At 54.7% G+C, this 72089-nt stretch overlaps 2 protein-coding genes across 2 annotated transcripts; one reads left to right on the forward strand and one right to left on the reverse strand.

Moving 5' to 3' along the window:
* Positions 1–500: 500 nt before the first annotated feature.
* CRYBA1 (crystallin beta A1) lies at positions 501–49468 on the forward strand. The gene is made up of 6 exons (XM_078595260.1): positions 501–677; positions 44196–44264; positions 45155–45273; positions 45700–45841; positions 46129–46271; positions 49021–49468. Exons 2-6 carry the CDS (start codon positions 44223–44225, stop codon positions 49166–49168), a joined length of 594 nt encoding a protein of 197 aa, XP_078451386.1. The 5' UTR covers positions 501–677; positions 44196–44222; the 3' UTR covers positions 49169–49468.
* Positions 30896–46387, reverse strand: LOC144719386 (beta-crystallin B1-like). Its single transcript, XM_078595259.1, is given in 8 exon segments — positions 30896–31129; positions 31131–31149; positions 32072–32214; positions 34212–34344; positions 37680–37798; positions 38191–38263; positions 44208–44257; positions 46297–46387. Coding segments are annotated over 7 exon segments (654 nt in total). The 5' UTR covers positions 44225–44257; positions 46297–46387; the 3' UTR covers positions 30896–30979.
* Positions 49469–72089: the final 22621 nt, after the last annotated feature.

A 72089-nucleotide genomic window follows, 5' to 3' on the forward strand; every position in this document is an offset into this window, starting at 1 on the left:
AGGGAGGGGAGGGAGGAGATGGGGAGGAGGGAGGGAGGACATGGAGAGGAGGGAGGAGAGGGAGAGAAGGGGGGGGGGTATCACGAGGAAGGAGGATGGCGTAGGTGAAAGGGGAGGGAATTGGAGGAAATAGAAAATTATGGAGGGTGGGAGGAGAGTGGAGGGAGGAGGGAGAAGAGGTGGGATAGAGGAGGGTGAGGAAGCATAGGAGAGAGGGAGGAAAGAGAAGGTGAGTGGAGCGAGGGGGAGGGAGGAGGTGGGTGGGAGGCAGGGGAGGGGGGGTGGAGGGGGGGGAGATGATTGCTGTAATAATCTGGCCGCTGCAGTGGCGCGGGGCGGGGTCATCAGTGAGCGGAGTCGGGTGGAATCAGCCGCGTCCGCTCGCAAATTAGCGCACGTGCGTTCGGCGCGCCCAATTAATGCGCACCGCCCCCCCCCCACTCCGAGGGGCGGGAGAGGCTGTGGTGGTGGGGGGGGGTGAGCGGAGCGGGTGAGTAACTGTGCCACAGTCAGTGAGCCGGCACCGCTGGGAGCCTGGGTTCAAATCCCGGCTTTGGCCACCGCCGGTGACTCAATCGGCATTGCAAGCGTCGCGAGTTTGGTGGTCTCAGTCTGGTCGCCGTTGACTGGACATACAAAACAAAGATCCCCCCGTATCGCCCGAACGAACCGTTGGGGTAAGTGCTGTTAGCGATCACACACACACACACAAAACCTCCATCACATTCAATCTCATTTTTCAAATGCATTCCGCTAACCCAAAAAAAAAACAATGATTTCGGGTTACAATGATTGTAAAAAAAAAAAATTGGCCAAATTCGCCACGCGATGAGCGCGCCACCAGAGACGATTGAACGAAGCGCCGGGAGGAGGGAGGGGGGAGTGGGGGGGGGTTCGGGTTTTTTTCTTGCAACGCCCGGGCCGCCACAGGGTGGTGCACCGCTCTCTGCGAACGCCGCCGCGAGTGTCGAGCGATCTCATTCATCCTCCGCGAACAACACGACCATTTGGAATTGAAGCGGAGACGGAGGAGCAGGGAGGAGAACGAGGAACAGGAGGAGGGAGGGAAGGAAGGAGGAGAGGAAAAAGAAGGAAGAAGGATGAGGAAGAGGAAGAAGACGGCGAAGAACGCGAGATTGGGAAGAAAATATATTAAAAAGCGACGCACGCACACAAACAACAAAGACAAAGATCCCCCCCGCCCGCCTAGCTTTCACAGACTGTTGAGGCAAGTGCTGTTAGCAAATGGCACCTATGAAGGCCGGCACGGCTCACGTGGCCAGCATCACGCCTGGCTGTCTTTGTCTCACCAGTTGCGATCTTTACACACGCGCACACACAAGACAACGACAAAGATCCCCCGTGTAGCCATGAACAGACTGTTGGGGCAAGTGCTGTTAGCGAGCACCTATGAAGGCTGGCACGGCACAAGAGGGGGTGGGTGGCCAGCACTACTCCCGGCCGCCTTTGTCTCCCTAGTGGCGATGTTTACACACCGCACCAGGTCCTCATTTGAGGCTGAGTCGACCTAGGGGAGGCCCAGGACCGGTTCAGATAATCGTCACTGGTGATGGCCGTGAGCGGGAATCGAACTCGTGTCGCCGGGGTTCGTAGCGCAGCGCGCTAACCGCTACACTACCGCTACCACACACACGTGCACGCACACACACACGTGCACACACACACACTGTCTCGCACACACACTGTCTCGCACACACACACGTGCACATACACACGCAGGCTGGCGACGATCGCACCGCACGTCCTGTGAAGGTTGCGCGGGGTTAAACGGGGAACCGCGTGGCATTTCCAACCCCCCCACCTCCTATCACCGTGGCCTTTATCTCCGAGTAAATGCCACACAGACTCCACGTACATTTAACCCCTCTGTTAACGACCCCCCCCCCCCCGCACAGGGTTCACGGTTAAGCCCGCTTGGAGGGAAAGGGGGGGGGGGTCGACAGGTGGAGTTGGGGGGGGCTGCTACGCCTGGAGGAAGCAGCAGCAAAAGCAGTGAGGGTTGGTGGATCACGCCGAGATCGTCGTGAAACTTCCCATTTCAATGAAGCTTCAGCGAAACAAAAATCTCACGCGGTTCCCACTCATTGCACGCACGCGCTGGCTCTTGCCAGGAGAAGGCGGTAACAGCAACGGTGTGGACTCCCAACCTGTTCCGTCTGTATGGGATCGAGTGTTGCCCCCTCGCACGCGTGCACATTTTTTCGGGTGCTCCGGGTTTCTCCCCACACTGGTCGATATAATCGCGAGATATGTTTTTGTAATTGTGTAATGACGACTTGGCACACTTCTCTTGAAATGGCACTTTATTGAAGACGCGTTCACTTGACATCAGGCGGAGACCCCCCACGTCTCCCGCGCGTCTCCCCGTTATATACCAACACGAGGCCACGCCCCCCCTTCTCGATCATTCCCGTAGCCACCAGTCCCTTCGCACTCGCAGCTGACTCCCCTGCCATTATCTCCCGTAGCCACCAGTCCCTTCGCACTCGCAGCTGACTCCCCTGTCATTACCTCCCGTGGCCACTAGTGCATTCGTACTGCAGGCTAACTTCCCTGTCATTACCTCCCGTGGCCACTAATCCCCTCACACCGCATACAGGCTCCATTGTCATTACGTATATATGTAGAGGACTGCAGAGCTTCGGCAATTGTTGGTAACGGCTCATCGCGTCGCTGCTGCTGCATCCCCGCTTGCAGGGGCGCGTCTATCCATAGGATAAAATAGAAAATCACTGTTGAGTTCCTCACGAAGTGGTACTTGTTTTACAGACCCCTGAGGAAATATACGATGGGTTGAGTCAACCTTCCTCCCAAGCCCCCTCACGACCCCCACCAGGAGCTGAACTCACCTCCTTACAACTGCGACCCGTTCTGCTCGCTCGCTCGCTCTACCGCTGAGCTAGATTTAAAAAAAATCAAAGATCCCCCGAAACAGCCTTAACAGACTGTCGAGGCAAGTGCTGTGTTAGCGAGCACCTATAGAGGCCAATAAACGCGCGCGCTCACACACACACCACACGTGGTGTACACGTGGTGTACCGAGAGGAAACGTGCCCACGCGAACAGCCACCACGGAGATGGAGCCATGAAATCGGCTTCGTGGGGTAGGCGCTGGGCGGATTTGTGCAGGATCGTGATGAGAGATGGCGACGGCTTTGGGGGGAGGCGTTCATGCAGCAGTGGATAGACCATGGCCGGCGGTGGCGGTGACAGATGACGGACGAATGTGCCTCGCTCTTGTGGGAACAAACAGAAAATCCATCGCATGGGAGGCACGGACGTGTTTCGCCTTTGGAAGGGTTCATCAGCGAGGCACGTTCACTTTCAGACAGGGTGGCCTGGACGGGAGCAAGAGCGCTTTTCGGGGATACCTCGTGATGCTCACGGCTTATCAGCGAGCCGTGCCACTTTGCAGGCTGCCCAACGGAGGTCAAGGTATTAACCCCGCGTTCTCTCAATTATTTGGAGCTCGCGAGTGAAAATATGCGCACAGTTACAGAGTGCCGGCGGAGGATACGCAGTGCTACATGAAGTTCGCGTACTTATTGGGACTCGTCAGTGAGACGTGCCCAGTGTGCCCCTGAACGCTAACTCCTAACTCAGCCGTAGCGTCTTCCGCGAGTCTTTGGCACCCAGAGGCCGATCTCGACACCGCTGGTGCCACTCACCGCCGCATCACCCCGTGCCGCGTCAGCTCCATCTTTTCTCCATCCAGCCACCTCGATCAGCCTGAACGTGGGCTGCTTGGCCATGCGGTGGCTGGGCGAGCGGGTTACATGACCGCAGCCAATGCCGCCTCGCCCGCCGGAGGGGCTCGCTGTCTCTCTGATGGGATTATTTCTACGTCCCCCCAGCAGATCACAGATACCCGCAGATTACGAAGAGACAAATATTATTGCCGCATTTGATGGGACGGAAAATGGTGTAAACAAAAGCGAATAAGAGATCGATGAGTTATCACGGCTAATGCCATCGCTTCCGTCATTGTGATGGACCCCGCATCTCAAAGATTTGTTCTCATGATTTCACCATTACCACAACCACCACCGCAACCACCACCACCACAACCACCACCGCAACCACCACCACATCCACCGCCGTCTGTGTCTCCCCCTTGGTTGTCGTCCTCTGCGTGCCAATCGAATGTCCGTCTCTCTAACCTCCTTTCCTTCTCCGCCCTTCACACCAAAGTGTCCCACCCTCCTCCTCCTCCTCCATCACCTCCTCCTCCTACTCACAGCCTCCAAGTTGCTTGCCCTATCCACTTCCATCTTGCGCACCACGTGTCCCCACACCCATCACAACAACCTCCACTTCGCAACTCCGCGCACGTGGCTATCGAATGCGAACATCCAAGTCGTTTTTTTCTTTACCCTATCATCGCCATGCAATTTACACCACCACATGTGTGCCCTGCATTCTAACCCAGCAGGGCATCGCTGGATAAAACAGCAGCAGCAGCAGCAGCGGCCAGCAACTCATTTTTAACCAATTTAACCGGGGTCTATTTTGTTGCAAACACAAAATTATTATTTTGAAACTTACGTGGATGAAAAGAAATTGAATGGCCGCCTAATAGTAAATCTTATGTCACGGTATTCGTGGGCTTTGAGAAGACGCGGAAATTACTCCTCTCGATTTCCCAAAACAGCGATGGGCTGAAATTGTTTTTGTGTGTGCCAAAATCGGCTCGACAGGCGAGTGTGGGCGTCTTTATGCATTTCATAGCAGCGGATATTAATTACCACCCTACCGGCAGAGCGGGGTTGGCGAATGAGAAAACGTCAATAATTTCAATCAATACATAATTTGTCTTTTCTCCGTTCCCAAAAATCCGTCAATGTTAAATTATCCTTTTAAATTGAAGCGAGCCTGTTATTGCTTATGCTACTATTATTATGTTGGAAGGGTTCTTAAGTTCCAAGTCTAAACTTTTTTCTGATACGTTACAGAAAATCACTAAGAGCACGATTGTCCTCAGATTACCTCTCTGTCTTGTTCTATTTCGCTCTCTCCCCCTCGCTCTTTTACTCTCTCTTTCGCTCTCTCCCCCTCGCTCTTTTACTCTCTCTTTCGCTCTCTCCCCCTCTCTCGCTCTTACTCGATCTCTCTTGCTTGCTCTCTCTCTCTCCTCTTTTTCTTTTTTTGATTCTTTTTATTTGTTTCTTTCTTTCTTTTTTCACTTAATTTTTTTCATGTTTTTAAATCTCTTTTGTTTCTCTTATCTGTCTCTTTATTTGTTTATGTTCTTTTCTTCCTATTTCTTTTTTTCCTCTTTCTTTTTCTTTGGTTGGCCACCCACCCCCTCGTGTGCCGTGCCGGCCTTCATAGGTGCTCGCTAACAGCACTTGGCCCCAACAATCTGTTGAGGCTACACGGAAGGGGTGGGTGGGGGGTGGGGGTGAACATTTATCTGTGGTGTATTGTCGTGTCGGGGTTCATCGACATTGTATCTGAAGCGTGTGAACGCGCTGTCTTTGAATGAGTGCGAGGACACGAACCGCGGGGGGGGGGGGGGGGTGTGGGGGGGGGGTCTCGTTCATCCCTGCAGGATGTCAGGGCTAGATGTGCTCGCGAGATAACCTATTCATAAATCCGCCACTGCTTCCCATCGCACGTGGCAGACGCGCGCAGATACAAAAATACTAAAAAATAATAAAAATAATAAAAATAATCACATCCCTCCCCCACATAGCGCTGTCAACGCGGCCTGTTGCTGACGTTGAGGGTTGTTTGCGAGCACCTATGAAGGCCGGCACGGTACGGTGAGGGGCTGTTGTGGTCAGAGCCACGCCCGGCCACCTTTGTCTCCCCCAGTGCGGATGTTTTACAAGCCGACCCAGAACGGCATTGGTTCAGATAAAAACGGGGGCACATCCCCCCTAGCTCACAGCCCCCCCCCCTAACCCCCAGCCCCCCCTAACACCCAGCTCTTCCCCCCCCCCCCCGTCGCTTGCTTCCTTTGGCCGTTGTCTGTCCCTCTTCCTGCACCACGTGTCTCATTGGCAGGTTAAAAACGTTCCGCTTCACGCATATTGCAGTGTTAGTTTTTGTTGTTGATTGTGGTTGTTGTTGTTGTTATTGTTTAAATCACCAAATGTGTTTATTGTTCCGTCGTTCACCATTGGCACGCCGAATAATCATCGCCCTGTCGTTACATGGAAGCTACCCGTAACACCCCGATTCGTGTCTCCCAGATTTTACGTCGTTTCGCATAGACGTCGTGACCTCGTTATAATGAACGCCGCTCGATGATTCGCGTCGCCTCGACCCCCCCCCCCCCCCCCCACACTTACGTCGCTGGCAACATCGTCCATCCTTTCTCGTTATCCGTCGCCTCGTGAGCCTTCGCCGCCCACGCCGCCGCACCCTGCACATCGCTTTTGACTCACGTCCTCTCCGTTATTCGTCGTCGCACCTTTCAGGAACGCATCCCCCGAAGTAAAGCGGGGTATTTGCTGTGTTCAGAATACCGGGTCTTGCCTTCACGCGCGTCTCTCTGGCGATGCTTAACACCCCCCTCCCCCCTCCCCACCTTGGTCTTCGGCAGACTCAACGCACGTTCACTTTTACTGCTGCTCATTTAAACAACAACAACAACAACAAAATCCGAGCCCCACTTTGCAGCTTACGTTTATTAAGTTATCTCCATCATTGTTGAAGTTCATTTCACCACCATCACCACCGACTGCTGCCGATGCTATAATGGCCACGCGATCACAGAGCAATCCGAGACGGCCAAATACCTTGACCATCCTATCCGTGTGCTCTTATTCCTTCTCCAATCCCATTGTCGATAATTATGTTTCAGCGTTCCGCGCGCACTGCAACCCCCTAAACAAAAACACAGACAGAGATCCCCCCCCCCATCTCCACGCCCCCCCCCCCCGCAAGTGTTGGTCAGCGCACGTGGCGATTTGGTGCGGCGGGCACCCACGACCACGTGACGTCTATTGTCTCGCGCGCGCGACCACGTGACGTCTATTGTCTCGCGCGCGACCACGTGCCGTCTATTGTCTCGCGCGCGCGACCACGTGACGTCTATTGTCTCGCGCGCGCGACCACGTGACGTCTATTGTCTCGCGCGCGCGACCACGTGACGTATATTGTCTCGCGCGCGCGCGCACGTGCCGCGTACGCGATTGAGAGCGAGTCGACGTCAGGGGAGGGTGCTCAGCACCAGTTGCGATATTCGCCACTGACCTTAGCCGTGACTGCTGCTGCTGCTGGTCAACCCCACCCACCCACCCACTCGTGCGCCGTGCCGAGCTTAATAGGTGCTCGCTAACAGCAAGTACTTGCTCCGAAGGCCTTAGAGGCTATATTGGGGAAACTTTGTCTTTGCTTGCATGCCTGTGCGTGCGCGTGCGTGTTCGTGTGTGCGGAGCGGTGGTGTAGCGGTTAGCGCGCTGTGCTACGAACCCGGCAGGCATCCCGAGTTCGATTCCCGCTCACGGCCAACGCGAGTGAGGATTATCTGAACGGGTCCTGGGCCACTCCTAGGTCGACTCAGCCTCAAATGAGTACCTGGTGCGGTGCGTAAAACATCGCCACTGGAGAGACAAAGGCGGCCGGGCGTGGTGCTTGCCACCCACCCCCTCCTGTGCAGTTCTGGCCTTCATAGGTGCTCGCTAACAGCACTTGCCCCAACGGTCTGTTACAGGCTTTCCTGGGGATCTTTGTCTTTGAATGTGCGTGCGTGCGGAGAACGGTGACGCAGTGGTTAGCGCACGCCACTCCTACGAACCCTGCCCGCCCGAGTTCGATACCCGCTCACGACCAATAAACAGTGGCGCTTCTGGGCCTCCTCTAGGTCGACTCAGCCTTAAATGAGCGCCGAGTGTGTGCGTGTGTTAAACGTCAGCGGTGTGGGGAGACAAAGGCGACCGGGGTGCGTCGCAGGTGGCCATCCACCCTGCTGCTTGCTCACTCGCTAACAGCACTTGCCCCCGACAGTCTGCTAAGAAGGTTATACGGGTGGGGATCTTTGTCTTTATCGTGTATCACCGCCGCACGCAAATGACACGCTGATGTTCCACGAAATCCATTTACATTCCAGTCCGGTGCATTTTCTGAGTTTAAAATAAGCGGCGTCCAACCCGTGGCTGTGAGAAGGAGCAGAAGAAGAAGAAGAAGCGGCAGAGGGAAAAAAATCAATAACGAATACTCCTCGCTCATAATTGTCGGGGCAATTACCGGAGCGAGATGAGTAACGCGTGGACGCGCTAGCAATGGTCCGATCTCTCTCTCCTTTCTCTTTCTCCCCCTCTCTCCCCTCTCTCTCCCCTCTCTCCCCCTCTCTCTCACTCCTCTCTCTCCCCTCTCTCTCCTCCTTTTTTTTATTTTTTTTTCTTTGGTACTTTTATTTTTTTTTATTTTTTTTTCCATTCTCTCCCCCTCTCTCCCCTCTCTCTCTCTCGCCTCGCTCTCACTCCTCTCTCTCTCTCTCATTTCTCTCCTCCCCTCTCTCTCTCTCCGCAAAACCTAAGATGTGTTTTTTCTTCATCAAATACTTGAACCGTCTCTATAGCTACGAGCAATTCTATTTAGTTAACTCGAGTGTCGCATTGCACCTGTCACACACATACACACACACACGTGTATTTATAAACACAAAGATTGTCCCCACCCCCTCCCTCCCTCCCTCCCTCCCCCGTGTCGCCTTAACAGACTGTTGGGGCCAGTGCTGTTAGCGAGTACAGACACACGTGCATATAATAACAAAGCTCACCGGTGTAACTTTCAATAGACTGTTGGGAGCACCTATTAAGGCCGGCACGGCACACGAGGGGTGGGTGGAAAACACCACGCCCGGCCGCCTTTGTATCCCCGGTGGTAATGTTCGCACCGGGTACTCATTTGATGCCGAGTGGACTTAGGGATTGGGGGGGAGGGGAAGCCTAGGCCCTGTTGACATAATCGTCACTGATGTTGGTGACGAAGGACGAGTGAATTCCAGTCGCAGGCATCGTAGCGCAGTGCGCTAATCACTGTGCCACCGCTCCTCACCGACCCCCGCCCACAGACGCGCGCGAGCACAAAATACAAAGATCTCCCGTATAGCCTTTAACAGATTGTTGGGCAAGTGCTGTAAGCGAGCACCTATGAAGACCGGCACGTCGCACGAGGTGTGGCGAGCACCACGCGCCTCGGTCGCCGCCGTTGTCTCCCCAGCGGCGATGCACGCAGACACAATCGGCACCAGCAGATCGACGCGCATCTCCTTGCCCTAAGCGCGTCTATGCCGCTGGCCCCGGTGCTCGTTCCGTCATGCGCAGCTGCCGCAAGGTGCGTGCGTGTCCGACTGCAAGGCGGGAGGAGATGGGGACGAGATTCCGGGGGGGGAAGGCGTTTTGCGCAGCGGACGAGAGAGACAGACGAGCGGGGAGGAGGGGTCGAAAGAGCGACGCCACGAGCGTCGATCCCCAAGAATTCACTGGCGTTCAGGCAGTGGCATCGTCGTCGTCGTCGTCGTTGAATTATCCTCGTTGCCCTGCACGTGCTGGAGGAGAATGCTGCAAAGTGACTCTCTGGCTACGTCGGGGTGACGTTCGCTCAAGGAACATTTATTTATTCAAACATTTTTTTTGTTAATGTATCTGGGTTTTTTTTGGACTGTGGGAAGTCGCGTGAAATAGCATTGGCCGTGGTCGATCCACTGCTGGATGAATGCCTCCCCCGCCCCCTCCGCAAGTCGCCGGGGGACGCTTTTCACGATCCTCCGGTTGGAAACGTTAGCGCGTGCGCCGATTGAGCGAGGCGTGCGTTTAAATAATAACAATAGCAACAACGTAACAATAATGACATTTATTTACTTGTTCACGCTATTGGCCAAAAAGCAATGAGTCGAGTGGATAGACCGACCGCGCCAGACTAGATCAGTATATAAAAAAGCACACATACACATGCATAGAGGTTCTTCAATATTGCCTGTATAAGCATCTCCCATTACCATAACATTTAACTTTTCCATTTTGCACTGTCAGAATAAAAATGAATTTTTACCGACTCTGCATGACCGCAACAGGGAGCCGGCAATCCATTATTATTATATATATTTTTTTTATTCTGCGAGGTCTCGCTTATCACACCCGTGGGTTGATACGGGCAAAAAAAAATCCACCTTCGAGCAGAAGGCTGTAAAGGCTGACCTACATCCCCCCTCCCTCCCTCCCTCCCTCCTCCTCTCCTCTCTTATCTCCGAGAGATTTGATAAAGCAGAGGCGAGCGACCACGTATATCGCAGATTCTTTAGCGATCAAACGCGCGCTCGCTCGCCGCCTCGCAGCCCATCTCGCGCCTCCAACAAAAAATATCGGCAAATATCTCTGCGCATAACACAGATCCCCACTTTGTCACATTTCTATACATTTACGGGACGGGGGTGGTGGTGGGGGTTAGGTGGGAGGGTGGGTGGTGTGAGGTGTGGGTGGGTGGGGAGAATGGTGGTGGTGTGGGTGGAGATAATGGCGGTGTGTGTGGGTGGGGAGAATGGTGTTGGTGTGGGTGGGGAGAATGGTGGTGTGGGTGGGTGGGAGAATGGGGTTTGTGTGGGTGGGCAGAATGGTGGTGGTGTGGGTGGGTGGGGAGAATGGTGGTGGTGTGGGTGGGTGGGTGGGGAGAATGGTGGTGGTGTGCGTGGGTGGGGAGAATGGTGGTGGTGTGGGTGGGTGGGGAGAATGGTGTTGGTGTGGGTGGGGAGAATGGTGGTGGTGTGGGTGGGTGAGAGAATGGTGGTGGTGTGGGTGGGTGGGTGGGGAGAATGGTGGTGGTGTGGGTGGGTGGGAGAATGGTGGTGGTGTGGGTGGGTGGGTGGGGAGAATGGTGGTGGTGTGGGTGGGTGGGGAAAATGGTGTGTGGCTTTCATTTACAAGAGCATCGCGTTCACGCAAAGGTCACTGGCCACGCAGCTGCGAGGGAGAAATAGAGAAATGTGGCCTGGCCCTGTGTGTGGAGGGTGGGTGGGGGGATGGTCGTGGTCATCTCTTTTGAGTCGTGCAGCAGTAGCAGCAGGAGGAGCTATTTACATCGCGACAGGAATTCAGAAAAATGCCAGCGAGGCTCGCAATGCGTGTGCGTCGCGTGGGGTCGGGGTGTGGCTGCATGGGACCGTTGCGCCAGCATCCCCGACAGGTCCCAACGATCTGCACCATAGTGGCGGTGCTGGTCGTGGTGGTGGTAGTGCATGTATCAACTTCTTTGGCACCGTACGTAGCCAACCGTGCTAAATTGGAGGTAGTGGTGGCTTTAGGCCGTGTGGCGACTTCCACCCGCGATTGATGATGATGATGATGCGTGTCCCCGCACCTCGATGTCATCGACTGGCCTCCTGGATTGACCAGAGCGGAGCATTATCCTTGAGCGTTGGCATTTTCTAAATGAGGGCCCAGCGTCATTTGTCGAAGATGTCAAAGATGTTAAAGATGTGGGAAGGGGAGAGGGGGCAGAGCGGGTGGGAATGGTTTTTCGCATGATTGATGCCTTCTTTGCCTTAGCCTGTGTGAAGTGTAACGGACAATGAGTGTATTAATATTCAAATGTGCCAAAGGACATCTCTGAAAAAAAGCTTTATAGCTCATCAGATTCATCCAGTGTAAATATATATTTTGATTCTGATAGTACAGAACTGAATCTCGCATAATTACTCATCATTGGCTTCCGAAAAAGTGCAAGAGTCATACTCCATGCTATATATATATATATTTTAAAAAAGTTTTACTGGCTGACTGGATGGCTGTATGAAGGGAGGGAGGGATGGACGGATTGACAAATCCACAGGACGTGCTCGCCGCGGTGGTGAGATGTTATCTTCCTTGTCTGGTATGCAGGAGGACGCGGGTTCGACCCTGGCACCTGTACATTTGGAGTTTGCCCGTATCTCTCCTCGGGGTTTTCCCTCCACATTTAGAAACATGTTAAGAATGTCCACGTGATAAGCCGTCACTCCGTCGGCGCTTTCATTTGTGGCCAGGTCGCTTCTGAAAAAGAGCTACATAGCTCAGTTTCATTTTCAGTTTATTTATTTGGTATAGCCCTGTGAGCCATTCGGCTCTTGAATCGGGTGCAACCGCAACCAACAAAAACGTGAACAAGAAAACATCTTAAAGTGATTGCGCGCAACAGAAAAATCCAGGAAAAAACAGCAAAGTCTTCCAGAAAAAGCAAAAATCCCAGTGGGATGCAAGTCAAACAATAACAACCATAAGACAATTTGACCCTCACCTGGTAAAATAAATATAGTTGAGTTTTTAGTTTTTGATAACAAGAACAATCCTTTGTGGTCCTTTGTCAATACATTTCTGCATGAAGCACCCAACCCACACTTCACCACGTTGGTTGTGCGTGGGTTTTTGCAAGGATATCGCTCGCCACTGACGATAGCCATGCCTCATGGTAAGCTAATTCCAGGTCATTTGGGTCATACCTCAGGTGTGTGGACCCACTATTCCTCCCTCTGGGCTACAATTACAGCTCTTTTTCAGAAGCCACCTGGCCACAAATGATAGCTCGGCGGAGTGGCTTATCACGTGGCAACTGAAAGCGGCCAAATACTCTAAATGCGCGACGTTGATTCTAAATGTGGATGGGGAAAAAAAACAGAGGGCCAGGAGACAAATCCACGCGACCACGCGGAAGAGAGAGAGAGACAGAGAGACACGCAGAACTCCAAATATACAACAGGTGTCAGGGTCGGGATCGAATCCACGATCTCCTGTATACCGGGCGAGGTAGTTAACATCTCGCCACCGTGGCAGGAAAGCCTCGCTGAGTCTCGAGAATATTGTGGCGCGGGGAGGGAAGGGAGGGGGATGTTCCTGCTCCATTGGGTGGTAAAATTTGTCCACTTCTATGAACGAGAGTTTTGTCTTCTTGTGGGAGGAAATCGGAGAGGCCCGGAGAATACCCACGAAGGATACGAGCGGGAGACATTCAAATCTCCGCACAGATCGACTCAAGAATCCTCTACCTTTTGACGTGTATCGTTTGTCGTCCTTCCCCCGCGCACCTCCGATGAGCACGGTTGGCTATGTACGGTGCGAAAGAAGTCCAACATACGTACATAGATGCAAGAATGCATCGATATGAAAATAATATCAAGAATAATTCTACAATCTCCGGGCTACATGGGCTGCATCATACCGACGACACCGCCTGCTATTCCAAGCCGGTTTGCGCTCACGTTAAAGCACGGCCCAGGCCCAACGCCTGCTGAGCTTCTGGCGGGGCCCGGTGCATTCTGGGCGATTCGGTGCATGCAGGGCGAGAGGATCGTGGGTTGGGGCGGGGAAGGGGGAAATAATTCCATTGGCTTCGATGAAGGGGAGTGATATGGTGTGGAGTCAGCGTGCGGGAGGATTGATGGGATTCCGACACTGAATGAGACACTAGCAGAGATGGATGGATGAGATCTTAAGACAAATACACGTGGGGTTTTTATTTTATTTTCTTATTTGGGTTTGGAGATGGGTGGGGATGCTGGGCGGGAGGCGGGGGAGGGGGCTATTTGACGCAGCGGTTCGTGTGCTGCGCTATGAAACAAGCGCACTCGGGTTCGATTCTCGGGTTCGATTCTCGGGTCAGATTCCCGACCCACGGGCTCACATCGATGGCGAGCGACGAATCAGAAACCGCTCCTCGGAACTCCCTCGCCCCTCGGTCACCTCGATTAGCACGTTTGGCCACGTGCGGTGCGAACGAAGGTCAACATACATTAGATCACCTGGTGCGGTGTGTAAATATACGAGCACTGGGGAGACAAAGGCGGCCACGGCCCCGCGAGGACGTTTCCCAGCCACGGTTATCACCAGTGGCGAGTGATATTTGAACCGGTCCTTAGCCCCCTCCCCTTACCCCACCCCTCCCCCTCCCCTCCTCCCTCCGCTTCCCCTCCCTCCCCTCCCCACCGACCCACCGATTTTTTTACTTTCAATTCCGTAGATTTGAGACCGAATAATTGCAACTTGGAGAGGGCGTGGGAGGGGGGGTGGGAGGTGGAGGGGGCGCGGGGTGGGAAAGAGAGGAGGAGGGGGGGGGTCAAATTACATGGGCAGCAGTAGCAGCGGATTCCATTGGTAAATTAGCCCACATTGTTATGCAAATTGGGTCGTTACTTATTGATGAGGCTACTCGTGATGCGGATCGCTGGGCGAGCCTCATTAGTAAGCCTTCAGATGTAAGATCATCGGGTAAGTAACGTAACAAAAGACATAATCACGTATCCTGCTCACATCAGCAGCATTGAGGTCACAGAGACAGCGGTGGAAATTCCACATTCCTATGGCGGGGGGCCGAGTCTATCCAGAGGACAACAGCTGTTGAATTCCCAATAACGTGGTACCGATGTTATTGACCTGCTGCTGAGTCAACCCCACCCTGATCAGGATTTGAACTCGCAACCTTCCGATTGCGAAGCCGCTTACTCTACCGTCCCCAGGGTACGCGGCGAATCGGATCGTCCGCCCCGGGCCCCGCGCTTTGGGGGTGGGGAGTTTCTGCGCTTCAACATAACGGGGGGGGGGGGGGGCGGCACCTCCCCCCTTATGGACGGCCCTGTCGCTGAGTCGTACCTAGTTCGGCTATACTATGATTGATGATAATAATAACACACACACACAGACAGAGAGAGAGAGAAAACACCCCCATGTGTTACGGCCGTTTGTCAATCACAATGGTCGAGGAAGGCGCGTGGTTGTATCGCGGAGTTTGTCGGAGCATACTTCACCGCGCGGGTTAGCGCGTACGTAGCCGAACCTCTGTCGCACCGTACGTAGCCAAGCGTGCTAATCGGAGGTTGCGGAGAAATACGACAAACTCCGCACACACCAAACAGGCAGTTTTGAAATAAATTAGTTTTCAATTAAGCGCCTATTTAGTGAAGCTACGTGGCCCTTATCGCCGTGGCGGCCAGGATTCGAACCCAAGTCCCCGCCGCCGCCGCCGCCGCCGCTGCTGGGTTTCGTGTTGAACTGGTGCCTGACATGTTTGTTGTTTTGTGATTTGTTGTTGTTGTTGTTGTTGCTGCTCTCCCAAGTCCGTGTTTGTGCCACAGCAGATGATCGGGGTGGGTGGGTGGGTGGGGGCATAGCGAGCGTTGTATTTTTCCATGAGTTGCGTGGATGTCGTCCATTATTCAGGAGAGCGCGTTGACCCAATGACACACACACAGCTCGTATCCCACAGCGCGCCCTCCTCCCTCCCTCCCTGCCTGCCCTCCCAGTCACGCCGCCTCTTTGTTCCTTCTTACTTCCATCATCACAGCATCTCTTCGCTCCTTCCCTCCCTTGCCCTCCCTCTGCTCCACTCTCCCTCCCCCGGCTCTCCCGCTCCCCCTCCCATGCTCACTCCCTTTCTCTCTCCATCATCATAATCATCATCATCTACCACTCCTATACTCGCTCCCTCCTCTCACTCCCTCTCGTCTCAACAACCCTCCCTATTTTCCCTTCTTTCCTCCATCATCATCATCATCATCACAGAATCCTTTTAAACCAGTTCGGCAGCATGCGACTCCGCAGCCACGCATGCTGCCAAGGACTGTTTCGTGACGTTATGAACATGCATTGCCGCTCGTGAAATATTGAGGTTGTATTTTAGCGTATTAAAAAAACAAATGTATCTTCTTATTGCTGTGGTTGCCGACCCTCCCTGATCTTTGCTTCACTCTCTGACTCTTCTCTCCTAACCTTCCTCCCACACTGTCCCACTTTCTATCTCCCTCCCACCATCCCTCCCTCCCTCCATCCCTCCCACCATCCATCCATCCCTCCCTCCCTCCATTCCTCCCTCCCTCCATCCCTCCCACCATCCATCCCACCCTCCCATCATCCATCCCTCCCACCATCCCTCCCTCCCTCCCTCCATCCCTCCCACCATCCATCCATCCCTCCCTCCATTCCTCCCTCCCTCCATCCCTCCCACCATCCATCCCACCCTCCCACCATCCATCCCACCCTCCCATCATCCATCCCTCCCACCATCCCTCCCTCCCTTCCTCCATCCCTCCCACCATCCATCCATCCCTCCCTCCCTCCATTCCTCCCTCCCTCCATCCCTCCCACCATCCATCCCACCCTCCCATCATCCATCCCTCCCACCATTCCTCCCTCCCTCCTTCCCTCCCTACCTCCAACCTTCCCTCCCTCCCACCATCCATCCATCCCTCCCACCATTCTCCCTCTCTCCATCCCTCCCACCATCCACCCCTCCCTCCCACCATCCCTCACTCCCTCCATTCCTCCTTCCCTCCCACCCACCGTCCCTTCCTCCATCCCTCCATCCCATACGTTCAGATTCAACCACGCCGCCTTTCTTCTCAAGGCCTCACACATTTGCCGCCCCCCCCCCCATATCCCCTCCTCTCCACCACAAATGACGACGACGTCACGAGCGTGAGAGGTTCCATCCGGAGACATCGTAGCGAAGTCACGCATCGCTCTGCGCGGTTGTAGACTTGCAACCCACGAGCGAGCGAAGTACGCAGTTATATAACGAAACTCATCATCATCTGCTCCACAGAGCTGTTCCACGGCGCTAGAGAGAGAGAGAGCGAGCGAGAGAGATAAATACATAACCACTGAGGGCCTCACTGACATTGCCAGTCTGAAAAGCGCCCTCAAACGGATGATGGTCTGGTTTTTTTTTTGTTAAATAAAAATTTGGCACTTGATTGTCGGTAGAAAGTAACTTTTTTGTGTGTGTGTTAAAGAATATATATTTATATATGTGTTAACCAGCTTTCATGAAGAAAATGCCGTGGCGTTTTCGCTCTAGAAATGTGTCCAAAAAAAAAAATGTTCGTCCTTTCATCGCGGCGAGAGAAAAAAAAAACACGTCGAAAATCTTCAAATAAAACTGCCATTCCCTTCTCACACGCACACACACGTTGTCCCGTGTGTAGTCTCACACACACGCACGTTGTCCCGTGTGTAGCCTCGTGCACGCGCGTCCCGCGTGTGTAGCCTCACCCACGCGCGTGGGAATCAAACTCGGGCCGCCGGGTTCGCAGCGCAGCACGCTAACCACTGCACAACCGCTACGCACACACGCACGTGCACGCACGCACACACACACGCACACACGCCCACGCACACACATACACGCACACACGCCCACGCACACACACAGACGCACACACGCACACTTACCGAAAGGCCCTGGTCATCCAGGCCACTTGGCTGGGTTGGGTCTCCATGCGGTCTGTTCCATCCGTCCAGATCCAGGTATCTTCCCATGGCCACGACGGGAGTTGTTGTTGCTGATGTTGTTGCTGCTGCTGATGATGATGACGATGGTGGTGCCGATGCTGCTGTTGATATTGACGATGGTGCAGCTGCTTCTGCTGATGATGATGCCGATGATGCCGATGACGGTGATGGATATGGGATTCTGGACGCGCCTCCATCGTGGCGCCACGTGGGCACGGCCACGTCACCCGCGTCGCCTCCAGCCGTCACCATCGTCGCCCTGAAGGTCCCGCCGCCACCGCCACCGCCCGAACAACCTCCGACTCTGAACTTCTCCCAGGGCCTCACCACCCCCGAGCTCTCCTTCTTTGGGGCGGACTCGTGGCCCGAGAGCGGCGCTGGCGGTGGCGGCGGCGGCGAGAAAGTGCGACCTCGCCACGAGCCCTCCGAACTGTCCGCTCGGCTCCGATCGTAGACGCCGGACAGCCGCTTGCCCACGACGTGGCCGAAGATGGACGCGCGCTGTCTCACGCTGCCCCGGATCGCGTCCTCCTCCTCTTCTGCCGCCGCCTTGGCAGCGTCCCCCTCGCCGCTCCCCGACGGGCCCACGGCATCGGCCGAGCCCGTCGCTGCCGCGAGAGATGGCCCGGGGCCCTCGAAGGAGTAGGTGAGGGGTCGCTGTTTGGGGGCCCTGACTCCCGTGGCCGAGATGCTCCTCCTCATGAAGAGCCCCCAGGGAGCGGGGCCCGCCAAGGGGCGCGTGGGGCCTGCGGTGTCTCCCCTGGCCGGCGGAGGCGACTGCATTTTGAGTTGTACGTGTGGTGTGAGGTGTGATGTGGTTATGTAGGATTTTCTTTCGCACCGTAGGTAGCCGGATACCGTGTTGATCGGGAGGTGCAGTCCCTCGTGGGGTTTCCTTTGTTCAACCTGCGAAGTTACAGAAACACAAAAGGGTCATCCCGGGGGGGGGGGGTAACGAGACCCCAGCGGTAAGCGTGTTCCGCCGCTCGCTGCGAGATGTTCACGGTTCGAATCCAGCGGCTGCCTCCCCTCCTGGTTATCACTTCGGTTGCGTGCGAACCGTAAAAACTAAAAAACTACACAAAACAACAATACAAAACAATAACATAGGACGTCTGCTTCACAGTTGGACGTTAAAAGAAGCCCCCCGAAGTCGTTGGCAGGAGTAGGCCGACATCGCGCGCCTGCATCCGAATTTTCCGCACTTGTTAAAATGACACGCAGAATAAAAAAAAACGACGGCTCGATTATTGCAATACGGAGAGCAAGCGTAGCCCCCCCCCCCCCCCGACTACACAAACTTGGCAAGACCCTCATTGCAAAGAGTCATGAGACTCGTCGAGGCTTTCCTGAGTAAACTAGATGAATAATGATAATGATACTACCCGCGTGGCGTACCAAGGGGACTGCCGGGGGTTAATCGTTGTTACACTCACATGACACACAAGACAAAGATACCCAGGTAGCCTACTACAGAGTCTGTTGGGGCAAGTGCCGTTAGCGAGCACCTATAAAAGCCAACACGGTCACGAGGGGGTCGTTGTGGTGTGGTCAGCATCGTCTCTGCGAGCGCTGATGATCGTCTTTGCACACGACGCCAGGTGATTAATTAAAGGCCGAGTCGACCTAGGTGTTGGCCTCGAAAACGGTCCGGACGTCACTCGCCACTGAGATCGGTAGCCGTTGCCGCAGCACTCCCCACTCCGCCACCGCTCCGCCCCAGCCGGAGTAATTATCCTGTCCACACCCCGACACTCAAAATCCATCAAAATTCCGATCAAATAAAAATATTGGCTTAGGAACGATTCACCCCCCACCCCCCACCACCACCCACCTACTCCTCCTCCCGCGCTCTCCCCCACCAGCTCTTGGGTGGAGTTCTTAGCGCAGTGCACTAACCACTGCGCCACCGCTCCCCACACGCCCCGCAACACGAGATGTCACAAATAACGAGTAAGGTCCCCGTTGTTCTGCGACGGAAAATAACAGACGGATGTCAATTAAATTTTCTACTCACCATCATCCCCTACTCGGAACACTTTGAAGTAATGTGCTTTTTTTAAATGTAATAATACATTGCCAAGTTTGGGAGTGTGTGCCGTTCCGGCCTTTATTAGGCGCTCGCCAACAGCGCTTGTCCCTACAGCCTGTGAAGGCTACACGGGGGATCTTTGTCTTTGTAGCGGTTAGCCGGCCGCTCCCGAATATCTGAACCAGGTCCTTGGGCCCTCACCTACCTCCGTTGACTCGGCCTCAACAAAAATGTTTTGAATTTATCTGGTGCGGTGTGTAAACATCACCCAGCAAGGCGTGGTGCTATCCACACGCCCCCTAGCGCGTGTATCAGTGTGTGTGTGTCAGTGTGTGTGTGTCAGTGTGTGTGTGTCAGTGTGTGTGTGTCAGTGTGTGTGTGTGTGTCAGTGTGTGTGTGTGTCAGTGTGTGTGTGTGTGGAGGGAGCGGTGGTGTAGCGGTTAGCGCGCTGCACTATGAACCCGGCGACCCGGGTTCGATTCTCGCTCACGGTCAACACCAGTGACGATTATCTGAACCGGTCCTGGGCTTCCCCTAGGTCGACTCAGCCTCAAATGAGTACCTGGTGCGATGTTGTAAACATCGCCGCTAGGGAGACAAAGGCAACCGGGCGAGATGTTGGCCACCCACCCCCTCGTGTGCCGTGCCGGCCTTTATAGGTGCTCGCTAACAGCACTTGCACCTACAGTCTGTTAAGGCTATACGGGTGATTTGTCTTTTTTTGCAGTGTCACTGCTCCTCGCCTGCAACAGCCCTTGCCCCACCAGGCTGTTGAAGGCTATACGGGCGGGATCGTTATCTTTGTTGTGTTCGATTTGCAAGGATCTCGCCCGGCCTCGTTATTCGCAGTTCACTCCGCGCGCGGCTTCTTCAGCATTGGGGGGGGGGGGGGCTCGCAGTCGCGCAGCGTGATGCCGGCATGAGTGTTCACGAACCAGCGAGCATCAACGGTCCTCGCTTCGTTCTTAGCCAAAGCCACGCGCCGTTGTTGTACGGGACCCGAATCACTTGATCCGTCTGCATTCGGCAACGAAGGAAGACTCGTAAAAATGAGAAGAAAACAATTAACACCACCCCCCATCCCAAATATACAACTAAACTATTTTTCTTTTGTCAGGTAAGGCCCGCTGAGCTGTATAGCTTATTTTTTTCAGAAGCGACCTGGCTATCACACGTGATAGCTCAACGAAGTGGCCTATCGCCATCATCATCGTGTGGAAATATATAACAGGAGCTAAACGTGGAGGGGGAAAAAAATCGGACGACCCGGAGAAAAATCCACGCGACCACGGGGAGAGAAGCGCGCAATCTCCAAATACACAGCAGGCACCGTCAGATCGTGATCGAACCCATGACCTCCTGCATACCAGGCAATGTCGTTAACATCTTGCCACCGTGGGGCCCCTATTATAAATATATATGGGGGGGGGGGGCAGTTTCATGGGGAGCGGTGGCGCAGTGGTTAACGCACTGCGCTATTGAACCCGGCGTCCCAAATTCGATTCTCGACCGCGGCTAAAGGTCGTGGCAACAACACTTGAGTCGTTTACTCATTGCCCAGAGACTCGCCCTGCCACAGATCTACTCGGCCTTTAAACGATTACGTGAATACCGGCATTGTCGGAGACAAACGCGGTCGGACGTGTGGTGCCGACCGATCACCCACCCATCCACCAACCCACCCACCGACCCACCCACCGACCCACCGATCCATCCGATCCACCCACCCACCAACCCACCCACACACCCATCGACCCACCCACCCACCGACCCACCAACCCACCCACCCACCGACCCACCAACCAACCCACCCACCAACCAACCCACCCACCCACCCACCGACCCACCCACCCACCCACTCCTCCACCAACCCGCACTCGCCGTGCCAGCCGCGTGTTAACCCGAGCCGGGGTATTCTTCGCGACAGCTTTGAACGAGGCGGGTTTATTTATTTATTTAGTGTCGCTGCCCGCGCTATCAGCCCCCATTGCAATGCGCGGCTGCACTCCCTCCAAAAGGCGGAGAGAACAGCGCCGTGGCCCGGCCGGTGCAATATGACCGCCGAATGAAAAATTCAACTTGGAACCCTTCGCCTCGTTCATAATGAACGCGTGGGGGGCTGGCGGCGGAGGGGGGGGGCGGCGCAGGCGGGGTGGGGCTACGGGTTTGAGGAGAAGCGATCTCTAGATATTTATACGGGTCAGGTGAATGCTTTATTATTCAGTGGGGTATCAGTCAACATCGCGTAGCAGATGCGGCCAATCTCCCACACAGCCAATGAACAATTTAGACCGGCGCCCCTACCATAACCCTTCCTCCCACCCACCCTCTCGCCTACCCACCCTCCCTCCCTTCCAGCTCCCTAACCACCTACCCCTCTCGCTCACCCACCCACGCTCCAAGCCACCCACCCACCCACCCAGCCACCCACCACCCTCCCACACACCAAACCACGCTCCCAGCCATTAACCCACGCTCACACCCACCCCCACGCTCCCAGTCACCCTCCCAGCCACCCAGTCACCCACCCAGCCACCCACCCAGCCACCCACCCACGCTCCCACCCTCCCAGCCACCCAGCCTCCCACCCACCCAGCCACCCACCCAGTCACCCAGCCACCCACCCACGCTCCCACCCTCCCACCCTCCCACGCTCCCACCCTCCCAGCCACCCACCCACCCAGCCACCCACCCAGTCACCCAGCCACCCACCCACGCTCCCACCCTCCCACCCTCCCACGCTCCCACCCTCCCAGCCACCCAGCCACCCACCCACCCTCCCGCGACATTGCAACTGCGGCCACCATGTCTCAAACGACGACGCCGCACAGACCGCGTAGAATCGCCACCGCCTGCTGCAATCACTCGCCTGTAGATCGACTCTGTGCGAGTCTCTGCGTAGCTCTCTCGATACAAATCTACGGGTGTCTGCGTGGGTCCAGTGTGGGCCTACGTGCGAGTATGAGCCTCTTTCTATGTGTATATGTCTATGCGAGTCGATATTTCGAAATGTCAGACCATAAACACCCATGTCAGTCCGTGTGTCTCTGCGTAAGTGCGGGTACCCACGTGAGTCGACGGGTCTCTATGGTAGTACTGTATATGGGTCTTTGTGCGAGTCTATGGGTCTCTGTGCGAGTCTACGGGTCTCCATGTCACGTGAACTTATTGACATCACCGATCGTACCCCGGCGGTAGCGCGAGTCGGTGACATCATTCGCAAGAGCAAGGTCATCACGCGTCGGCGTTATGGTGGCAAAATGTGGTTATATTTTAAGAAATGTCCCGCAACTGACTCTACCCCCTCGTATTCCAACACCTACGACAGCCTCTGTACGCGGATGAAGCCCATTAGGCCCGCCATAACAATCAAAATTAGAATAATTGACGACAGCCCCCATTGCCAATGTGATTGCGGATCAGGATGGGTCGGCAGCCTGCGAGCTCCTCATTGCATTGCGACCTCTTGAAGCGACTGCATCGTGACAGTTATTTATATATTTGTTAAATGCGGGCTCTTGAAACGTTGAGTTCGTTTTCTTTCCTTGGCCGAATTCGAAAGAAAAAGGAGCCGCCTCTTGTTATTTTGGCTCCCGACTCCCATCTGGTCACGTGGTAGAGAGCGTAGAGGGGCGGGGTGGGAGGGGAGGGGCTTGACCATACTTCACCACACGCTGGTCAGTGTGCGTTGGGAGGGGGGGGGGCATGGAAGCGCAGTGCAGTAATACCCCGAGTTACGTTTCCCCCCTTGTTTAAGTCGTTTCGCAAATACGTCGTCACTTTAGTATTAACGCCGCTACCTAATTCGCGTCGTCTCACCCCCACCCCCCCCACATCTACGTCGCTGATAGCATCGTCCGTCTCGTTATCCGTCGCCTCTTAAGTCTTCGCCTCCACCACCACCACCTACCCTGTATATCGCTTCGATATACGTCGTTTCGATATACGTCGTCGCACCTTTGTCAGGAACGCATCCACCCGACGTGCACCTTGGGTTGCATCCCTGTAAATAAGCAGCCTATGCCCAGGGGCTCGAGCCCTGCCTTAAGCTTCGCGGGTCATTTTGGTTTTTTTCCGAGGCCACGCGCACGCGCGCGCGCGCGACCCACGGAGAAGGGCGGCGCGCGTTTCGCCACGAGCGACGCGCCGCTGCGTCGTGTAAATTAAGCGGGGCTGTAAATAAGCTCGGAAATTAGCTGGCTACGATCGAGTCTTAATTGAGCCTTCGTCTCATTCGCACGCGATGCCAGCGCGCGTGCAAATGAGAGCGAGAGAATCTCACAGTAACGTCAAGCAAAGACTCAGCGGCTGTTGGGGGGGGAGGGGGGGGCAAATGCTGTTTGCTAGCACCACCACGCCCGGTCGCATTTGCCTCCCCAGTGCTGATGTTGACCACACGCTGCCACCAGGCATTTATTTAAGACCGAGTCGACCTAGGAGAGGCCCGGGACCAGTTCAGATGGTCGTCACTGATGCTGGTGGCAGTGAGTTGGAGTCGAACTCGGGTCGCTGGGTTCGTGGCGCAGCGCGCTGACCGCTACACTACCGCTCCCCATAGACACACACACAGACAGATACACAGACACACACACAGTCAGACACACACACACAGACAGACACACACAGACAGACAGACAGACACACAGACACACACAGACAGACACGGAGAGACGACACACGGTACGGTCGCAAAAAAACAAGACGCTCACACACGCACACAAATAGAAACACAACATGTAAAGACAAAGATCACCCGTATAGCCTTCACACGCTGTCGTGGCAAGAGCTGTTTACGAGCACCTATGAAAGGCGAACACAGCACACGGCGGGGAGAGATGTGGCCAAGCACCACGCTCAGCCGCCTTTGTCTCCCCGATGTTTACACACCGCACCAGGTGATCGTTTGGAGGACGAGGCCCGGATTTTCGTCACCGATATTCCGTTCACGGCCAACATCAGCGACACAGAATCACACACACACACACGTATATATACTCACAAAGACAAAGATCCCCCATATAACCTGAACTAACCGATGGGGGCAAGTGCTACGACACACAAGGGGGGTGTGGGTGGCCAGCATCACGCCCGGCCGCCTTTGTCTTCCCAGTGACGAGGTTTCAACATCGTACTCGTTCGGAGGCCGAGTCGCCCCATGGTTCAGAAAAAATCGTCGTCACCGGTGTTGCCGTGAGCGGGAATCGGAATTCCGGGGTGGTCGGTTTGCGCCACTCCTCCACACATCCATCATCTCCACGCAATCCACGCATCCATCACTCGCTCGCTCACTCTCTCGCTCACTCTCTCGCTCACTCTCTCGCTCCTCACGGGTCGACTCACTCACCTGCAGCTGCGCCAACTTCTCAGAGCTCCGTCCCCCCCCCTCCCAGCCGCCGTCGCTATCGCAGCCGTGAAATTGACGAGGCCACCACCTTCTATTCTCTGCGTCTCGTTCTTTTGTTGTTGTTGCAAAAACGCAGAAAGATTTATTCGAAAAGTGGGGGAGCGAGCGAGAGAGAAAGATGAGAGAGAGAGAGTTGGTGGGGGGTGGAGGGGAGAGAGAAAAGAGAGCAACTCCTGAAGATAAAGTTGTTCCAGGACACACGGTCACGGGTTGGGTTCGGAGTGTTGGGTCTCGAGGGAGGGAGAGACGGGGTGAAGGATGGGGGAGGTGGGGAGAGAGGGAGGGATACGAGAAGGAAAGGAGGGACAGGGAGGGAGAGATGGGGAGGGAGGGGAGAGAGAGGCAGGGATAAGAGAAGGGGAAAACAGAAGGGGATGAGAGAGGGGGGGGGGTAAGGGAGAGAGGGAGGGGTGGGGATAAGAGAAGGCGAGGACAGAGGGATTTAGGAGGGATGGAAGGAAGAAAAGGAAGGAGAGTGGGGGTGAGGAGAGGGGGGGAGAGGATGGGGTGACGGAGGGAGAGAAGTGAGGATTGATGGAGGGATCGAGGAGGGAGGGATTGCTGTAGCCAAGGCGGCCCAGGAGGGGGCTGAGAGGTGCGAAAGGGGGATCGAGGTAATTATCTCCGGGCCTCTGACAAAAAGAGGGCCCCACCATGGGCCCTTTGTGTGTTTTGTTGCATGTATTACAAATGAATAAATTAGGTGTGTGGGGGGGGGGGGTCACCACGTGGCATTGAACCCCGCGCCTCCAGGGACCTCTGGGCGGCCCTGGCGATAGCGAGGGGCTTGGGGGCTGGGGCGAGGGAGCGCCACGATGGGAGAGGAGTGCGAGTGAGGAGGGGTGGGAGAGGAGGTGGTGGAGGAGGTGGTGGAGGAGGTGGGAGGCGTGGTTGTAAGAATTGAGCAGGGGTGAGGCAAGCCGGAGGAAAGGGGCGAGAGAGGGAAGGGGGCAAGAGAGAGTGGGGGGGGAGTGAAGTTAGGGGGAGGGGCGAGGGAGGGGGGAGCGAGGGATGGAGAGGCGAGGGAGGGGGGGTGAGGGAGGGCGAGGGAGGGGAGAGCGAGGGAGGGGGGTGAGGGATGGGGAGGCGAGGGAGGGGGTGGAGGAGTGAGGGGGGCGAGGAGGGAGGAGGGTTCCGCACTGGATTGACAGAAGCACGAGGTCCCTGTTCACGCACGCGCTCTAAATCATCGCCGAGCTCCCTCGCCACCACCCCGCCCGCACCGCAGCCTCCAGAGAGGAAATGAAGTCCCTTTGCGTGAAAATAAAAAAACAACGCAACTCGAGTCGAACAACTCCGCGTGTGCTGCCCCCCGTGCTTGACGCGCCCCGGCTGCAGTCGTGCGCTCACGTCGTCCACGCGGAGTCGTTCCCTCCAAGTGGGTGATGCGGCTGCGTACTGCGAAAGTAGTTCCCCGCAGCTGTCTCGAGTTCAACGACCTGTCAATCTTAAGTGCGAAGTATTGTCGGTGCTTTAAAAATTGGAGTTATTTTCACAACGTTATTTTTGTTGTCGTCAAGTCTGGGCTTCGGATGGGCCACATCATCATATTGTCGCATCGCCCGCCTCTTTGCTGATTGCGAAAACAAATCCCAATTTGCGAGGCCCCATCATGCAGAGAGATTTTGTGGGCACGCTGTACACCACCACCCACCACCACCCTCCACCATCCTCCACCACCCACAACCACCCTTCACCATCCTCCACCACACACAACCACCCACAACCACCCTCCACCACGCACAACCACACACAACCACACACCACCACACACAACCACCCACAACCACCCTCCACCACCCTCCACCACACACAACCACCCACAACCACCCTCCACCACCCTCCACCACACACAACCACCCACAACCACCCTCCACCACCCTCCACCACGCACAACCACACACAACCACACACCACCACACACAACCACCCACAACCACCCTCCACCACCCTCCACCACACACAACCACCCTCCACCATCCTCCACCACACACAACCACACACAACCACCCTCCACCACCCTCCACCACACACAACCACACACAACCACACACCACCACACACAACCACCCACAACCACCCTCCACCACCCTCCACCACACACAACCACCCTCCACCATCCTCCACACACAACCACACACAACCACCCTCCACCACCCTCCACCACACACAACCACCCTCCACCACCGTCCACCACACACAACCACCCACAGCCACCACCATCACACCCCAACCAAAGCCAAAGACCTCCTGTATAGCCTCGACGGCCTTGCCGGCAAGTGCTGTCAGCGAGTGGCACCTCCGATGAGCACGGTTGGCCACGTACGGCGCGAAAGAAGTCCAACACACACACATAGAGGTCGGAAGGGCGCACGAGGGGCGTGGGTGGCTAGCACCACCGGCCGCATTTGTCTCCCCGGCGGTGATGTTTACAGCCCGTACCAGGGACCAGGGTAGAGTCACTCACTGATGTTGGCCATGAGCTGGAAATCCAACCCTGGTCACATGCACACACATGCCCGCCCGCCCGACCACTCAATTACCAGCGAAATTACCAAACACAGCAGCGGCGGTGAGTGATTCCAATTTTCGGATCAACCTTTATTTAAACGACGTGTTGGGAGTCAGGCGAAAATATCATCTTTTGATAAACCACGCCATCCTCTGTGCTTGCGAGCGAGTGACCGAGGGTGTAGATTTTCTCGACTTTTCGTGTCATTTGCACTTCCGAGTGGTCCAATGCCATCACGACAACAAAAACCTCAGCTGCGTTGCGTGCGTGAGTGCAGGTTGGGTTGGGCATCGTGGGGAGCACACGGGGGTGCATCTGCCACTCATCTCGGTCGGTCAACCCATCACGCCTGGGTGGGTCGGTCCCGTGGCCTCCTGTCAGAGGGCCTTCCACACTTCATGCGATGGCCTCAAAGTGCACCTAGCCTGGCACCAGCACCACTCAGTGGCGAAGAACGGCGGCTGTTTTTGTTGTTGGTGTTGATGCGGGGAAGCGGTGGTGCAGTGGTTAGCGCATCGCGTCTGCGAACCCGACGTCTCGAGTTCAAGTCCCGCCGCACGGCCAACATCAGTGGCGAATATCTGGACCGGTCCTGGGCCTCCCCTAGGTCGACTCAGCCTCAAATGAGTACCTGGTGCGGTGTGTGAACATCGCCACTGGGGAGACAAAGGTTGCCGGGCGTGGTGTTGGCCACCCAACCCCTCGTGTGCCATCCCGGCCTTCATCGGTGCTCGCTAACAGCACTTGCCCCAACAGTCTGTTCAGGCTATACGGGGGATCTTTGTCTTTTTGACGTGCGGTGGGTAGCGGCGGTGGAAGAGGGGACGGGGCGGAGGGGAGGGTTCAGAGCCCTAATTGCTAACACGGTAATTATACAATTACACGCTTGCAAGCGCGTGACCACGTGTGCGCTCGGAGCCCGTAAATTGATCGCAATATTAATCTCGAGAGATGGCAGAGAGGGAGAGAGAGAGAGAAAGAGAGAAAGATAGAGAGCGAGGGAGTGAACAACATGATAATAATGATGGAGATAATAACGCGAGTGATGAAGCCGATAACACAGCGGCATCAAGAGACTCACTCATCACGAGTGGCTCTGGGAGCTTTGCAATCCACGCAGCTACCCCCCCACCACCACCACCACCATCGGCTGATTGAACGAACGCCGCTCCTCTCCCTTGTCGAGTGAGTCAGTGGGCTGGTCACGTGCCTCTGCCGCTGCCTGCTGCTCTTCTGCCGCCGCTAATGGATATAATTAGCGCGTGATGCATGATGCTGGCGAGGAGCTAAGTGCGCGAAGACGCGGCGTGAGGAATTGGACGTGATTGGTTTTATATACTGAGTGTGTATTTGTGCTTGTTAGAGCCACCCCGTATAGCCTTTGAACAACAGACTGTTGGGGCAAGTGCTGTCAGCGAGGAGCATCCGACGAAAGGCGGGCGCGGCCACGCGACGGGGTGGGTGGCCGATTCCACGCATGCTCGGCCGCCTTTGTCTTCCTCGTGGCGATGTTTACTTACTGCAACGTCAATATCAATGGGCAATAGGAAGTCGAGTCGGCCGTGTTCGTAGCGCATCGCGCTAACCGCGACACGACCGCTGCGCAAAGACAAATATTCCCCGCATAGCCTTTGAACAGACTGTTGGGGCTAGTGCTGTTAGCGAGTAGCACCGATGAAGGCCGGCACGGCACACGAGGGGGGTGGGTGGCCAACACCACGCCCGGCCGCCTTTGTCTCCCTAGTGGCAATTTTACACACTGCACAAAGTACTCATTTGAGGCTGAGTCGACCTAGGGGAGGCCTAGGGACCGGTTCAGATCAATCGTCACCGGTGTTGGCCGTGAGCGGGAATCGAACTCGGGTGGCCGGTTTTCGTAGCGCAGCGCCCTAACCGCTGCGCCACCGCTCCCCACACACTCCCACACGCGCGCGCACACACACTCACACGCGCGCGCTCACGATGCGTGAGATTCGAGAGGCATTGTTGATGCCTCTCGACTGCTTCAAGGTGCAAGCGGCTGTCGGTGAAATCGTGCACGAAAAAAACAGCCCGTGGGCACACGTGCTGTTAACCCCCACCGCGAGCAAAGACAAAGATCCCCCCCCCGTCTAGCCTGCAACAGACTGTTGGGGCAAGTGCTGTTAGCGAGCACCTATACAGGCCGGCATGGTACACGAGGGCTTGGGTGGCAGCACTACGCCCCTGCCGTCTTTGTCTCCCTAGTGGCGATGATTTTACACACCGCAACAGGTTACTCATTTGAGGTTGAGTCGACTTAGGAGAGGCCCAGAAACGGTTCAGATATTCGTCACTGGTGTTTGTCGTGAGCGGGAATTGAACTCGGGTCGCCGGGTTCGTAGCGCAGCGCGCTAACCGCTACACCACCGCTCCACATTGGTGTGTGTGTATATACAAAGACAAAGATCCCCCCGAGTATAACCTTAACAGACTGTTGGGGAAAGTGCTGTCAGCGAGCACCTTTGAAGGCCGGCACGGCACACGAGGGGGTGCGTGGGCCAGCAACACGCCCGGCCGCCTTTGTCTCTCTAGTGGCGATGTTTACACACCGCACCAAGTACTAATTTGAGGCTGAGCCGACCTTAAACACACACACACGTACCACACGCCACACACTACACACACCACACAATGTCATTTCGCAGAGGGCTTTCACGTTGCCTCCATAACGACAACAACAATAGCCTCTGACAATGGCGCGGGTGAAACGTCGGCTGCGATATTCGGTCAACGGATATCAATTTGTGTATCTGCCCTAGTGTCGATGTTTACACACTGCACCAGGTACTCATTTTAGGCTGAGTCGACCTAGGGGAGGCCCAGGACCGGTTCTGATAACCGTCATTGTTGTTGGCCGTGAGCGGGAATCGAACTCGGGTCGCCGGGTTCGTAGCGCAGCGCGCTAACCGCTGCACCACCGCTCCCCACACACACACGCGCACAGACAAAAATCCCCCATATAGCCTTTAACAGACTGTTGGGGAAAGTGCTGTTAGCGAGTAGCGGGCACGGCACACGAGGGGGGGGGGGGTGGCCAGCGCCACGCCCGGCCGCCTTTGCCTCCCTAGTGGCGATGATTTTACACACCGCACCAGGTACTCATTTTAGGCTGAGTCTACCTAAGGGGAGACCCAGGACCGGTGCAGATATTGGCCATTGGCGTCGGCTTTAGCGGGAGTCGAACCCGGGTCGCCGGGTTCGTAGCGCAACGCGCGCAGCCACCTCCGTCTTGCCGTTCACAGCACACTCACTCGTCACACCCTCCCCGCTCCGATCGAATGAAGACACCGACACGAAGCGATTCAATGAATAAAGTAGTTTTTAATTTATTGAATGAATAGTACAGCCAGCAGACCCACCCTCCAGTCAGAGAAGGTTGTGGATAGTCGGGGTCGGGGGGGGGGTTAAGGACCCATGAGGCTAGAGATGATCGGAGAGGGCCCTGGAAAAAAAGAATCAAGTGTTGAGGTATGAGGGCCCACACGGTTCAGGGAGAACCATCTCAGAGGTGGCAGGGTCGCGAAGAGCAGAGAAAGCCCCTCCACCCCCCCCACCCCCCCGCCCTTGAGGAAGAGATGCAAGAAGAGAGGACAGAGTAACCACGTGGCTCTGGATGATTCATTGCACTTGGGTGCAATTTTGCACGTCTCCACGTGGACTCACGAGGTCAAGATCGGGGTGGGGGGGGGTGTGGAGGGTGGATCGGTCTGGGCGGTCTGCGAGGTGTTAGGGGAGCTGGGGTCGTAGTCGTGTTCGTCGTGGTCGTCACGCCCGCGGCGGCGCCGTCACTTGGAGAAGGTGAAGCGGCTCCGGGGATGCCACTGCTGGTCGCGCACGCGGCGCACCGATTGGATCTGCGGCTGCTGCGCGCCCCACTCGTTGAAGTGGCGGAAATCGCAGCGCTCGAAGACGAACTGGTAGCCACGGTAACCGGGGGTACTGGTAACCCACCCACCTGGAGGCGACCACGAGCCCGGCGAGAGAGAGATGGTGGTGGGAGAGGTGGGAGGGAGAGATGATGATGATGACGATGGGAGGGAGAGAGAGAGAGAGATGATGATGATGGTGGTGGGAGAGATGGGAGGGAGGGAGAAAGAGATGATGATGATGATGGTCGGAGAGATGGGAGAGAGATGATGACGATGGGAAAGATGGGAGGGAGGGAGAGATGATGATGATAATCGGACAGATTGGAAGGAGGGAGATGATGAAGATGATGGGAGAGATGGGAGGGAGGGGACGGGAAGGTTGGTGGAAGACGACAATGGCGGGGAGGGGAGGGGGAAATGGGTGAGGAGGGAGGTGTGGGGGGAGAGGGAGGGAAGATGAAAGAGAAGGGAGGAAGGGGGGGGATGGAAGACAATGGACGGGAGGGGGAGGGAGTAAGGGAGCAATAACGAAAGACAATGGGAGGGTGGAGTGAGAAGGGAGGGAAATGAGGTGGGGAGGGGGGGTAGAGATTGAAGGAGGAAGGGGAGGGGATCAGAGGAACAGATATTAGACAACTGAAAATCTCTGCACAGACAGGTAATGCTGCAATGTGCAGGGATGCATTGCATTTAAGTGCGGAGCAGGCGTGAGGAGGCCCTCATCCAGCAGTGGATTTGCAAAGGGTTGTTACACTCCGAAGGTATAGACACACAGACGCGTGTGTGTGTGGACGGGACAATTATCTGAACCGGTCCTGGGCCCCACCTAGGTCGACTCAGCCTCAAATGAGCACCTGGTGCGGTGTGTAGTAAACATCGCCACTGGGGAGAAACAAAGGCGGCCGGGCGTGGTGCTAGCCACTCCACTCGTGTGTGGTGCCGGCCTTCATAGGCGCTCGCTAACAGCGCACGGTGGGATCTTTGTTTGCTGCAGGTGGAGGTACTCACGTCCCGCCGGCCACCTTGATGCTGGCCACGCGGTCCTGGAAGCCGTAGGCCCAGAGGCTGGGGACGTCATTCTCCGTGATCTCCATCTTGCGGCCCGTGAAGTCGGGATTCTCGAACAGCGAGATCTTGTGGTCTTGGTTTTCCTGCGAGGGTCGTGGAATAGTGGGAGCAGATGTGGTGGTGGTGGTGGAGGAGGATGATGATTGAGGAGGAGGAGGGGAGGAGAGGAATGGAGAGATGGAGAGATGGTGGGAGCAGATGTGGTGGTGGAGGAGGATGATGATGGCGGAGGAGGAGGGGAGGAGAGGGATGGAGAGATGGAGAGATGGTGGGAGCAGATGTGGTGGAGTAGGAGGATGATGATGGAGGAGGAGGGGAGGAGAGGGATGGAGAGATGGAGAGATGGTGGGAGCAGATGTGGTGGAGTAGGAGGAGGAGGATGATGATGGAGGAGGAGGGGAGGAGAGGGATGGAGAGATGGTGGGAGCAGATGTGATGGAGGAAGAGGATGATGATGGAGGAGGAGGGGAGGAGAGGGATGGAGACATGGTAGGAGCAGATGTGGCGGTGGGTCCGCGTGTGTGGAAGTCGGGGTGGAGGAGAATGATGATGGAGCGATGGAGGGATGGAGTAGGAGCGAGATGGAGGGGTGGAAACAATAGAAACGAGACGGGGAGAACGAGACGGGGAGAGGGAATCAATTGCGGGGGGTGGTGGCGGGGGAAGAGGGGCGTATTGATTACTATCCCAGGAGGAATTTCACTCTATCCATAATCGACTGATTCATCGATTGTTTGTTTAACCTCGATTGTTTCGCCTCGTGGCCCAGGGAATCGAACTTATCTTTTTAAAAAATATTCTGGCGCCCACCGAACGCTTGAACTCTGGCGCGTAATTGCCACGTTTCAATGTAAACGCTGTCTGGACGTAGCGAAGAGACACATACATATTTACTGATCCTGACCCCAACCCATCCCTCTACTCGCTCCGCGCAGCAGCAGAAACCCACGCGTGCGCTTGCGCGGGTGTGTCACCGCCACGCTGTGTCACAACAAAGACAAAGATCCCCCGCATAGCCTTAACGGACTGTTGGGGCAAGTGCTGTTAGCGAGTAGCACCCGATGAAGGCCGGCACGGCACACGCCGCTAGGGAGACAAAGGCGGCCGGGCGTGGTGTTAACCCACCCACCCCCTCGTGTGCACGTGACGGCCTTCATAGGTGCTCGCTGTCAAAGCTTTTTTGTGGGGGTCTTCGCCTCTCGGGGCGCGAGAGTAAAGTGGCAGCGGATGACATTTTAACCGGCAAGGGTTGGTGGTTCACATCGAGACTACCGCCCCCGCCCCCCCTCCCCCGGCGGGCTACCGCGGTTAAAGGCGGGCGAGGCGGTACAGCAAGTAAGTTTGTGCACCCAATTGTATTCCAGTTCGTGTACCGATGATATTGTGCATTTGTGACTGTTCCAGAGAGCACTGCGCGAGAACAGCCGTGAATATGAAAACATGTTTAGACATATAATTTATATAAATATTGACGTCCATTGTCGAGGCTGCAATGAAAGAAACCCGTAACATTTAAATCGCCGAATATCCATCTTTGCGCAGTCATCGGTGACCGTTCAGAGACAAGCATCAGCTCGCTGCACTTCCGAAACAGTGCCTTCAAGCACGGCTGGCGTTTGACACATCCATTATAATAATAATAATAATAACAACAACAATATCGTCAATAATAATCATCTACATTGGTGAGGCGCGTTTCATCCGTAGATCCAGTCGCGATACGAACGTGGGTGTGCCTTGCGCCCCCCCCCCCCGGTAACCAAAGCTACAAGTTGAGGCCCCTCTTGACAACCGCCATAAGAGTTGTTTTCAACAACAACAACAACAGTATAAAAGATCAACAACAACAACAAGACGCATGTAACGATGTGATCAAGGCAAGAGGAGCCGCCAAATGCAATGGCCTCTAGGTGCGACCTTGCGACACAAATCACAGCATTGGGCGCCCCGCCTGACCAATTACCGCACCCCCTGAGCTGATAATGTAGCTACTACGCCACTGAACCCCGTTCATGGCACCACCTCCCCCGTTATGAACCCCCAATTCCCCCCCAGGGGAAGGGATAGCAGGGGACGTTACCATTTTGAGGGGTCGGAAAGACATCAGGCGGTCGCTGCGGTAGCTGTTGGACCACGAGTCCCACCGTGGGAACTCGCCCTTCTCCAGCACGAACATCTCCCCGCGGCAGCTCTGCTGCTCGTAGGCGACCCATCTGCACGCGCGGCGGAAGAAATCCGTGGAAGCGTCGCCAAAGACAAAGATTACTCCCCCCGCGCACCCCACCCACGTTATAGCTTTGACAGACGCGTGGCGTGAGTGGTGTTAGCGAGTAGTGCCAACACTGCACACGAGGGGGTGATGGTGTGGCCAGAACCACGCCCGGCCATTTGAGGCTGAGTCAACCTAGGGGAGGCCCAGGACCAGTTCAGAGAATCGTCACTGGGTGTTGGTGACCGTGATCGGGAATAGAACCCGGGTCCGCCTGGTTCGTAGCGTAGCGCAACGCTGAGCGCAACACCGCCGCTCCTCATCCGTAACAGTAGCACAAGCAACGGCTAAAACAAAAAGACATATTATAAAACGACGAATTGATAAAAAAAAACCCGCGGAAGTCGCGCGACATCCGCGGATCTCCTTAGGCGGGCACAAGTGTCGCGAGACGAGGCTCGGGAGTGGCCCTGCATATAGACAAGACGCAAGCAGATTTCGATTTAAAGCTTTCGTGACTGCAGGGATTCATCTTCTTGGTTCTTTCGGTAAAGTCACGTAGAAGGGAAATAATAAAATAATAAAAATAAAACATAATAAAATAATTATCACGACGTTTCGACCACAACGCAAGCAGCCGTCCTCACCTGTTTGCGTTGTAGCCGAAACGTCGTGAGAATTATTTTATTATGTTTTATTTTTATTATTTTATTATTTCCCTTCTACGTGATGACTTTACCGAAAGAACCAAGAAGAAGACGCAAGCAGACTGCCTCTCTCGCCCCCCCATCCATCCCATTCAGCACCGCGGACAGCGACCCCCACGCAGATTTAGTGGCTCGGAACGGCGGCGATTGTCCTCCCAACGTCGCGTTCGCCAGATCATTCACAGGCCGCGCGCGTGGCAAGCGGGCCCGGGTTTCCGGAGAAAAATAATGCGCCACGATTTACGAGGCGCTGCCGTGGCGGATTTGCGGGCGATAAAATAATAACACTGAAGGCGCGATAAATACCAGGAATACTACTCACAATAATACTACGAGTTCGTAACAGCAATTTACACTAAGGATACGTAATTAGAATTCTCTAATCTGCCGGGGAAATAAAAGACTGTGTTTTCAGAAGGGTTCCTGCTACATTGGGATGTTTGGTTACTTCAATCAATGAAAAAAATGCTAAACAAGCAAATTAGTTAATTGATAGTTTAGTGTATTATTTAATTAACGAGAGTTTGGGATCAGATTTCGCAGGACCCGGATTACAGGGATGAATCTACGCCACGCGTTCTATTAACGTCCTTGCATTGATTTCATCTTAATATTGCTACGATTTTAAATCATCTAAATTGTTCCAACAAACTATTTCGTGCTGCTGCGACTGCGTTGGCAGTGATGGCTCCACCATACTTATAACAAATAATAACAGCAACACTCCAAACGTTCGTCAATAATAATACTACTGTGGCCTTAATCTACGTAAATATATGATAGGCGACGTTTCAAGCAACGGCCCTTCGTCACAGCACACGAAGAGAGAGGGGGCCAGAGAGAGTGGTCGGGCGCAGTGGCGTTCTCAACCATAATTGTGAATCACTATTTTACATTATCCTCCCAGGCTCTTCGTGCTGGACACTCAGGTGACGATCGTCGATTTAATTACAGACACAGAGAGCGGTCCTCAGACTCACTTTTAAAGTATGTCTTCTTTTTCTTAACTGTCCCCAGCACACACAGCGTTACGCTCGCGTGCGTGTGTGTAGATACCCTATAACAAGTGTGTGGACGATGTTTACATTTGCTGCAGAGCGGCATTATATATTCATAATCATGGTCGCGAAAGCCTACGTGTTAAACCGGCATTATATATATTGAAAAAAATACATATATATGTTTAAAGAGAGCCGCTATATAATTCTTATTTTCGTGGCCGGTAAATTATTGTCCGCCTGTCTGTCTGTGGATCTCTCCGCTCGACACTCTTGAAACATTTTTTGGGCCACATGTTTTGCTGCTGCTGCTGTTGTTGTTCGCAACACCCCTGAAACCAATCGCAGCCAATTTTCACGGCACAACTTCGCCATTCTGCGTCAATCGCGGCACAAAATTGGCAATTTAATACCCTGGAAAAGGTCGCTGCTATGCATTTGTTTGCTCACGCACACGAGAATGTATGTCTATCCATCTCCGTGTTACATTTAGGCTGCGTTCCCTGCGGCCCGCGCGTTAACTCCAAAAGCAACAGCCGAGGCTCACTCAATGCACTGGCACGCCGCCTTGTTAGTCCATCATCACCGCCAACACTACAAGGCGGGCAGGGCTGTAATGGTGGGGAAGGGTGGGGGGGGTAGAGAGAGAGAGAGTGCACGCGGTGGTCACTGAACCGAAAGCAAAACGCGTTTAGTGTTGGGTCCAGGCAGCGTTCGCCTCACCACATAAAAGAGCTCGCTGCAGAAATAGCCGTGAGCTCATATCAGAGGGTTTATTACTGCCGGGGCTCTGGCCGTCCATTATCTTACGCGATATTAAGTTGCGTCGCTCAATAAAACCTTGAAATTGTGGGTTTTTTTCTTTCTCTCTCTGTCGCATCTGACGTCACGCAAGCCACACAAAGACCACACCGCTGCCCGGATGGGGTAGGGAGGAAGGGGGGCTGGGGTTGGGGGTGGAGATCTCGCTCAGCGAATATTGACAGGGATTCCAGGGACGCCGAGAGGTGCCGGGCAGAGACGAAGGGAGATTCCTAGAGGCGGCGAGATGCCAAAGGAACGCAGAGGCACGCGGCGAGATGGAGCGACCAAGAGACGTGGAGATTCCCATGGACACGGATAACACAAGCGCCGCATGGAGACACCGAGATGAATCAAGAAGAGAGAGAGAGACACCCCGAGAGATAGAGCAAGACACGTAAAGACACTGTGAGACAGAGATCCCGCGAACCCCCAAGTCAACTCCAAGACAAGCCCTCTTCCCTCCCCCCCTCCCAGAGAGACCCCCATAGATCCCCCCCGCCACTCTGGTGAGACCCCGAAAGACCCCCTCCCCTCCCCACTCTCCTCAGGCATGCAATAGACCCCCAAGAAACCCACCACCCATCACCCCCCCCCCGCTACCCCTCTACCCCCGAGACAACTCCGATGGAGCCCGCGTGATGAGACTCCCTCCCCCCCACGCGTGCGTGTGTGTGTCTGTGTGTGTCTATGTGTCTGTGTGTGCGTGTCTGTGTGTGTGTGTCTGTGTGTGTGTCTATGTGCGTGTGTGTGTGTGTCTGTGTGTGTCTGTGTGTGTATGTGTGTGTGTCTGTGTGTGTGTCTGTGTGCGTGTGTCTGTGTGTGTGTCTCACGGGCCGGTGTCCACACGGATGGAGCCCACGCGCTCGAAGCCGCGCTCGCACACGTTCTTGCACTCGGTGGTGAACTCGAGGCGTCGGCCCTGGAAGTTCTCCAGCTCGAAGATGACCAGCTGCTCGCGGGGCCACGGGGTGGGGGGGGGGGGCAGTGACCGGGGGTGCAGAGCTCGTCAGCGAGGATGACGATGGTGGTAGCGGTGATGGTAGATGTATAGGGCTCATCATGAGGATGGTGTTGATTATGGTAGCTGTATAGGGCTCGTGATTATGATGATGATGGTAGCTGTATAGTGCTCGTGATCATGATGATGGTGGCTGTACAAGGTTCATGATGATGGTAGCTGTATATAGGGCTCGTGATGATGATGATGATAGTAGGTTTGTCGGGTTCGTGATGCTGATGTTCGATGTATCGCGTTCATGATGACGATGCGAATGCGCCGGAGATGACGATCACCGCGGTGTATCATCTAGCAGTGGATAGACCACGGCGCGAGCTGCGTACCTTGAATCCACCGGTGGTTGGGTGGCTCCCTTCATGAGCAGTGCCCTGGGGTTGAGTCGCCTTCTGAGCCATCCTGTGGGGAAGGGCCGTTGCCCGAAACGTCGCCGATTACATACTCGCTTTCCTTCCGAGTATCCCCAGGGGGTGCGTGCACGCCAGGCTAAGAACCACCGCTCTATAATATTTTAGAGTCCATGCAGATGGCTATAAACATCGAGACACTAAACTTTCGAACCTTGAATCCCACCAGAATTAACGCTTTCGAGGTACCTTATTTCACTCAGAGGGTTAAGGGTCAAAGACAAAGAACCCCCGTACAGCCTTGACGGACTGTTGGGGCAAGCGCTGTTAGCGAGCACCTATTAAGGCCGGGACGGCACACGATGCTTGCGGTGTGGCCAGCACCACGTCCAGCCGTCGTTGTGACATGCCCAGTGCCGATTATTTACACGTCGCACCAAACACTCATTTTTAACTCCGAGTCGACCTAGGGGAGGCCCAGGACCGATACGCAGCGGTGCGCGAACCACTGCGCCACGCGAGTTCCCATAAAACTCTACCCATCCCATCCCCGCCACCACCAACAACAACAAAAACAACAAAAGTTCCAGTCGAAATCCGCCATCGGTCTTCGACTCGGCTTGGCGTGGTGGGGTAGAGGTGGGGGAGGGGGGGGGTTCCTCGCTGGGACAGGAGGAGACATCTGCACGCACAACGAGTTGTGCGTGCGTTCGATCGACTCACTCCATTGGTAAGCGACGAGAGGCGGTTTGAGTCACAAGTCGGGATGTCGGCGTTGGTGGCTTCTGGTGGAGAAGAGGCGGTGGTTTTATAATCGCATGTAGACCCCCATCATCAGCGAATTCCCCGACCTCTCACCCACCCACCCCCCTCCCTCCCCCCACTTCGTGATGAACCAAAAACGAGCGGCCAGTCTCCTCCCCTCGGCGTGGCGCTGAGTCGGTGTGAATCGCCTAATCCCGTGGCGTGATGATGATGGTGATGATGCTGATCATTTCTCTCGCTTGACTCGCGGCGAATGGAAACGCGTAGTTTGGGAATACAAGAGAGAGAGAGAGAGATGATGATGATGACCAGACACAGAGACAGAGAGAGAGGAGGGGGGGGGGAGGGGCAAAAAAATATAGAACACAAAAAAGCTGCAGCAAGTGAACGAACTTAATGTAGTGACGAGCTCTTTTCGTGCTGTGTCAGTGCTGTTTGTGGTGGTTTGTGATGTCGTTGTATTCCGTGAGCGCGCTGACACGGCGGTCGTCGAGTTGGGCTGGTGGGCAGATTCACGAATTGATTTCCGTTGACCGCATATTGCAGCCGACGTTTCACCCGCGCCATTGTCAGAGGCTATTGTTGTTGTCGTTATGGAGGCAACGTGAAAGCCCTCTGCGAAATGACATTGTGTGGTGTGTGTAGTGTGTGGCGCGTGTGTGTGTGTCTGTGTGTGTTAAGGTCGACTCAGCCTCAAATGAGTACCTGGTGCGGTGTGTAAACATCGCCACTAGGGAGACAAAGGCGGTCGGGCGTGGTGTTGGCCACCCACCCCCTCGTGTACCGTTCCGGCCTTCATAGGTGCTCGCTAACAGCACTTGCCCCTATAGTCTGTTAAGGCTACACGGGGAGATCTTTGTCTTTGTGATGTCGCCAACGCGTTGAATCGTCTACGGTGATGGTCATCACACAATCTCGTGGTGTCCGTGGCCCTGGCCTATAGGAGTGTGGCGTCGCAATAACGCGGGGGGCTTTAGGGGGGGCCGGTGGTGGTGGTGGGGGGGGGGGGTGCAGCCCAAGGCCTGAGAAATTGAGCCCCCCCCCCATTCCACCACTTTCTGCTGCCCTCCGCTCCCCAATAAAACATTGGACTTGGTAGTGGATCAAGCGCAATCCCTCAATACGTAGCCAGTAATGCCTTATATAAAAAAAAAATCTGCGACGTTTCGGGCAATGCCCCTTATTCATCGCACCTATATACATCAATGTGCACAATATACAGGGCGCTTCAAAAAACACGTGAACACTTATATCGGGACGATCGATTTAAATTGACAAAGAACGGATAACACTGCACTTTAACGTGATAACAAATGTGATGTTAATAGCTTCAAAAACTTGTTCGCCATCATTGTCAACGCGTGCCTGGAATCTTCTCCAGGTGGTCTCCAGAGCCCGGAGGCTGGACATCTCCTGTGGTGTTGTTGCAAATTCTCAGAAGTGTTAACTAATTGTTTGAAGCACCCTGTATAATATTATCGTATATTTTTTTACTTTTCACGCCACACACATGCGCACACGCAGAGTCACTGACGAACCGATGTAACCCTCGGCGACTAAAATCGTGGAGTGTCTGACATAGGGCAAGAGTGGTGGTTGTGATGGTGGTAGTGGTGAAATATTCAGCTGTAAGCACACAAAGCCCCCCCCCCCACCCGAAAAAACTATAACAGCCCCCCCGCCACCCCCCTAAACCCCAATCCGGACCAGGTCACGAAGATGCTCGTTCTGAGACAAAGATCCCCCGTATAGCCTTAAGAGACGGCTGGAGCAAGTGGTGCTAGCGAGCGGCGAGCACCTTTTCAAGGCCGGCACGACACACGTGGGGGTGGTGTGGCCGGAACCACGCCGGGCCGGACGCCTTCGAGAAGGTGATGAGGGTGATGATGATGACAATTGTTTAGTGGACTGCATTACCCAGGAAAGTGTCACCGAGTCTCATGACTCATATTCAGGAAGGTCCTGCCACGTGTTTCGCAGTAGCACGTGGGCGGGTTATGGTTGCGGTTCTAATCAACCCAATTTGCGTAATTCATGATGATAATTGATACATTTAAGAATAATCAGCATCGCTTACCGTTTATTATTATTATTATAATGATCATGATAATGATGACACGCTCGATTGAAGAATCAATGCCTTCGCCGATTAACATCTTGAGCCCGGGGCGGATAGTTGCATAATCCACTGCTGGATAAGGGACTCGTGTGGCCCATTTGGCCATACTTCACCACGCTGGTCACTGCGGATCCGTGAAGGCAGTGGATAATGTAGGCGGGTGAATATTACGTTGCTATACGTGTGTTGAACTTCTTTCGCACCGTACGTAGCCCACCGTGCTCATCAGCGGTGCTGCCCACCACCTGCGCTGTCCAGGCTCAAATCCTGCTTAGCTTACGAGAGTTGGTGGGAAGGCCGCTAATCTTAGATGGTTGGCCAAGGCGCCTGGATGATGGATATGAAGCCTGTGAATGATAACGACGTCTGATACTCATTCGCAAACCACTGCTTGACCATGACCTCATCGCACCGTGTCTAATTATGGGGGTTTGTTTGGCCATACGGTTGTGAGCCGTGAGCGGGAATCGAACTCCAGCACTGGCTTCATGGCGGAGTGCGCTAACCACTATGCCACCACCCCACCCTCCAATGATTATTGCGATAGTAAAATAATCGATGGTGGTTGATGGTGCCTTTAGCAGTTGACACGGCGATACATGAATGACCACCCCTCGATGATTCTATACGGTATATACCATAGATTTGCGTTGATGCTCGACGCAGTCGATGTAAGAATAATGATTGGTGATGTCGCTACCCGTGGAAACTGTGGTCGCGTTTCACAGTACACTGCCCCCGCCCCCCCTAAAAACTAAAAAAACACCCCCTAACCCTGGGGGGCCCGCGTGCACCAAGGGAATATCACGACCTGATGAGCAAGCGATTTGCTTTGTTCATCCGCTCGCAGAGCGTGCTCATGCAGCCATTCACTCGCTCATCCCCCCAAATACCCTTTAGCCCCCAGTCCAGCGCCCAGGTATGTGCTTGGGCAAACATTCTAACTGCGCATGAGAGCATCCGGCCCACCATCCACCCATCCACTCATCCACCCATCCATTCATTCACCCTCGCACTCATCCATTTACTCACCCATCCACTCACCCACTCACTCCCCCACCCATCCACTCACTCACTCATCCACCCATCCACTCACCCATCTATCCATTCACCCACTCACTCATCCACCCATTCACTAACCCACCCATTTACTCACCCACCTATCCACTCACCCACTCACTCACCCACCCATCCACTCACCCACTCACTCACCCACCCATCCACTCACCCACTCACTCACCCATCCATCCACTCACCCACCCATCCACTCACCCACCCATCCACTCACCCACTCACTCACCCACCGATCCACTCACCCACTCACTAACCCACCCATCTTCTCACCCACCCATCCACTCACCCACTCACCCCATCCTCCAACCTTCTGATCCACCTACACGGCCGTCCCTCCCACCAACACATCACCACAACATTGCCCCTATTGGACATCAGCCGCCCGAGTCAACAACCACCACCACCACCACCATCACCACCGCCACCACCACTCAACACAATTCCCTCTCAGCACCCCCTCCCGCCCCCACCCTCCCCCCCCTGCCGACACCTCCTCCAAATCGAGCCCGCAGTCCCTCCCACCCCCAGCCCAGTCCACGTATAAATGACAGGGCCCGCTGTGGCTGGACTACGACACTTGGTGATTTCGTGTGGTGAGTACCGTGGGGTTCGCAGTCATTCATCAGCCCGCCGTTCGCAACGAGCGGTGGTGGGCTGCGTGTGGACACACACAGAGAGAGAGGGAGAGAAGTTTAATTCTCTCCACCAGTTGCCAAGGCAACGCTAATTGGCCTCATGACTAATGGACTTTCTCAGCACCACGTGCTGCATGGAATAGAACAGACGCCCCTGCGTGACTGGTGGAGTGTGGGGAAGGATGTGGGGGGGTCCTTTCAATTGGTTAGTGGTGGGAGGGGGAGTTCTCTGGGAGATGGGGGTTGATGGATCGTGCAGAGATCACGGCGAGATCGGGACGCCGCTTCGTAGCGCTGTCGCCCTAAAACGTGGGAAAGAAGCAGAGGCTGAAGGCTGCGGTCAGCAACGCCGTTTGGATCGCCGATCCGGACAAATCGGATTTTAAACATGCTACCTCCTCGGGTTCCCTGGGGTTTTTCTCCCGGTAGATGTATTTATTTGAGGATGGGGGCGAGCGGTGGAGAGGGATTACTTAACACCCCGCTGGGATTTAAGGTGGTGGTGGAAAGGGGTGGCAGTACAGCAAGTGGGTTAATGCACCCATCTGTGCAGAACGTTGAGTGTTGCTCTCCCCCCCCCCCCACCCCCACCTCGTGGCTCTGACTCTGGGTATCCAATCGTACCCGGGGCACGAGTCGGTCGAACGCTCAGTCGAGGTTTTGATGGTTAAAGTTCGGGGGCGAATATTACCGATGCAGTCATAATGTACAGACCACGGCTACATCCACTGCTGGATGAAGGTCTCTCTGCGCCCCCCCCTCCCCCCGCCGCCCCACCGCGCCGTGTAGTTCGTGCGAGTTTGTTTGACCATACTTCACCACGCTGGTCGGTGCGGGTTGGTGAAATGTGGCGAGCCCAGAAGGCGGTTCAGGTGTCACTCGCCACCGATGTGACCCGCTGCTTCGGGAATTGGGACTCAACGTCGCTAACCACAATGCCACCGCTCCACCACCGATGATGACGGTGATAGTGATAACAATAGCAATGATTAAGTGATGGAACACACGGTGGCCGCGTGTCCGACGGCGCACCTTCCGCGGATTTCTAATCGGAAGTTTCCAAAGACAAAGATCCCCCCCCGTATAGCCTTAACAGACTGTTGGGGCAAGTGCTGTTAGCAGCAGCCATGAAGGCCGACACGGCACACGAGGGGGTGGGTGGCCAGCACCACGCCCATCCGCCTTTGTCTCCCTAGTGGCGATGTTTACACGCCGCACCAGGTACTCATTTGAGGCCGAGTCGACTTAGGGGAGGCCCAGAACCGGTTCAGATAATAGCCACTGGTGTTGGTGGCCGTGAGCGGGAATCGAACTCGGGTCTTCGGGTTCGTAGCGCAGCGGAGCGCTTCCGCGGATTTCTAATCGGAAGTTACCTTCCCCGCCTGGCACAGGTGTGCGCTCACCGGTTGACTGAAGACATGGAAAAGATGGACACTGCTGGTTTCTCCGGCTTCTGGAAGGTAGGAGAGACAAACAGAGAGAGACAGAGGGACAGAGTCAGACAATGTAACAGGGAGACAGGCAGAGGGACTGATTGATAGACAGAAAGACAGACGGACAAGAAAAAACAGAGAGCTAGACAGACTGAGACACAGAGAGTCATGTAGGCAGACAGACAGACAGAGAGACAGATATACAGACAGATAGATAGACAGATAGACAGATAGACAGACAGAGAGACAGACAGAGAGACAGACAGAGAGACAGACAGACAGACGGATAGACAGACAGACACGACCTCTATGGCCAGATAAGCCAAGTTTTCGAGAGAGACCTGCGAGTACTTACACAGAGACGCACAGACTCGCATATAAACCCATAGACTCATAGACTTACAGATATATATCCGTGGATATCTGTAAGTCCCACAGAGAGAGCCACGGATAGAACGATAGACTTAGACATACAATTGATGGACTTACATGGAGGCATATATGGGGCGCCACGGTGGTGAGATGTTAACTACCTCGCCTGGTACACAGGAGGTCGTGGGTTTGATCCCGACCCTGACGCCTGCTGATTTTTGGCGTTTCCGCGTCTCTCTCTCTTCATCAACATCACGGTGGCTATGAGATGTTAACTACCTCGCCTGGTGTACAGGTCGTTGGTTTGATTCCGACCCTGACGCCTGCAGTGTATTTGGAGTTTGCGTGTCTCTCTCTCTCATCATCATCATCACGGTGGCTATGAGATGTTCGACTGTGCTGTGAGTGTTCTGTGAGTGAGCAGTGAGTGAGCGGTGAGCGAGCGTTGAGTGAGCTGTGAGTGTTCTGTGAGGGAGCGTTGAGTGAGCTGTGAGTGTTCTGTGAGGGAGCGGTGAGTGAGCGGTGGGCCTGTCCGCGTGTCGCAGATCACGGTGTGGGACCAGGAGGGCCTCCAGGGCAAGAAGCAGGAGTTCACCTCGGGCTGCCACAACGTCTTCGAGAGCGGCATCGAGAGCGTGCGCTCCATGCGCGTGGAGAGCGGCGCGTGAGGACATCATCATCATCGTCGTCATCGCCATCATCATCGCCATCATCGTCGTCGTCATCATTGTCGCCATCGCCATCATCACCATCGTCATCATCGTCGTCGTCATCGCCGCCATCATCATGGTCACCATCTTCATCATCGTCATCATCAGCATCATCATCAGCATTGTCATATTCATCATCCTTGTCGTCAACATCGTCATCATCATGACAATATCAATGACGATCCTGTCGACGAGGACGATAATTTTGAAGATGACGATGTCGACAAAAATGATGATCATGACTATAGCGTCGAAGGCAACTATGACGATGATCTCAACTATGATGACAGCGATGAATGACGATGACGACGACGGCGTATGCAGACCAAGTTGACGACGAAGTTGACCCAATGTGACGACGGTGGTGGCGCGACTCGCAGGTGGGTGGGGTACGAGCACAGCGGCTACCAGGGCCAGCAGTTCATCCTCGAGAAGGGCGACTACCCCCGCTGGGACGCGTGGAGCGGAAACATCGCCTACCACACCGAGAGGCTCATGTCCTTCCGACCCATCCAGTGTGCCGTGAGTCCTCCACGCGTCTCTCCCTCCATCTCCACGCTTCTCTCCCTCCATCTCCATGCGTCTCTCCCTCCATCTCCACGCGTCTCTCCCTCCTCGTCCCTCCTCCGTTTACCTCCTCCTGCTCCCTGCGTCTCCATTCTCCTCCACGCGTCTTCACCCTGCTCATCGCCTCTCCCTGCATCTCCCTCCTCGTTGTGTCCTATCTCACTCCTCCTACCCGTGTCACATTCTCCTCCACGTGTGTCTCACTCGCTCCTCCTCCTCCTCCTCCCCCGCCGCTCACACAGAACCACCAGGAGTCCAAGATGTCAATCTTCGAGCGAGAGAACTTCCTGGGTCGGACGTGCGACCTATGCGATGACTTCCCGGCTCTGCAGTCAATGGGCTGGTGCAACAGCGAGGTCGGCTCCATGAAAGTTCAGAGCGGAGCGTAAGTTCACCTCCCCCCCACCCACCTGCTACACGCCCACACCGTCTTCGCCAATCCACTACTGGATGGACGTTTGACACCGGCGGCTGGGGTCGTCCGTCGGTCCGCCGCGGCCGTCCCAAGCGCCTTGAGTCGAGGCTCCGGCATCTGTCTCGACCTGAGGCGTCGTGTCTCCGGGTGTTGTTTAGCTCCAACTTGTAAAGCGCCGACTCCTCCGCACAGCACAGCGCAGCGCTGTGGTGTGGTGCATTCGCTCGCGCGCGAAGGGAGAAGGAGAGAGAGAGAACGACTCAGAGGCGAGTGGGGAAGGCAGCGGCGGCAGCCATGCCGGTGAGCCGGCGCTCGCAACAGCTGTCCGAGCTCTGCGCTCCTCTGCAGATCAAGATGTTTTCAGCCACACAATGGGAAGAAACCGTAGCACCCGGACAAAACCTACCACGCGTGCGAGGGGGCAACGCTCTATCCCATACAGAAGGAACAGGTCGATGGGTTCATCCGCACTTCGCCGTACGTACCCGCCTTCTGCTGGTTAGCCAGGGAATGACGCCTTCTCGATGCCCACGGGGAGTGGATCCACCAATCCCAGGCGTGACGTCAGCGCGACGCACGGACGCGGCTCGAGGCTGTCGGATGCGGGCGACGTCATCGCACGGACGCGCACGGTGACGTCACGGGCGCCAGCCAGCCAGCAAAACTTGTATTTGTTCCAATTATAGTCTGATAATGAAATAGTAATTTATGGGGGGGGGGGGGTGTTGTTCACTTACAGCCATCGCTCAAATACAAATTAAGCCACTGCCCGCTGCACGTCATCATCACCGCGGCCGTTGTCCATCAGCGACACCACCGATAAAGGCTGCGCGAACATCATCCCTGTGACCACCACCACCACCACCACCGCGCCCCCATCATCTCTCCTCTCTCTCCATCGCCACATGAACCCAAGAGCTACCGTGACCCCCCCACCCACCTCTCCCCCTCTGTTAACCCTCCCCCCACCACCACCACCCAAGTGATTAATTCACACCCCCCCCCACCACCATCACGATGAGGGTTTTTTTTGTTTTGAGACTGAAACCGACTCTTGGCCCTCGATAGCTTCAGGGATCATTAAACAAGAACACGAGTTCGGGGGGGGGGGGGGTGAGAGAGGAGGAGGAGGGGGGGCAGTGGGGGGCGAGGTGGGGGGGTTGGAGTGGTCACTATAAGTTATGAGGCTATTATTCTCTCGGTGTGTGTCTGTGTCTCTGTCTGTATGCGTCTGGGTGCGTGTCTCTGTGTCTATAACTCTGGTCTGTCTGTATGCGTCTGTGTATGTCTGTGTGTTCATAACTCTCTGTGTCTGTCCGTATAAGTATGTGTGTGTCTCTGTGTGTCTGTGCCTCTGTCTCTGTATCTACGTCTCTGTCTCTCTGTATTTCTCTAGCTCTCAGTCTCTCTCCCTCTCTCATTCTGCCTCGAACCCCATTCCCTCCGTCTGTCTGTTCTCTTTCCCTCTGCACACATATATCTGTCTCTTTATATATCTTTCTCTGTCTCTCTCAATCAGTGTGTGTCTCTAGATCCTCTCTCTGCGTCTCTCTCTCTGCCTGTCAACGTGTGCGCGTGTATTTCTCTCTCCACACCATGCCACCAACTACAATCCCTCACTCATTGCCTCTTCCTCTCCCCTCCCATCTCCCCTCCCATCTACCACCTCCTTTGCGGGTCCACATCTGGTGCATTCAAGGCGCCTCTCAACTGATTCCCTTACCCGGGGAAGTCCCCGCTCGCTCGCCCGCTCGCTCCCTCCCTCCCTCTCTCTCTCCCTCGTCCACATTCCTTCTCATTTACCCCGCGCGCACAAGAAATAACTTAACAAATCGAAACCTACATCATGGGACCTCCTTTGCCAGTACCAAAATATGAGAATAGGTTTTCCCCTTTTTATCTGGCAACAAAACAGCTGCGTAAAGATGTTAAGACGCCAAACTGAAACCTTTTACAAGGAATCATGTCTGCCTTAACCACAATACTTGTGGTCAGAATGCAAACCAAAAACGCCCTCTGATAATAAATGCATTGTCTTTTAAACTGATTGGTCCACACCAGAGACATATTTCTTTTGATCCTCGTCTCAAAGCTGTGTTTGACCAGAGGACGCCAAAAGGCGTCGTTTGTCTAAAAAAAAGCTGTCTCTGGTGTGGACCAATCAGATTCAAAGCCAATGTATATATTAGCAGAGGACGTTTTTTGTTTGCATTCTGACCACAAGTGTTGTGGTTAATGCAGACATGATTCCTTGCAAAAGGTTTCAGTTTGGTGGTTTAACATCTTTAATCGAAACCTCACGAATATTCTGAAATGACATTCCCGGCTCGAGATGCGACCGTGATCAAGCTCGTCATCTCGTCCTTGATCATCTCCCAAAGTCTTCAGCATTTTTTTTTGCCGGAGAGACGCGTGCTAGTTTGTGTTCTACACCTGTTCGTCGAATTATAATAGGACCACAGGCTACAACAATAATGATGTAGGATTATTATGAACAGGCGTGCCTTGTCCTCTCGCGTTAGCACCTTACGCAGATAAGCCCTCACTCCAAGGCCGGTCTAGCAGCTTGCTGCAACAGATAACGCGTGACACATTAAACCGCTGAACACGAAATAATGATGATCGTGACATGAATGTAACCCCCTCTCCTCTCTTCCTCCACCCTCCCTTCCCACTGCAATAACCACGCCCCTCCCACCCACCCCCACCCACCCCCCAGATGGGTTTGCTACCAGTACCCAGGCTACCGCGGGTACCAGTACATCATGGAGTGCGACCGCCACACGGGGGAGTATCGTCACTACCGCGAGTTCGGGTCGCACGCTCAAACCAGCCAGGTGCAGTCGATCCGCAGAGTGCAGCAGTGAACGGAGCACGTTGCGATGCCCTGTTGCGACACCGGCGGCAACAGCAACAGCAGGGAGTGAAGAAGCTGTCTTCTTGAATCCGCCAGACGCCGCCAGCATCGTCACCATCACCGTGCTTCGTCGGAGTCGTCGTAGGGATAAGCACGTGCGCGAGTGCAGCAGCGAGTCGCAGTGCAGTCGCACCGCAGTTAACACCGTGACGAGGACGACGAACGATGTTGATGTTGATGATGATGGAAATGATGTTGACGACGATTGCGATGGTGCCAAAATAAAATAAAAAAAAACACGAGAAATTGAACGCGCGCGTTGGGAGTTTTGAAGTGGTGATTATGTTGATGATGTTGATGATGGTGATGATGGTAATGATGGTGATGATGGTGATGATGATGTACGTATGCGTGTTGAACGTAGTCAACCGCGCTAATCAGAGCTGCGGGGGAAGGACAACAAACCAACACACACAAAAGCCGTTCTAAAGAAATGAGTTCTGCATGCAGATGATGATTTAAAAGCGCATAGCTCCAGTTGCTTCCTAATATAGGAAGGAAGAGCGTTCCAGACGGCCGCAGAAGCGCATCTGAAAGCGCGCGGATGTGGTGATCGTCTTCGTTCGATGGCTGAGCAACCAAAAGTCGCTGCGAATATCACCGGAGTTGATGGTTTATGCTTTTTGACGAGATCAGATAGGTATCGTGGTTCATGATGATGATCATCATCAACTGACTTAACGATCCATCCAACAGCAGCATCATTATTCATGTTGCATTTATTCTATCCGTCAATCGTCATCATCAACATAATCATCATCATCCAACAGCACCGTTGTTATCAAAATAAACAATCACTATATAAGTAATGAAATCAAGAAGCAGACGCCTCCTCCTTCATGAATCTATCGCTCCCCATTAAAACAATTGGAATCAAGTTAGACACATCGCATCAGCCACACGGACCTTGGTACGAGTGGACAATTTCACTCATCATCATCACGATCATCACATGGTTCAACACAAGGAAACGTCTGGACCAGTGTCGACTTTCAATATCTCATCAGCAGCGTCGGCCTCGCTTTGCCAGCTGTTTATAGACGAAGAGGCCGACTGTCTGCCGAATTATTCTGCTGCCTAACGCTGAGAGGCTCTTATGTGCTCTGCAAAACAAGTAATTATGCGTACCTACTAAGACCCACATCTATCAGAGGTGGGGGGGGGGGTTTCCTTGCCGATAAACATTCGGGCTGCTCGCCAGCAGTGCTTCAAGCAAAGCCCACTCTGTGGATGAAACACTGAATGATGAAACCCGTCCAGAGTCCTGCTTGTGCGAAACCATCGCTGCGGGAATGATGCTCTCCCAAAGGGCCCACGTGTGACTGGATGGGACGTGGGAAAAAATACTCTTATTGTATACATATACACGTGCGAAAGCGGGGAAATTATCTGCCTATTTAATTATGAATATTTATCATTTATCGAATCCACAATCATGAGCCATGTGTTACGTCCATTGACAACGATCCCCCCCGTATAGCCTCAACAGACTGTTGGGGTGCTGTGTGCCGCGAGCAAATGATCACTACCACCACGAGTAGGTGATCACCACCACCACCACTAGTAGATGATCACCACCACCACGAGTAGATGATCACTACCACCACGAGTAGATGATCACTACCACCACGAGTAGATGATCACTACCACCACGAGTAGGTGATCACTACCACCACGAGTAGGTGATCACTACCACCACCACGAGTAGATGATCACTACCACCACGAGGAGGTGATCACTACCACCACGAGTAGGTGATCACTACCACCACCACGAGTAGATGATCACTACCACCACCACGAGTAGATGATCACTACCACCACGAGTAGGTGATCACTACCACCACGAGTAGGTGATCACTACCACCACAAGTAGATGATCACTACCACCACGAGTAGATGATCACTACCACCACGAGTAGGTGATCACTACCACCACGAGTAGGTGATCACTACCACCACGAGTAGATGATCACTACCACCACGAGTAGATGATCACTACCACCACGAGTAGGTGATCACTACCACCACGAGTAGATGATCACTACCACCACGAGTAGATGATCACTACCACCACGAGTAGATGATCACTACCACCACGAGTAGATGATCACTACCACCACGAGTAGATGATCACTACCACCACGAGTAGATGATCACTACCACCACGAGTAGATGATCACTACCACCACGAGTAGATGATCACTACCACCACGAGTAGATGATCACTACCACCACGAGTAGATGATCACTACCACCACGAGTAGGTGATCACTACCACCACGAGTAGGTGATCACTACCACCACGAGTAGATGATCACTACCACCACGAGTAGATGATCACTACCACCACGAGTAGATGATCACTACCACCACGAGTAGATGATCACTACCACCACGAGTAGGTGATCACTACCACCACGAGTAGATGATCACTACCACCACGAGTAGATGATCACTACCACCACGAGTAGATGATCACTACCACCACGAGTAGATGATCACTACCACCACAAGTAGATGATCACTACCACCACGAGTAGATGATCACTACCACCACGAGTAGATGATCACTACCACCACGAGTAGATGATCACTACCACCACGAGTAGATGATCACTACCACCACGAGTAGATGATCACTACCACCACGAGTAGATGATCACTACCACCACGAGTAGATGATCACCACCACCACGAGTAGATGATCACCACCACCACGAGTAGATGATCACTACCACCACGAGTAGATGATCACTACCACCACGAGTAGATGATCACTACCACCACGAGTAGGTGATCACTACCACCACGAGTAGATGATCACTACCACCACCACTAGATTATCACCACCACCACGAGCAGATGATCACTACCACCACGAGTAGATGATCATCACCACCACGAGTAGATGATCACTACCACCACCACTAGTAGATGATCACCACCACCACGAGTAGATGATCACTACCACCACGAGTAGATGATCACTACCACCACCACTAGTAGATGATCACCACCACCACGAGTAGATGATCACTACCACCACGAGTAGATGATCACTACCACCACGAGTAGATGATCACTACCACCACGAGTAGATGATCACTACCACCACGAGTAGATGATCACCACCACCACCACTAGATGATCACTACCACCACCACTAGTAGATGATCACTACCACCACGAGCAGATGATCACCACCACCACCACTAGTAGATGATCACTACCACCACGAGTAGATGATCACCACCACCACCACTAGTAGATGATCACTACCACCACGAGCAGATGATCACCACCACCACCACGAGTAGGTGATCACTACCACCACGAGTAGATGATCACTACCACCACGAGTAGATGATCACTACCACCACGAGTTGATGATCACTACCACCACGAGTAGATGATCACCACCACCACGAGTAGATGATCACCACCACCACCACTAGTAGATGATCACCACCACCACCACTAGTAGATGATCACCACCACCACCACCAGATTATCACTACCACCACGAGTAGATGATCACTACCACCACGAGCAGATGATCACCACCACCACCACTAGTAGATGATCACCACCACCACCACTAGATTATCACTACCACCACGAGTAGATGATCACCACCACCACGAGGAGGTGATCACTACCACCACGAGTAGATGATCACTACCACCACGAGTAGATGATCACTACCACCACGAGTAGGTGATCACTACCACCACGAGTAGATGATCACCACCACCACGAGGAGGTGATCACTACCACCACGAGTAGGTGATCACTACCACCACGAGTAGATGATCACCACCGCCACGAGTAGATGATCACTACCACCACGAGTAGGTGATCACTACCACCACGAGTAGATGATCACCACCGCCACGAGTAGATGATCACTACCACCACGAGTAGATGATCACCACCACCACGAGGAGGTGATCACTACCACCACGAGTAGGTGATCACCACCGCCACGAGTAGATGATCACTACCACCACGAGGAGGTGATCACTACCACCACGAGTAGGTGATCACCACCGCCACGAGTAGATGATCACTACCACCACGAGGAGGTGATCACTACCACCACGAGCAGATTACCACCACCACCACCACGAGTTGATGATCACCACCACCAGCAGCAGCATCACCGGGTCCGTCTCGACCCACGAGGTGCCTGCGAAGAAAGCCGCCTTGAATGTGAAATGCGCGTGCTGTCTTGTTGCCCTCGTCTCGTTCGCCGCTCGGGGTTCTACGCACGACCGTTAGACTCCGCTCAACACTGGCTGGCAAAGAGAGAGAGAGAGAGGGGGGGGGAGAAGCGAGCTGGAGAGAGATAGGTAGAACCCACCCCCACCATCCTCCTCCCCCCCCCACCTACCCCCCCCCCTCCCCCACGAGCAGCAGCAGCAGCAGCCGTACCTACAGCCCCGCACTCGGCCGAGTACATCTTTCACTGCATTGACTTGACACGTGAGCAACGAAGCGTGGTCTCCGTGCCGGCAGTTGCAGGCACTTTGTGCGGAGCGGCAGGCAATAGGGGGGGGAGAGGGAGGGTGGTGGAAGTGGGGGCGAGGGGTGGTGGTGGTGGTGGGGGGGGCAGGAGAGAGATAAGGGAGAGGAGCTCGCACGAGAAAGCTAATGGGGACTTACGCGCGCGTGAGAGACTTAACATGCGAGCCGCAGACACGGGCGCGAGTTGGTGGATTGGGAGGAGTGGGGGGGGGGTGCCAGGCGTGTGTGCTTCAACTATTCGCCACTGTTATTGGTCGTGAGTGGGAATTGAACTCGGCTCACAGCCGTGTTCGTAGCGCAGTGCGCTAACCGTTGCGCCACCGCTCCACCCTAAAGCACACTGGCAAAGACAAAGATTCCCCGTGTAGCCTTAACAGAATGTAGGGGCAAGTGCTGTTAGCGAGCACTTATGAAGGCCGGAACGGTGCACGAGGGGGTGGGTGGGCAGCACCACGCTCGACCGCCTTTGTCTCCCCAGTAGCGATGTTTACACACCGCACCAGGTACTCATTTGAGGCTGAGTCGACCTAGGGGAGGCCAATGACCGGTTCAAATAATCGTCACTGGTGTTGACCGTGAGCGGGAATCGAACCTGGGTCGCCAGGTTCATAGCGCAGCGTAGCGCTAACCGCTACACTACCGCCCCCCACACCGCACACAGGCACGCACACACACACTGACACACACAGGCACGCACACACACCCCCACGCCAACCCCCCCAAGCACACCCTATCTCCCCCGGCGGCATCATCCATCCTCTTCTCCACCCGTGCCCCGTCGGCCCCCGTGAATCCATCTCACGCGCCGCGCCGAATCTCATCCCCGCAATCGCACCAAGATCAGGCGAGGGGCGGGGGGGAGGGAAGGAAGGAGACGTGGAGCAAGAGAGGGAGGACTTGAGACGAGAGAGAGGAATAGAGGGAGCGGATGAGAATAAAGAGAGGGAGCGAGACGAGGAGGAGGGAGAGAGACGAGAGAGGAGGGGGGGGGGTAGAGAGAGGGGGTAGAGAGAGAGGGAAGGGGTAAGGAGAGCAGAGCGTGAAATCTTTTGTCAAATCTTTCATTTAAAAAGGGGGGGGGGGGGTTACATAAAGCAAAGCATTAAAAAACGAAATGATGAACGAAGCAAAGTGCCGACTACACGGAGCATCTTCTTGTTTCCTCTGATCGTAAAAAAGAAAGAGAGGACGCCTCCCTGGTGCGCTTCACCGACACGTCCCCGGAGTGCCGGTCCTGCGGTAAAGTGGAGACGGTGGCGCAGCGATACGTGGAGTGCAAGAGCCTGGACTTGTTGTTCAAGGTCCTGAGAAACATCCTCCTAAGGTTCAGCCTCCACTTCTCCCCGACGGTCCTCATCCTTTGGATACCACAAGGGCGACGGACCCCAACATCTTCAGGGGCTGGTCAACGTGCTCGTCGGCTACGCCAAGCTCGCCGTGCACAGGACGAGGAAGGTGGACCTGGAGGGGAAACGTTCGGCCAGCAGCCTGGGCATCTTCCGCGCTCTGGTCGGAGCCCCCAGGGTGTGTGGGCTGGAGTTCCGCCACGCGCGGCTGACCCACGCCGTGCCGGCCTTCAAGGAGCAGTGGGCGATGGAGGAGGCCGTGTGCTCGGTGGCAGATGACGGGGAGCTCTGCATGCTGATATGAGCTACCCGTCGGAGGCCGTCGGACTGCGAGAAGGGCTGCGTGCAGAACGAGAGAGAGCGAGAGAGTGAGCGAGAGAGTGACCGAGAGAGTGAGCGAGAGAGTGAGCAAGCGAGAGAGTGGGGGTTTACATAAAGCAAAGTTGTTTAAAAAAACGAAATGATGAATGAAGCAAAGTGAGAGATGAGAGAGAGAGACGAGAGAGCGAGCGAGAGAGTGAGCGAGAGAGTGAACGAGAGAGTGAGCGAGAGGTGGGGCTTTACATAAAGCAGAGTTTAAAAATGTTAATAAAAAAAAGAATTACGAAATGATGAACGAAGCAAAGTGCCGACTACACCGAGCATCTTCTTGTTTCCACTGATCGTAAAAAAAAGAGAGAGAGAGACGAGGAGGAAGGAGAGAGACAAGAGGGAGAGAGACGAGAGAGGGAGGGAGCGAGTTCGACACCCCGTGGGCCGCTGGCGGAGCGCGTCCCCTCTGCACCCCGAGCGAGCGTGGCCGTGTCCACTGTCCCGTGCCTTGCAGCGGCGCTCGCAATGCGTGCGCGCCTCTGCGTCTCTCCGCGATTGTCTGAACCGGTCCTGGGTCTCCCCTCGGTCGACTCAGCCTCAAATGAGCGCCTGGTGCGGCGTGTAAACATCGCCACCGGGGAGACAAAGGCGGCCGGGCGTGTGTGCTGGTGGTCACCCATACCCCCTCGTGTGGCGTGCCGGCCTTCATGGGTGCTCCTCGCTAACAGCACTTGTCCCAACAGCCTGTTAAGGCTATGTGGGGGATCTTTGGCTTTGTTACGTTGGGAGCGGTGGCGCAGTGGTTAGGGCACTGCGCTACAAACCCGAAAAAAGTGGGTTCGATTCTCGTTCACGTGCAATAACAGTGTCGCGTATCTGAGGTGGTCCCTGGGCCTCTCCTAGGTCGACTCAGCCTCAAATGGGTACCTGGTGTGACGTGTAAACCTCGTCACTAGGGAGACAAAGGCGGCCGGGTGTGGTGCTGGCCACCCACACAGCCCCACGTGTGCCACGTCGCCCTTAATATCGGTGCTACTCGCTCACAGCACTTGCCCCAATAGTTGTTTTGGATTCTATCCGGGGAGGGGAGGGGGGCTTTGTCTTTGTGCGCTCCCTTCATGCGCCACCGTGTGCGCGTGTATGACCTTCAAAGGTGCTCGCGAACAGCACTTGCCTCAAAAGTCTGTTGAAGGCTCTATGGGGGGGGGGGGGGTGGACGTCTCTGCTTGTGTCAGTGCGCGTGTATGACCTTTAGACACTTCACGTGGCCTTCACGTGCACCTAGCCTGGCACAAGCGCTGTGGTGACGTCACCGCCACTTAGTAGCAAATGGCGGTTGTTGTTGTTGTTGTGTACGGCTCTCCGGTGTGGTGTCGCGTGTTGATATGGCCCCGGTGTCCGACGTTTCGCCCCCCTTCCCCCCACCGCATGCTGGGTGAGAGCTTATTCGGGAACTGAATGCGGTACTCAAGACAGCGAAGAAAAAAAGAATTCAGATGCGTTTTTCTTCCTTTTATACATTTACACAACGCGTACACACACACACGAGAGGTGAGGTGGGTGAACACGCGGATCGTCGCGCCTGGGACGCGCACAACAGGCGGATCATCGTTCGCTTTTCAATTGCGTCCGTGGAGACGCGGACTTGGTGTCATCCGGGCGCGAGAGGAGTGAGCGTCCTCCAAGCGCTCGCACGACAGCCTCTGATGGCGGGACCCTTGGACATCAACGCGGTCTCGTCGGGCAAACCGAAGCTGCTCGGGCAACGAATACAACTTGGCGGTAGTTAAACGTCACCGTTCGCCACTGCTACCGTATTCTCCAGGCTACGTGAGGCGGCTCTTGAGAAGTCAGACGCAGCGCAAACATCGGCAGTGCCCAGGTGTCTATTGAAGTTAAATAAATCTGGGTCTCGCGCGCGCGCGCGCGCAAAAGATCCCCCCGGTGTAGCCTTAACAGATTGTTGGGGCAAGTGCTGTTAGCGAGCACCTATGAAGGCCGGCAGGGCACACGAGGGGGTGGATGGCCAGCACCACGCCCGGCCGCCTTTGTCTCCCTAGTGGCGATGTTTACACACCGCACCAGGTACTCATTTTAGGCTGAGTCGACCTAGGGGAGGCCCAGGACCGGTTCTGATAATCGTCACCGGTGTTGGCCGTGAGCGGGAATCGAACTCGGGTCGCCGGGTTCGTAGCGCAGCGCGCTAACCGCTGCACCACCGCTCCCCACACATACATGCGCACAGACAAAGATCCCCCGTATAGCCTTTAACAGATTGTTGGGGAAAGTGCTGTTAGCGAATAGCGGGCACGGCACACGAGAGGGGGGGGGGGGTGGCCAGCACCACGCCCGGCCGCCTTTGTCTCCCACAGGGCTGATGGTTACAGAACACCGTGCCAGGTACCCAATATAAGTTCAACCCCCAGGTTTTGTTTTTGAGATTACAATTGGGTGTGGGCAGCGCGCCTTATATTCCGGAGAATAGGGTATTACAAAAACATTAAAATATATATATATTAGTTATATAAACGAATCACGCAATTATGACGACGATGACCATGATGGGTAAAACAAAAACATACATTGGAACAATACATATATATGTGTAAAAGCCAGAAAAATAGACGAATAATTCGACCTTTATGGAATTATGCAAATGACGCGCTGGAACCCCACTCGGACCTGTTAGCTGGGCGGACTTCACGCGATGACTTCGCTAACGAGTTAATGATGACTTCGCTAACGAGTTAATGATGACTTCGCTAATTGAAACTACAAAACGAGCGCCCATTACCAGCGGTCCACGAGTCGGCTCAGTGGATACTTCCAAAAAGCAAAGATCTGGCACGGGCCACAAGGGAGGTAGGGAAGGGTGGGTGGGTGGGTGGGGTGACCGGCCACCACGCCCGGCCGCCTTTGTCTCCCCAAGCGTATGTTCTCGTTGGCCATACTTCAACACGCTGGTCAGTGTGGGCGGAGAGGGGGGGGGGGGGCACGGGGGGTTCAGACGATTTTTTGCCGTGGCCAAGAATCAAACTCGGGGTTGGCTGCTCTAATTGGCAAACCACTCGTCGAATATCCTTCGCCGGCACTGTGTCGTGATTGTATTTTAATGCACAGCGGCAAGGAGAAGCCTTTTCAGTTCATCTGTAACTATAATTCCGTGTGGAGTAGTAGCAGCCTTAAATAAATATATAAACGGCGACGTTTCGGGAATTGCCCCTTCTTAATGACCTGCCATGAAGCAGTGCCATTGCCTGAAACTTCGCCTGTTATATAAGTTTTAGTTTTTTTAAGGCCGCTGTGTTCTTATTGACCAACGTGTTAAGAGTTTATTTCCCCTTCTGTTGTTGGCAACTCGTTACGAGGCATCAGACTCTTCCCGCGCGCAGAGCGACGGCGGAAGCAGCGAACAAACAACAACAACAACAACACCAGCAGCACCACCACAAACAACAACAACAACGATGGATGATGCCCTGGCGTGCACGATCAAGTTGGTGGTGGGTGGCGGTGGTGGTGAGGACCTGGCTCTGCCTGGTGTGAGAATCGCAGCTGCGTTGACTTCGGCTCCCGATTCAAACGGCTTCGATCGCGGCCTCTCCCGACAAACAAACAGTGGAAGAGAGCACGGGGGAAGGGGGAGCAGGGAGAGCAGGGGGAGCAGAGGGAGCAGGGGGGGGGAGGAGGCTGTGGAAGGGGGAGCGAGAGAGATAGTGGCCTGCGCCCGCCCGCGCGCGCCGCCGAGAGAGAGACGGTACAATGGAATAATGGATCTCACCTGCTCTCTAAATAAAGGAATTGATTTATCGGTTAATTACGGCGGTCCGTTTGTCGGAGCCTCTGACTCTTTGCCATTAGGCACGTGTAGTTTGGGTGTTTTTGTGACCCCCCCCCCCCGGCAGCCACTGAGCTGTAAATGTGTGACGCAATTAATGCGGGTATACATAGCGTGTGCGTGTGTGTGTACACAGATACAAAGACAAAGATCCACCGTATAGCCCGACACAGACTGTTGGGGCAAGTGCTGTTAGCAAGCACCTATGAAGGCCCGCGCGGCACACCGAGGGGGTGAGTGGCGATGATTGACGCACCACTTCAGGTACGCATTTGAGGCTGAGTCGACCTAGGAGAAACCCAGGACCGGTTTAGATGATCGTCACCTGTGTTGGCCGTGAGCGGGAATCGAACTCGAGTCGCCGGGTTCGTAGCGCAGGGTAGCGCTAACCGCTGCACTACCGCGCACGCGGACATACATGCACGGATGGAAAAACAGACACGTGGACACAGATACGAACACGTGATGGGGCGAGTGTTGTTCGCGAGCACCTATCGAGGCGAACAAAGTCGGGGGGGGGGGGGGCGTAGCCAGGACCGGGGCCGGCCGCCTTTGTCTCCCCCAAAGTGGTGAGCTGTGCAAACGGACGGATGCGCAGACGCGCGCGTGGACACACGCGGCATGTGATGGAAGGCACGTGACGTCAGCCTCGGCGATTCGTCTGAACTGATGGACGGCAGAAGGTGCCAGGCCCGGCATCGCTGAGCAATTAAACACCTGACTCGAGACGACGGAGATAAATCTTCACGTCCAATGCGATTGATGGGACACCACACATATACACATACACACATACACACAAACGCACGCACCTCCACATCCTTCGCTTCCTTCTTGCTACCCTCAGCTGTCCACAAGTTACGCCTCATCTCCGAGGTCCTTTCTGATCGTCTATCTCCCACCCACCGTCTTGGCTCTGCGTCTCCCCATTGCTTGCTGGCCTCTGTGGGGTGCCACGCCACGGTCATGGTGACCCGGTGACCCCCTGCTCCTCCACCCTGCCACACGTAGTCCCACCCATCACATCCTCGAAGGCTATTCGACCTTAATGCACATCGCAGTATTGCTGTAACATACACAGCACCCACGTGTACGGTCCCTTTGTATTTATTTAAATATCACTCCAATGCCGAAGGTTTCCCCCACCCAGCCACCCCCCTCTATACCGCGTCGGCCGCGAGAATTTGTTTTGGGCCATACTTCACCACGTTTTGTCAGCGCCGGTCGGTGAGGTGGCAAGGCTCCAGGACGGCCTCTGATCTCTCTTCCCGGCCAACACTTAAAAAAAAACACTCAACAATAACAACAACTCAAACCGCAGATTTAAACGCGATGAAATATTTCAACGTTTAAAAAAGTGGAAGCTTGACAATAGGTTTTCCCCATTTTCTGGCAACAATACAGCTGTGTTAAGATGTTAAAACACCAAACTGAAACCTTTTACAAGGAATCATGTTCGCATTATTAACCACAATATCTGTGGTCAGAATGCAAACAAAAAAACATACTCTGATAAAAAAAGCATTGTCTTTGAAACTGATTGGTCCACACGAGAGACAGCTTTCATTAGAGCCTAGTCTCAAAACGGTGTTTGCATTCTGACCACAAGTATTGTGGTTAACGCAGACATGATTCCTTGTAAAAGGTTTCAGTTTGGTGTTTTAACATCTTGACACAGCAGTTTTGTTGCCAGAATAAAACGGGAAAACCTCTTCTCACGTTTTGGTACTGCCAAAGGAGGTCCCATGATGAAAGTGGAACTTTGCTTTCGTCTCTGCACAGTGGCCCGCGTGGCATCCGACATGCCCACCCCCTCGCCGCTTCTGCGGGGCAGGTGGATTACCCTCCGTTACCATCCGTTACACGCCGTTACCATCCGTTACCCTCGTTGAGTGAGCGTTACCGTCGCTCTCCGTCGCGTCCCTGGCGGCGTTAGTAAGGGGTTAGTGTTGTTAGTGAGCGGTTAGTCACCGATTCCCGTACGTGCGCCGCCGGATCGGAGGTTGGAGCCTTGCGTGGGATTCCCCCGAATAGCATCGCACACTGACAATATAAACACAGCGCATGTGCGTATGAAATATGGCCAGGAGATGGTTTAAAATGTGCCCCGGGTTTGCCTTTAGTCACCTGGCCACTGCTGTTCACATCACGTGTGGACACAGTTTGCCGTTTTATACCACGTGGTAGCCCCAACGTCTTGCTGAACGTACAGCGTTCACAAATTGGCATGCCACCTCTACATTTCATATAACTTTGCTCTGGTGGCAGATGTCCCATCCTTAGGAGTCCGATTCGTTTTCCATATTGGTTGTGGATACCTCATTCCAAATGTTTTTTTTCATCAGATTCCCTATAACTCGGTTGAACGTAACTCCCACCATAGGCATGCGGAATTTCCACCAGTGGCTCTCAGCCCCCTGATGAAGCTGATGCTGCTGCTGATGATGATTTCAACATCATCATTATCATAAATTGCACTCCGAATAATGCATTGAAGACTGTAGTTCGCCATCAGCATCATGCGCCGTGCTCAATCCCCTGCTGTATCTGGGTTAAAAGCCCCCTCCCCCCACCCAAAGCCATCACATCCTATAACGAGGCCAACAAACCATCCGTAGAGGCACCGCGAGCAGAATTCCTCGCTCCATCTCCCCTCTTGCTCTCTCCGCTCGTTCTCTCTCTCTCTCTGTTTCTCTCTCTCTCTCCCGGAGGAGGCGATAGGCTGCGGGTTACTGGCTCATAATTAATGCTCGAGGCGGACTCACTGGGGCTTTTTTTTAATGTCACTGTTTGTCTGGGGAAAAAGCCACTGTCAAGTTGACAAATAAGGGGTGGCGGTTATTACCGCATTTGTAACATCGGCTGTGCGAGATCGTTCATCAACCCAATTAGATTTTTCAGAGCGATATATATACACACAAAGATAAAGATCCCCCGTATAGACTTAACATACTGTCGGGGCAAGTGCTGTTAGCGAATAGCACCGAAAGGCCGGCACGGCACACGAGGGGGTGGGTGGCCAACACCACGCCCGGCCGCCTTTGTCTCATTTAAGGCTGAGTCGACCTAGGGGATGCCCAGGACCGGTTCTGATAATCGTCACTGGTGTTTGCCGTGAGTGGGAATCGAACCCGGGTTGCCGGGTTCGTGGCGCAGCGCACTATTCGCTGCACCATTATACATGCACACAGACAGACACAGACAAAGATCCCCCGTATAGCCCGAACAAATTGTTGGGGCAAGTGCTGTTAGCGAGCAGCACCTATGGGAGTTGGCTGGCACGACACACCAGTAGGTGGGATTGGCCGGAACACCGCACATCCCGCCGCCTTTGTCTCCCTCGTGACGATGTCTACGCAACAACACACAGCACCATGCAGCCACGGTGGTGCAACGCCTAGCACGCTGGTCCTGCAATCTAGAGGTTACCGGTTCGACTCCCATCTCTCAAAGCGGCAGTTTCATTGAATGGGGCGAAGTTCCTTAACCCCCCCCCCCCATCCCTCCCTCTCCCCCCACTCACCCCCCTCATCCTCCACCGCCTCCATCCACCCAGTAGGATAAACGAGCACACCCACCCCGGTAAGTCTACGACAGTGGGGGGGGGGGGGGGGGGGCAACGTGTGGGGGGGTGGGGGTGGGCCACTACCCGCCTCTTCCAAGACGACGTCAAGACTAGCCACAGCGAGCGTGGAAGATTTCGGCCAACAACCCCTCCCCACACGCTAACGTGGGGGGTGGGGGGGGGGGTCCCAGGAGATGCCTCCCTAACCTGCCGCCTTACAGCAACCAGCAGCGGGCGTGAGCTGCGGAGGCTGCCCCTTTACCCGCGCGCGTGCCCGCAACAACAAAACAACCCACGGACAGAGTTTTTTTTTAAGTGATTTAGATCGGCGTGGTAACTGCGGCAGAAGCCACGACGAATCGACGTGGAAGCGTCGCAGAGAAAGCGGGGACCTCGTACGACGATGGTGCTGATGGCATCGCAGACTGTGCTGTGTCTTGCGCGAACGATGATGACGGGCAACTGCAGACGCCACTGCGGATGATAAAACGACTGCGGTGGATGATGATGGTTGACGCCGCCGCCGCCGCTGCTGCTGCTGCTGCTCCAGTAGCAGCAGCAGCAGCTCATGATGATGATACATCCACGACCATCAGAAACTGCCTCGAACAACCACCCATCTTCCCAGGCCGCCTCTCCGTGCGCACGCACGCAGCGACAAAAAGACAACAACATCCTCTACCGCTCCCCCGCGCCACGCACCGCGAAGCCCACGGGGTCATCCATCTACCCTCCCTGCGCTGCGCTGCAATTTACGCCAAACTTTTGGAGGGACATTATTTTCTATCCGCCGCACGTTAAATAGTGGCCGGGCTATCACTCGCATGAGCTCGGGGTTCACCCCCCCCCCCCGCCCAGGAGAGAATGACGGCCACCTGGGACCACCGATCGCCCCCGCTCGCGTGCGGAGGTTGTAGATTGCTCGTTGGATGACCCTTGGCGAGAGGTCACGACGTGGTGAGTCGGCCCCCACTCGGTCTCCCGATGCTGCGATCCTGCGTCTCGAGAACAAAAAAAAACCTGCCCCGGCTAGAGAATGAAAAACCTCCGGCACTCAGCCGCCTTCCCATCGACCTCGCCACCTTCCCCTCTGCCCCATCACAGCCAAAGCCGTTGATGCCGCCGCCACCACCACCCCCACCACGAGCACGTAACCTCGTAGCTAATGCCTCCCACCCCTACCCCTCCCCAGCTGCTGCACAGTAGAGACACGCAGCGACCCTCCGGGGCCTACCCTGACAGTCTCCACGGAACATCAGCCTCGAGCGCGTCTCTTCCCCCTTCACCGCGGGGACTCGAGGAGACGACTCCTAACGGCTGAGTCGCAACTGGGGTCCTCCTCCTCCCGTGCCCCCACCGCCCAACGCGGCGCCTCGAACTCCACGTGTCGTGTTCCGCGCTCGCAAGCGCCGCGACAGCGCCGCGGGGCACGACGTCCGACGTTTCGCCGCGCACGCGCTTTCGGGAGGGAACTTGAACGAACTGGAGCGCGCTTCGCCTGCACCAGCGCGGGGGTGGACAAAAACGCGGCCGGGCTGTCGTCGCGGCGACGGAGCCGAGGGAACGTTCGTTGATGGGGGGGGGGGTGGAAGAGAGAGGGCGTGGGGCGACCGGGCTTCGACTGCCGCCGCCGCCGTCGCGAGGACGGAATTTGATGAACGATGCGGAGACGGGGAACAAAAATGACTCCGCATCGATGCGACCCCGCCGCCGATAATCATTTTTTTTTGCTTTAATAATAATATGTCAATATACACGTGGGCGGGTGGGGGGTGGTTCGGTTGCACGATGATTTACGGCGTCATATCGGAGGAAGTTTATTCAGCCGGGTGTCTAACCACCCCCCCCTTACTCCCTAACCCCCCCCCCCCTGCACCATCACACGTAACCCCGCACCTAACTCGAGGGTAACCCCCAGAAACTCGTAGCCCAACTCCAGCTCCTGACAAACAACAACTTTTTTTCCCAAAATGCAATGCCCCGAATCTCAGTTTGTATTCGAATGCTTCGCAGTGGTCGGTGGTGGCTCTTTTGGTTCGGGAGGTTTGGGTTGCAGGGGGGGGGGGGCGCTCATAATGGCCGTGTCAGAGACGCAGCGGGATCTGGGTTCGAATCCAGGTCTCAGCTCGGCCACAATGCTGGTTCAAACAGGGTTCCCATGTGCAGCGAGTTTATGGATGACCACGAACACACACACACCCGTACACGAGAGAAACGATGATATTCAATCTGGCTCGTCTCTTCGTTTGGCCAAACGCGTGGCAAGGGGCAGCGCCACCTTTAGCCGGTGGACAAGAGGCGATGGGAGGGGCCTAAAGGCGGGTAGTTCTGTAATGTCAACTTCCATGGCCCGCTCTCTGCTGTGCAATAGTCCGCGCGCCAATGTATTTGAGTAGTGGCGATGGCAACCCGCACCTCAACCGCAACACGATTGGGAGAACACATCCTCAGCAAAGCAGTCTAAATCGGAAGCATGTATGTATGTTGAACTTCTTTCGCACCGTATGTAGCCAACCGTGATAATAGGTTTTCCATTTTAATTTCAGCTAATCACTTTGTCTAAAGTATACATATATCTTTGAAATCAAGACTACCGAGCACCGGCCCAGAGGTTTAAAACGGCAAGCAGCCAGCAACAAACAGCACCATTGAAGTGGCAATCGATAAGAGTCGATATACGCTTCTTTAACTGAGCGAGTGAGCTCGCGAGAACCATTGAGGGGGGGGGGGGTGAATCCCAACGTCCCACCGGGGCGATCCCCCCTCCTCTCCCCAAACAATGCTTTCCCTCCCCTGTTCCCCTCTAACGACCTCCCCACAAGGCTCCACCTCCTCCGCACCGCGTCCAAGTCCGATCATGCACAGCACCCACCCCGCGCCCACGCCGCAGCGCCTCGCTCGTCTCCTCGATGCCGCGTGACCCCCCCCCCCCGCCACGACAAACGAACGACGGCGACAACGGCGACGACGACGATGGCGAATAGCGGTGGCAGCGGCCACCACGGGGAAGGCTCGGCCCCGACGCCGGAGCGACGGCTTCCTCCTCTCCGCGGCTCCGCACCGAGGCCGCGTGTCCCGCGATGTCCGACAAAAGCCTCGCCCCGATGGATGGCCAGTGAATGCGTGGATAAGTGAACGATTTCCGCTTTCGGGCAACTTTGCCGTGCGCGTTTCACATTACTACTACGGCGGTAGGGGGGGGGGATGCTGCACGACAGTGATGTCACGTGGTCGGTGACGTCACGGTCGTGCGTTGTGGCACGCGGTCGGTGACGTCACCGACCATGTGGTGCCACGCGGTCGGTGACGTCACGGCAGTGCAGCGTCGGCCCAGCTTGGTTGGGGGGAGCGCCCCACAAAGCGGGAGTGAAAGTCGTCAGCGATCGTCATTATCGTCGTCGTAGTCATCGGAGCGAGGCTTCAAAAAGGAGTGTGGGGCAGCCACCGGGACACTCGGCATGGTCACGAGCAGCTGCAAGATGTGAGAGCCGCCTCGTGCGTCCGGGTTGAGTCTTGCTCTTAATTAAGAGGGGAGGGCGGAAGAGGTGGGGGGTCGTGGCTACATGAGTGGTGGGCGTGGATGGTTTGGCACCCATTCAAGAAAAGAACCTCGTTGAGTCCCAAGGCAGAATGGAAAGATGTTCTTGCTTTGGAGGTGTTTGACCAATTGAATGTGCATTGAATGTAGTGAGTCGATCATTTGTTGTTGTTGTTTTAATGGTCCGGTTAGTTTGCACATTCCCTCCACCCTGCAAAGTCTATGTAGCTCTCATAACTGCCCACGGTATTGGGCAAATTGCTTCTCTCGTGGTCGCCAAGAAAGCACAAACACCGGCTGGCGGTGACAACAAGCTCTGCGGTCCTCTATGTAGTAAGATGTTTTCAGCCAATTCATTATAGGACGGTACAATTATTGGGTCGATTGATTTGCATCCTACGCCACCACCGACCTCCACTCCTCCATCTCCCCCACCTCCTAGCCCCCTCGTTCGGCCAGTGCAGGTATGTGACTCCAAGTTGAGGAGATAAGAAACTCCATGCCGGGTTTTCCACTCTTAGGCGACGGAGCGCGGCGGAGGAGGAGTGACCAATCGAGGAATCGCAGTGGTGTCATGGGCGATGCCTCCATCGGACCGGACCCGACTGGACTGGCCCGGCCCGGCCAGGATTGAACTGGACTCTACTAGACTGGACTGGCGAAGATGGCAATGGGTAGCGATGACGATGGTTGATGAGGGGCTTCAACTTTGCCCATCACGGCCGCCGTCATTATAATCATCGTCATCATTGCCATCGCACACTCCATCCGCACTCCGATTGTCGATCAAAATCCACCCGCTCGCCGTCACCCAAAATCTGGAAAACCCGGAGTGGAATTTAGTCACCCGCTAACTCCGACTCCTCGAACCAAGGTCACGTGACCCCACCGCCCATCCATGGCTTCGCCCGCCCCCCAATCCCCCCACCCCCCGGCGGTGAGCGGGAACGGCGAACGCGTCGTGAGCGGGAACCCCAAGACGTGAAACTCAAACGAGGTGAGCGGAGAGGGGGAGGGGGAGAATCACCGGTGGGGGGCCAAGCGAGCGCTCTCAGCCGATTGGCTATTGGCGAGCCCGCAAGGTGATAGGAAGTTACGCTGAGGCTAGCAGTAGAGCACAAGCACAGTTATCAATGATGATGGCAACAACGAAAACTCGACAACGCGTTCCGCTGTGTTTGTGGCTTTAAGCATGAAAAATATATAATGGGCGGCGTATTGGACAAGAGCCCTTCTCCATGGCACAGCCAAGCAGGGGACTCGAAACGGGTCATTGCCCGAAACGTCGTCTATTACGTATTATGAGCCAACAACACAGTGTTCATTGACTAACGCGTGGAGTGTTCAATTGCGGCCGCCCCTCTAACGATGTCCCCCCACTCTCCGCCAAGTTTGAACTTTTCACTTCTTGTTCACCTTTGGTCTCACCGTGTGAACCGCTTGGCGACTTAAAAGGCGCGACCCCAAAGCAAGATGGAGGAGCGGCTCTCCTCTTGAAGCCACGCGGCTGGGAACCACACGTGTCAGGGCTGTCCAACTCACGTTTGTAAAGCTCAACGATTTAACGACAGCAAACAACAATACCACGAGAAACGCCACCATAATAGCAAGCGAGTCACTTGAATGAAAGTTGTTTTTTAAAATATAAATGTAAATATTTACTTCTTTAAATCGCTACGGAAGCTCCGAGCATCGCGTCGGACGCACGGCAGTCGCCGAGGGGGGGGGGGGCAGCTCATAGAGAGGGAGAGCCGCTGAACGTGTTTGGGTTGCGCTTCTCTTTAAGTTGGAACCGGCGGATGGGGGGGGGGGTACAGGGGGCAGTACGGGGGGGGGGGGGGCGGTCACGCGCGGTGGAAGGTTTCGCCGCGGGCGGGGTTAGTGGTGTCAGTAGGGTTAGCGGATGACGGTCGGAGGCCGTCGCCAATGGACGCGTGAATTAGTCGGTTAGTGGGTTAGTAAGGGGGGGGGGGCGCGTGAGGCATCGCGAGGGGGGGGGGGCAACGCGACGCACTGACGCTCGAAAACGGAGGACGAGACGCAAGCGACGATCTGCCGATGTCTCTAAATCTAGCTCCCACGTCGGGTAGCGCGCCGTGGAAACGGACTGTTGGCGATCCATGCAAATTAGACGTAAATTTGGATGGGGAGTTGCTCACCGGACGAATGAAAAAAATGAGAAAGAAGAAAAGAACAACAGTGAATACAGGACAGTACAAACGAGGAAGCGTAGATCGGGTGGTATAAACGTGACGGAATAAGCGAGACACGGAACACAACATCGGACAAAAGTACAAACGGGAGATTCAAAGATTGGTCGACCAACACATCCATTGCTTTCGATCTGTAGGGAGCGATTGAGAGTTGTCGGGCGAGTGGTGGTGCTGGTGGTGGTGGGGGTGGTAATGGGGTTCAGTCCACGATTAAGTTACAAATATCTTTTGTACCACGGCTGTCCCGAGCATCTACAATAAACGTGAATATGTATAGCCGTGAAAGCTTCAAATCAAGATTAGTATTGGTAAACAAAAACCATATGTGTTTATTTAATTCCGCAGGTTTGCCCTGCAAAGCCTCACCCCGGGTATTTTCCAGGATGGTCCTGCCAAGTGTTTGTCAGTTCAGTTGCGGTGATATTACTACGGTTTTCTTGTTGTTGCGGTTGTTGTTTCAGCATCAGGGTTGTTTTGGCCAAAGCACCACTTACATTGCGTGCGGTCCTGTTTTAGCTCGGAGAGTAAGACGGAGAATCTCTGAGTAAAGACACGCGGTACAAGGAGGGGTGGGGGAGAAGTCTACCAACTGTGCATACAAACATGTCAACGATAGAGGATGAGAGGCAGGGAAATCTGAACAGAAAATGCAAATGACACGGAACAATACAGAATGAAAAGGACAATACAATCCGGATGAACAATACAAACGAGATGGAATAATACAAACAAGGCAGACAATACAAACGAGATGGACAATACAAACGACACTGAACAATACAAACGAGGTAGAACAATACAAACGAAGTAAAACAATATAAACGAGATGGACGATAATTCCAGATGGACAATACAAACGAGACGGAGGAGTACGAGACATAAACAAGACAATAGTAGACAAAAACAGAACATATAAACCCAAATGATACCTGGACTCGAACCATTACCACGAAAAATCTTGACTTAAAGCTTTCGTGACTGCAGGAATACATATTCTATGGGTCTTTCGGTATTATTATTTTTACTAATGTTACATCTACGTGGCTTTACCGAAAGACCCATAGAAGACATTACCACGAAGCCTGGCAAATCGTCGCTTGCCCGTCGTCAGCCACGCTCGCCTGCACGGCTGATTAGTAAGTTGTTAGTTAGCCGTAGCTTAATTAGTAAGCAGTTAGTACGACGGTTAGAACTTTTAGAGGCAATTAGTAACGGGTTAGTGCGTTAGTACCGTTAGTATCGATTAGTACGACCGCGTCCGCTGCCCGCGCGCGGGGGCCGCCACCTCGGTGGGGGCGTGAGGTTTGTTAATCGGCGGTTGGCGCCGCGGTTAGAGCGTCAATTAGTAGCGGTTAGTGCGTCAATTAGTAGCGGTTAGTGCGTCAATTAGTAACGGGTTAGTGCGTTAGTACCGTTAGTATCGATTAGTGAGATGCGGGTCCGCGCTCCACGCAGATTACGACGAGTCGCCGCCGCCGCCGCCGTCGCCGCCGCGGTTTTAAGTGAGGGTTTAGTAAGAGTTTAGTAGCGGTTAGTAGGAGTTAGCATTGATTAGTACAAGTTAGTGAGCATGCACGCACGCACGCACGCCTCTTCACCGGGCACACGGTTCGCGAGGCACGCGGCTCTTGCGTTGTAGGCCCGACGCCTACTGAACACGTGCTCAACGTTCCGTCCAGTTTGCATTGTCCGTCTCGTTTGTATTGTTCCCTTCCGTTTGTATTGTCCGTTCGCGTGCAGTATCCGTCCCGTTCTGTCCGTCTCGTTTATTATCCCTTGCTTGAACCACGTTTCTGGCCGTCCCGCACGGGTTTGAAGCTTCCTTAACGAGACAAATGCGTTCGGCCTTTAAAACGAACACAAAACTTGATTTAAAAAAAAAATCCCGTCCGACTCTCACGAGCGAGTGCCCGTGCGACGTCACCGCGGCGACTCATTAAGGCGCGGTGACGTCACGGGCCCCACGTGGGAGCGCGTCACAGAGAGTCACTTTAACGTGTTGGGCATTAGTTCTCCCCCCGACCTTCCTTCTCTTAGTCAACGAAGCTTGAAGCTCGCGTTGGACAGCATCGCCGTGTCGAGCTACAAACACAAGAGCCGCGTCAAAGCTGCCCCCTTCATACCTTCCAAAGGGTCTCACCGCTCTCCGAACAGAGATCGCGCCGCGCAACGAACTCCCTAGACGAACTCCCCGAACGGAATTTAACGTATGTGCTATGAAGAAGGGCCGTCGTCCGAAACGTCGCCTATCATATACAGTATTAACATTTTTTTGTCAAGGCTCACGCAGCCTTGCTATTAACCAATGTGTTGAGTTGTTGTTGTTGTTTGTGCACCACTGGCATAACAGCAGCAACATCACCGAATCATTTGTTTAATAAGAAGCAGCTCTACCCTGGGTGCGACATCATCATCATCAGCAGAAGCATCGCTATTATTATTATTTTCGATACGATCTTTTCCAAATCCACCGCTGGATGAAAGCCTCTCCCACCGCTATGGAAGTGAATTTTGGTGAAGATGAAAGGTTAGAGGGGAGGGGGGTGGGGGTGCAAGGACCGCTTTGTGATATTTTATAACCCCTCGCCTCTCCGCTGACGCTAGCCGTGACCCGGACATCGAAATCAAAATCAGCTGCCCTGGGTTGTTAGAACGCAAGTATCCTATCCGATGTGCCCCTCCTCCTCCTCCAGGCCCGCTCCGTTAATTTATCTCGATTAAAACGTTAATTATTTCTCGATAAAAATTAACTACCGCACGCTGCGGGCGTGTGTGTGGCCGAGTGAGTGAGCGTGGGTGGGCGAGCGAGCGAACGAGCGATGACGTGCGCCTCCACGTGCATTAGACACGGAGCAATGAGACTCAATTAATGAGGAGGCTCTCTGCACCCACCCCCCCTATCACCCCCGCCACCTCGATCCCCTCCCGTCTCTCTCGCCACTCATCACGGGAAGACTCCTAAGCCACGTCTCGTCCGCAGCGCCCTTTTCGTGGCAAGCCACCGGCCGGACGAAGCCCTCCAAACCACGCCCCGTGGATTCCGTTTGTGAGCGCCCAAGTTTGGTGCCGTACTTCGCCACGCGGCTGCTCGGCAAAGGGGAACGGGGCCCGAGAGCGGCTTCCCAGATGTATCTCTCTCTCTCGCTCTCTCGTGCCCCCCGATGTCAATCTGTAGAGCCGCGGCCCGGAGTGGAACTCTGGTGGTGGTGGGTTCGTGGCGCGGTGCGCTCACCGTAATAAAGGCGCCCCCCCCCCCCACGTGCTTTAAGTAGGCTGCTGGGCGGTGTTTACTCACCGCGACTTCCGCCTTAATTGAGAATCAATGGTATCGTTATGAAAGCCGAGCCATGTGATTAACTAATGTCCTTCTATTCGTGGGAGGAAATTGAGTGTCAGTTTGCACGTGCGCGCGTTATGTGTGTATTGTGTATGCGCATCGTGTGTGTGTGTGTGTGCACGTTGTGTGTGTATTGTGTATGCGCATTGTGTGTGTGTGTGTGCACGTTGTGTGTGTGTTGTGTATGCGCATT

This window comes from Lampetra planeri, chromosome 6 (assembly GCF_965212315.1).
Source record: "Lampetra planeri chromosome 6, kcLamPlan1.2.h2, whole genome shotgun sequence".
NCBI classification, from domain to species: Eukaryota; Metazoa; Chordata; class Hyperoartia; order Petromyzontiformes; family Petromyzontidae; genus Lampetra; species Lampetra planeri.

Bases quoted from the DNA above. Each gene is read 5' to 3' on its own strand.
- CRYBA1 (XM_078595260.1), top strand. From the start codon at position 44,223: ATGGAAAAGATGGACACTGCTGGTTTCTCCGGCTTCTGGAAG. The intron at 44,265-45,154 runs GTAGGAGAGACA...CGCGTGTCGCAG, and splicing joins GTTTCTCCGGCTTCTGGAAG to ATCACGGTGTGGGACCAGGA. The intron at 46,272-49,020 runs GTAAGTTCACCT...CCCACCCCCCAG, and splicing joins ATGAAAGTTCAGAGCGGAGC to ATGGGTTTGCTACCAGTACC.